Source organism: Oryzias latipes, chromosome 12, assembly GCF_002234675.1.
Source record: "Oryzias latipes chromosome 12, ASM223467v1".
NCBI lineage: Eukaryota > Metazoa > Chordata > Actinopteri > Beloniformes > Adrianichthyidae > Oryzias > Oryzias latipes.
This window is the reverse complement of record NC_019870.2, coordinates 25,635,133-25,706,399: the sequence shown is the minus strand read 5'-3', so window position 1 is coordinate 25,706,399 and position 71,267 is coordinate 25,635,133. Positions and strand designations below refer to the sequence as shown.

General features: G+C 42.9%; 3 protein-coding genes across 5 annotated transcripts; 2 read left to right on the top strand and 1 right to left on the bottom strand.

The window, feature by feature from the left end:
- Positions 1-21,991: 21,991 nt before the first annotated feature.
- ccnb1 (cyclin B1) lies at positions 21,992-25,668 on the bottom strand. 2 transcript variants are annotated; one of them, NM_001104667.1, is given in 9 exon segments: positions 21,992-22,470; positions 22,559-22,816; positions 22,888-22,998; positions 23,077-23,538; positions 23,676-23,834; positions 23,908-24,102; positions 24,584-24,700; positions 25,189-25,320; positions 25,560-25,585. In NM_001104667.1, coding segments are annotated over 6 exon segments (921 nt in total). In that variant the 5' UTR covers positions 25,581-25,585; the 3' UTR covers positions 21,992-22,470; positions 22,559-22,816; positions 22,888-22,998; positions 23,077-23,241.
- Positions 25,669-29,769: 4,101 nt separating this feature from the next.
- On the top strand, positions 29,770-37,659 carry LOC101161739 (AN1-type zinc finger protein 5). 2 transcript variants are annotated; one of them, XM_023960843.1, is made up of 7 exons: positions 29,770-30,053; positions 34,572-34,735; positions 34,837-34,987; positions 35,110-35,213; positions 35,870-35,998; positions 36,748-36,923; positions 37,195-37,659. In XM_023960843.1, the coding sequence occupies exons 2-6, from the start codon at positions 34,579-34,581 to the stop codon at positions 36,894-36,896; spliced, it is 690 nt and encodes a 229-aa protein (XP_023816611.1). In that variant the 5' UTR covers positions 29,770-30,053; positions 34,572-34,578; the 3' UTR covers positions 36,897-36,923; positions 37,195-37,659. The 2 variants fall into 2 exon arrangements, with proteins under 2 accessions (XP_023816611.1, XP_004075130.1); XM_004075082.4 differs by having other exon boundaries at positions 29,772-30,053; positions 36,748-37,659.
- A 4,228-nt stretch (positions 37,660-41,887) lies between these two features.
- On the top strand, positions 41,888-62,940 carry LOC101167136 (transmembrane channel-like protein 2-A). Its single transcript, XM_020707858.2, has 20 exons — positions 41,888-42,644; positions 47,036-47,074; positions 47,156-47,567; positions 48,465-48,620; positions 48,705-48,795; positions 48,894-48,975; positions 49,051-49,157; positions 49,246-49,344; positions 51,741-51,883; positions 52,241-52,388; positions 52,471-52,659; positions 52,743-52,922; positions 56,702-56,860; positions 57,027-57,155; positions 59,306-59,373; positions 59,765-60,004; positions 60,310-60,435; positions 60,517-60,595; positions 60,834-60,951; positions 61,040-62,940. The coding sequence occupies exons 1-20, from the start codon at positions 42,611-42,613 to the stop codon at positions 61,234-61,236; spliced, it is 2,796 nt and encodes a 931-aa protein (XP_020563517.1). The 5' UTR covers positions 41,888-42,610; the 3' UTR covers positions 61,237-62,940.
- The last annotated feature ends 8,327 nt before the right edge of the window (positions 62,941-71,267 follow it).

Genomic DNA, 71,267 nt, shown 5'->3' with positions numbered 1-71,267 from the left:
GGCATTTGGACCCAGACGATGTCAGTAAGCAGTGATTAGATAGTAACTACTGTTGCCAATCAGGAGTGAGCATGTTGTAAGGCCACACCCCTAACTGAAAGCGGGTTTCACAAAATCAGTCAATCAACAATCAGACTTTCAAGGTTGGGGCCAGAGGGCACCACATGCTTTTATTGAGGCATCTGATTGGTCAGTTTATAACTTGAATAACTTGCAATAAAGAAATATTATTATGAAAAAAAGAATTAGGATTATCATAAGACGTGGAAAAAAAGTTAGCATAGCAAGAATGGTTATTCTTACAAATAAAATAACTGAGTAGCAGCTATCTGTGCACACTGGCTACACTGTGACATAAGACTGAAGGAATTCAAAATTACAGGGGCAATGTTGGCATCTTCATAGCTCATAACACCATTCAGTTTTATGGGTCTGTTTTATAAATAACAGTGGGGAGCAACATCTGGAAACTGTTGAACAAATGTCTGTGAAACTTGTTCAAGCAGCGGTGCCTACGTGTAATTATCACATATGTGGTTAGTTTGGCAAAAGGGATCATTCATAAATTCTCAGAGTAAGTCAAAGTTTTATACTGAAGAACTAAAAAGTACATCACAGATGTTCTGAAATATCCAAGAGTAAATAAATGTGTTGTGTGGAAAAAGCTGACCATCATTCTCAGGTTTAGTCTGACTAGGATTCTTGTTGCTTGCTTTCTTGCTTGTTTTTCTTTGTGGAAACATGTAGAAGTAACTGTATTATGAATTTAGAGCAGCGGTCCCCAACTTTTATTGCGCCACGGACCGGTTTGATGTCTGGCAAAATTCTCACGGACCGGTATGTTATATGTGGCGGACACAGGCTGCAGCAACGCTGCAATAAAGGCAGAGACACGTGATAAGACGTCTTCTGCACTTTTATTTTGACACGCTAAACATTGTACATCGCACAGATGTCATCATCCTCTCCCCTTCCCACACTCATGGTGCTAAAAAGAAGTAAACACAACAGGAAGAAATAACTAAGGGTGAAACATAACTGCTAGATGAAAGGACCTATAGGCAAAAAGAAACACCCGTGTTCAACCCTATTTTGACCAAACCAGGCAAAGGGGATTGATTTAATTCCATGTGATGCCAGCTCCGACAGTAACCCCTGCAGCCTGCAGAACTCCGACAGCAGACCAAACGTGCACGTGACCGACACTACAGTACTACAAAATAATATGACCTGCATGAAAACTGTGGGATTTTCTAAATATAACAATAATCACGAATTATGACATGAACAACGTCGTTTCTGCCCGCAGCACTCCCTGGTCGCTATTATTATAACATTGTCATTGATTTTTATACTTTTATGACATTGGTTTTTTTTATATACTTTTTATGTCATTGTTTTTATACTTGTTTGAGTGTTCTATTTTATCCTTAAGTCTTTTATATGTTTTGTGTATTTGGTGGCAAATGGACCTTGAGTCTGTAATAAAGTTTATTATTATGCCTTCAAAATAAGTGCATGGAAAATCCAACTCACCACAATGCTGAATGGTTCTTGGGAATCTCCCGCTGGGATAAATCCGTATTTTAAGTAGCGCTGCTGATATTGTCTATTAAATGTAGCTTTCTTTTTTTGGAAGTTGAAGGCTCCTCTTCTGTCTCCTGGATTGGCCTTTTCCACTTGGCAAAGAAACTTTCCAAAGACGTTTGTTTTTTACTCATTTTGCTAGTTCCTGGCCTGGGTTTTATTTTAGCGGTATCCTATCACGTGACAGAGACAAGCGAATTGGCCTGCGTCAAGAGTAACATAGACAGATGGAACAGAGAATCTGGCAATTTTTCAAAATAAAACATATTTCAGATTCCGAAATAACTAAAACGGAAGTAATGTAGGTTATTTTATTTTTTCTGTGCGGCCCGGTATCTAATGACCCACGGACCGGTACCGGTCCACGGCCCGGGGGTTGGGGTCCACTGATTTAGAGGATTCTAATGGCTGACACAGTGTTGGGTTTTGTTTGTCTGCCTTTAGCAGGATCTTGCACAGCTGAAACAACAAGCTCAAGCTTGTGTTTTGTCTTTCAAAGTTGTCTCCGGCCGTAGACTCCACAGAGGTGAGGCGCTTCTGGAAGGAGGTAACTGTGCTCTGTAAAGTATCCAGAGAAGTTTGGAGCGGCTTAATAGACTCCTGTATTAGCGAGGATACGTCCTCCCTCAGCGAGGCCCTCTGTTTGGCAAACTCGGCGGTGAGATGTTCCAGCGTGAAGGCCGCGGCTTCGGGTCTGTGTTCAGGAGGTGAATCCGGAGGATGGCTGCCGACGGCGAAAGATGCTAGCTTACCAGCAGCAGATGTGGCTGCACGAGTAGCTGGAGTTTGCTTTGGATTTTTGTTCATGTTCTCCCTTATCTTTTTCCAAGCAAAAGGGAAAGTTGGTATTGCTTATATTTAGCAAGACACTCCAGGCGTTCTTGCTAGCAAAAAATGGGTAAACCAAAGAATAAATGTAAAAAGTGAGTGATGAGGATACAGGTAGCAGAAATGGCGAAGGTAGAAACCTGGGAAATGCAGCTCTGTGAGGATTATGGTCATTGATGTCACAGCACTACTCCAACACAAGAGAGTCAAACGGCTGATCCAATATGAGGGTGCTGTTGACATCAGTACCTATACCTATCAGTACAAATACCTAATCTTAAATAAGAAGCAGGACAGTGAAATACTTGTGCAAGTTGGAAAATTTAATAGTAGGTTTTGAAGTACACAGTAGACAGGGGGGTCGGGGGGGGGGGGGGGGGAGCAGTATTCACACATTAATTTCACACCAACCAAACATTTACTGCTAAATTAATATTTATCTGTGCTGAGTGTGTGCAAGAATGTATTCATATGAAAAAATGTTAGGTTTGTGAATCATTATCTGATTCCAAATATCAGAAAATGAAATGTTCCACCAAATTCATCTAAATCGTTCTCCCTGTTTATAAAGCAATGAAACCAGCAACAACGCAGGAAAAGTTTCCTCCGCTCTTCTGGTGATGGGAATTCTGGCTCTTCTGGCTCCAACTCTTTCTGCTCCCAAGCAGTTCTTCAGTTTGTTAAGTATAAACAATACATAAAGTGATGCAAAAAATGAATTGTTAGTGTACAGTAAAGAAAAGTGTTTTATTTATTATTATTTAAATGAACATGCTTTCATTTATTCACTGAAGGTAAGTTTGAAATATATTTATACAAAATACAAAAAACAATTTACAATTCAACTTTTAACTATTTACATTTTTTTCCTTTTTTAGACACATATAAAGGGAAACAACACAAAACACTGCAACGACAACACAAATACACGTTAAAATGTGCAAAAAAAAAGATTTTAATTACTCATCAAGGTAAAGGTTGGTATTTCAAATAACCAAATGCCTCAGCTCTCCCTATTCAGACGCAGCTTCTGCAGTAGATGGTGAAGCTCAGCGCACTGGGACAGTCTCTGAATGATCTCATGAACCCAGACATGGAGACATGTTACTGATGTTTCTGTACAGCTCTTCACAATAAATGATAAATGGTTCACTTTTGTCTTCCACGATGCAGGGATGAAGCTAAAAACATTTGGCGGCAGGAGCAGCAGGTTAGTGAACAGACTTTTGGACAAGCATCCAGAAGCGCATTTGCTAAACGAAAAAAAAACAAGCGGTGGATGCGGATTTGCCATGTAAATCGTGTCTGGTGTGAACGCTGCTTTAGGGTTTACTGGTACAGAGTATCAAACAAAGCTACTAAAAGGAAAAAGGTTTTGTACTTTAAAAAAGTAAGCAATCACAATTGTTTAAATAATTTTATTGTGTTGTGCTTATTGGTTAAGAAGTGAAAGGTAAAATAAAGCCGTGTGTTCTTGCTGCTCAGTTCTGTTATTTTTTAGGTGTAAAGAGGCTTTGATTCAAAATATTTCTACCCAAGAGAAAATAAAAACTGTAAATTGCACAAAAGCACAAAAGTGTGCAGAAAACATCTTGGTTTGCCCTGTCATTGAGTTAATTCGTGCAAGATTGTGAACTCACTTTGACTGTCGAGTTCACTCTTTAATCACTTTTCCCTGTAGGTTTAGTAGAAGGAAGACTTCATGGCTCCTCATTAAAATGTCAAAGTTTTTGGGTTAAATAAACAGCTCAATCTTTGTATTTTTATTAAAAGTGATCAGACATGATTTGAACATAGTGGGGGCAGTTAAATTTCTGTTTGCAAATTGTTCATCTCTGGAGGGAAATGAAACTGTTGAATCACCAGAAGCACCCGTCGAGTTCTTTAAGAGACCCTAGAGAGCTCGGCGGTAAACGCAGACTCCCGTGTGATGTGGAGGTCGGTGTAGTTTGACTCGACAATGTGATAAACTGATAGAGTTGATGCAGGCACAGTCACGGCTGACTGCAGATTCAAAATAATGAAGGAACAACAGGGAGTGTTGATGTAACCCAGAACATTTTCCAGAGTTTAGAAAAACAAGACTAAAGGAGAACGCTTTGTCTCCCGGGTTGTTTACGATGAACGTTCTCACAAATTTTAGTCCTGACCTTTAAATAGAAGCTGCTGCTTCTTATAAACTCTGTCAGAATGCAGATATCTGTACCAATCAGCTAATATGTGAATTACTTTAAGACCCACTCCGATAGAAATTGTGTTTTTGGTGTGTTTATTCTGTCCTTGTGGCATTTTTCTGATGATGGAGGACACATATGAAGAAAAGGAAGTTTAAAGTGGCTGTTCTGAGAGGAGCTGAATTATGTTGTGAGTCAGTAGCAGACAAGACAACAAAAGGCTGTATGAAAGATGCATCCACCTTTAGATGGATGGAGTATGAAATAGGTCCAGTACTCAACATTTTTGTTGCACCAGTAATGTTAGGTTGGGGTTGTGAGGGACTGTCGGCTAGCAGGACAGAGTGTAAACAGATGGGTGACGAGAAGTCACCCATCAACTCAGAGGTAAGATAAGATCTCAGAGGTAAAGGAGGTAAAGGTAAGATCTCAAGCCAGAGCCCGAGAATCATTACGTCCGGGTCGGTTCGGGCTGGGCTTCTCTCTCGCTCACTTTTTAATAACTATATTGCAAAGAAGCTCCTTAGGCGGGCGGTTGTCAAACAGCTCTTTATTAATGCTGTACGTCAGAACGGTTACCGCACGAACCGAAAGGCACAGCCAGCTTCTTCTTGCTCTTCTAATTACCGGTAACTCCTGCTGCTCTGCAGAAACTATGTCCTAAAATATGCCACAGTTTTTTTTTTAATTTTGGCTAAAAATGGCACAATCATAATTAAAATAACACTGTGTAGATCAAAAGATGATCGGAGTGAGACGTTAAGTCTACTCTCAGTTATGTCGCTTTAGATTTTTTATTTTGTTTGATGTACTTGATTATTTTTAACCCTTGTGCCATCTTAGATGACCCCACCCTTACATTGACGTGTTCTCCCTACCATGACAAAGGTGGATAAAGGTGGAAAGATTTCATGTGGACACCAGTGAAGATCACAAATCATTGAAGAAAAAAGGTTCAGAGCACTGTCTAGTGGGTCAAGATGACCCAACTCCCAATGTTAAAGTGCCTAGGATAGCACAATTAATACAGCAGGTTGAGAAAATGGTTTCATGTTTGGAATGTGGTTGTGGAGGACTTCGACACAGCAGAGGAGATGTGGATTTGACCAAAAACTAAATGAATTAACATGAATAGGAAGCAGAGAACTGTACTTCATTAAGACCAGATCACAGAAAGAAAAAGCACTAACATTTCCTTTTCTCTACACCTGATTCTGCGTTCACCGGCATCGGCAACACATGTTCAAACCACCGCTTTCAATGAAAAGCAAATGTAAATGCGCATAAATGTGCATTTTGGGATTCCGGATTCAAAACTTCTGTATTCCTGCATTGATGCGTACATTCTTAAGACCAGGGGCCTCATTTATAAACGTTGCGTACGCACAAAAGAAGGCGTACGCCACTCTCTACGCAATAGTTGAGATTTATAAAAAGCAAACTTGACGGGAAAATGTGCGGTCCTCCACGCAAGCTCTGACCCAGGCGTACGCACAAAAACGGGTGAAATGAGAAACGGCGACACCGTCGGCAGATGGAAGAAACACGTGAAACTGACAGTGTGTGCCAAATCGTGCTGGCATGTGCTGTGCTACACAATGTGGCACAGCTTAAAAACGTGCCTCTACCCCCTGGCGCTGATTGCTGTGTTGGCCCCGACCCTGAACCCCATCCCCACGCATTTGAGCCATTTGCTGCTGCTGTGCGCCAGCGTTTGGAAGTGATGCGTCGCTTGTAAAGAAAAAGAGGTGTGGAAAATATTATTTATTTAAGAATTCCCTCATCGTGCAGTTTATTTCAGTCAGGGCGATCTTGATTTCGCCCAACTCCTTGGCCACCTCTCTGATTGAACTACTGACTTCCCTCTGCATTTCAAGGACTGCATCGGTGAGGACACGTCCACTGCTGGAGGGTTGAGAGCCGCGTGCCGTGGAGACGCTGGGTCCAGACGGCTGCTCAGCTGCAGCATCGTAACCACTGGCCCCGCTGGAACACCCAGCAACTAAAATAAAATTGTTCTATATTAATAATCTGTAATTGTGTAGCCTGCATACATGTGACTCGACTGCATTCATTTGAATTATTTCTCTTACCTGTGTCAGCCTGACCCTGGCGCGTCGGCGTCCCCTCCGTCTCAGTCAGGTGACTGAGGCGGAGGAGGACGCCGATAAGGGGGACTTAATAGGGATTCCCCAATAATAGCGGTCAGTTTCTCATCAAGAGGGGTCAGCTCCGGTCCCCCCCCCCCCCCCCCCCCACGTGGCGGACACACTCTGCCGATGCAGCGCTAGACGTTTTTTTGCCTCGACTTTGATGTCGGATCATTTCTTTCATTTCTTTTTTATTTCGGCCACGGTCCGAGGTTGTGAGGCTCCAGCATTTACGGCGTCTGCCACCGTTTGCCGCTCACGTGCCTTTTCGGCATTAGTAATGCCCACACTGTGCCCTCCAAACAACATTTTCCTCCTCTTTTCCACCTCGCCAACGATAAATTCTACTTCACATTGAGTGAAGTTACGTTTTTTTGATTTCCTCTCTGTGTTTGCCATGATCTCGCAATCAATGAATATTCATTTGTGGGCGTTTCACAGACTATTTATGGGCAACTATGGGCGTGTCATGTAGCCGCAAAAGCTGCGCTGCATTTAGAATCGGTTGTGATTTATTAAGGGAAAGATGCGTAGGATGTGCGTGCGCACGGTTTTATAAATCCGAATATTTCTGTGCGTACGCACGTCCTATGTTTCATCCGTACGCCACTTCTGACGCAAATCCTACGCAAAGTTTTATAAATGAGGCCCCAAGGGCCTCATTTATAAACGTTGCGTACGCACAAAAGAAGGCGTACGCCACTCTCTACGCAATAGTTGAGATTTATAAAAAGCAAACTTGACGGGAAAATGTGCGGTCCTCCACGCAAGCTCTGACCCAGGCGTACGCACAAAAACGGGTGAAATGAGAAATGGCGACACCGTCGGCAGATGGAAGAAACACGTGAAAGTGACAGTGTGTGCCAAATCGTGCTGGCATGTGCTGTGCTACACAATGTGGCATAGCTTAAAAACGTGCCTCTACCCCCTGGCGCTGATTGCTGTGTTGGCCCCGACCCTGAACCCCATCCCCACGCATTTGAGCCATTTGCTGCTGCTGTGCGCCAGCGTTTGGAAGTGATGCGTCGCTTGTAAAGAAAAAGAGGTGTGGAAAATATTATTTATTTAAGAATTCCCTCATCGTGCAGTTTATTTCAGTCAGGGCGATCTTGATTTCGCCCAACTCCTTGGCCACCTCTCTGATTGAACTACTGACTTCCCTCTGCATTTCAAGGACTGCATCGGTGAGGACACGTCCACTGCTGGAGGGTTGAGAGCCGCGTGCCGTGGAGACGCTGGGTCCAGACGGCTGCTCAGCTGCAGCATCGTAACCACTGGCCCCGCTGGAACACCCAGCAACTAAAATAAAATTGTTCTATATTAATAATCTGTAATTGTGTAGCCTGCATACATGTGACTCGACTGCATTCATTTGAATTATTTCTCTTACCTGTGTCAGCCTGACCCTGGCGCGTCGGCGTCCCCTCCGTCTCAGTCAGGTGACTGAGGCGGAGGAGGACGCCGATAAGGGGGACTTAATAGGGATTCCCCAATAATAGCGGCCAGTTTCTCATCAAGAGGGGTCAGCTCCGGTCCCCCCCCCCACACACGTGGCGGACACACTCTGCCGATGCAGCGCTAGACGTTTTTTTGCCTCGACTTTGATGTCCGATCATTTCTTTCATTTCTTTTTTATTTCGGCCACGGTCCGAGGTTGTGAGGCTGCAGCATTTACGGCGTCTGCCACCGTTTGCCGCTCACGTGCCTTTTTTGGCATTAGTAATGCCCACACTGTGCCCCAAACAACACTTTTCTCCTCTTTTCCACCTCGCCAACGATAAATTCTACTTCACATTGAGTGAAGTTACGTTTTTTTGATTTCCTCTCTGTGTTTGCCATGATCTCGCAATCAATGAATATTCATTTGTGGGCGTTTCACGGACTATTTATGGGCAACTATGGGCGTGTCATGTAGCCGCAAAAGCTGCGCTGCATTTAGAATCGGTTGTGATTTATAAAGGGAAAGATGCGTAGGATGTGCGTGCGCACGGTTTTATAAATCCGAATATTTCTGTGCGTACGCACGTCCTATGTTTCATCCGTACGCCACTTCTGACGCAAATCCTACGCAAAGTTTTATAAATGAGGCCCCTGGGCTCTATGTTGAAAGTTAAACCAGGTTTAACTTTGACAATGAGGGACTGCTTGGTATCCTATTACATATAGAGAAATATAACACTATACGTCTCATTATAAATATGTAAAAGCTATATTTTATAAATGAATGGATTAATGACCACAGAAACATAAATGAATAAAATGAAATGGTGAAGTGGCTCTCACTGGGTTTGTGTTTTCAAGAAACTGTACCAAATGTCTCTTTCAGTGTTAAAGGCTGCAGGCCCTTGGATGGATGGATGTTGGATGTTTAGTCACAATTTCTGCAATCGTTGTGATCTTTATTTCTTTGTCTTAGATTTTCTTAGATATTCCTGTTGGACTGTGTTCCTCCTGTAACAATTCACTGTTGGATGAAACAGACCTTTGGTGATCAAGCGGTAATCAAACTTTGCCATCACTAGGTCACACTGATTTTCTTTCACTTCTTCTACAGGAAACTGTGTAAAATAGTCTCTGCTTCTTTGCTGAGCATGTGCACCTGCATGCTCACATGAATGGGGTCATTCTCTTCTAGCAGTAATCCAGTCAAGTAATACTTAAACTCTTTGGCAACCCAATCTTTCAATAAATGCTTCTGAAAATTGAAGGTAATTGATGGAAAACAGATTTTGGGTCATATTTTAGTTATAATTTATCAGTTCTGCTGTTCCTGAATCCTCTCCTGACGTCCAAAACATTGTTTTGCACCACAGTGAAAAGACTTTGTCAGGACAGGTTTCAAAGATTTCAGATGATCTGGTGTGTTTCCTAACTGGTAGCATATATGAGTGCAGCCAAACCACAGTTTGACTGAAGCATGCAGGCCGAAGGAGGGTGTGGACAAAGCAAAGTGGACCAGAAACAGGCACGGTCTCTGCTTTGACATGTCTCTTTAAAAATGCAGAAAATGACAAATCTGTAATAATGTTTGAGTTTGATGATCATCCGACAGATATTTTCTGAAACGGAGTTGCTCACATCCAAGTGAGCCGACTTTCTCCTTGTACTTGGTTTGTCCTTAGCTGTCACTGGTGTTTTTTTTTCTGTCAGTTCTTCATTTTTGCAGCCTTCTATATTTGCATTGATTATTAGTGTTTTTGCCCCCCAGAGGAAAAGGTTGTGTTTGTTTTCAAGGGTTGGATCAACAGGCTTGTCCTCTGCAGTGATGGTCTCCGCTGAATCGCTGTCATAGTTAGAAAAGGGGGGTGGTTCTCCCTGGACATGCACAATCAACTGCAAAGATTTTTGTTTTGTTTTTAATTTAAAGAACATTTTTTAGGTTAGAACACTAATCCCAGTTGTACTAATAATCCCATATTCTTGTATATTTGTCCACACTTGTGCAGGCAGATCTCTTTAGCCCATAGAGTTACTAATGGAGCAGGTGAGCATGCTCACATGTAGACGGACCACTGCTGATGTCTGCAGCCACTGACACAGCTGGTGTTTGTGTGTGTGTGTGTGTGTGTGTGTGTCGATGGCTTATTTTAGCAGGAAAAGACCCCTTTGTGTACTTTCTGCATATTTTTGCTTGCACATGCTCACACTTTATAACAACAGCGCCGGACCTCTGTGGGGTACCTATGGAGGAAAAGTCAGCATCTGGAAGCCGTTGACCGAGTGATTATCCTGTCTGGGCTGTCAAGATAACAATCTGTACAGCCAGTTACCAAATTACATTTACAGTTTTTTAATGTCCTTGAAATACGTATCCCTGCACATTTGTGGTGAAAGTAGGTGCCTCAAGTTTAAATAATTACGTTTATACAACCAAAAAAAAAAGGGATTTAGTTAAGACACGGGTGTCGTGACTTTTGGCTTTTATTGCGTTTAAACTTACAGTTAGAGCTTGAAAAGTTTGTCTTTATTAGTCCCACTGAAACTGGCAGGGACGGTGTAAAATTCTACAAAATGTTCTCTTCACAAAACTTGTTAAACAAAATCAGCATTTTCAAATAAAGAAAAATCTAAATTTAACTGAAAAATATTCCCAGTGCTTCCAAAAATAGGAGGTTTCAATTCAAATTTTCTAACTAAAATTTTCAGTGTCACCAGTAACTTTTGGACTCATCGGTATTTAGCTTTTTTTTCTAAAAAGTCTTGCTCCATTTTTTTGTAGTAAAATGTTTATAGTTATTTTGGCAGTTCCGTTGAAAGTACAATGCTGATACAGAAACCAGGGACCATCAAATCCCAATTAAGGTCAAAGTCAAAGCAATTCCTTTTCTGAAGCGTGAATCATTTAGAGTTGATGATATCACTTCAACCTTCAGTGAAGAACTTTGTCCTTTTAGTGAAAGTGCTTTCATTCAGTCATTACACTGGCACCAGGCTTTTTAAGTAGGTCAGAGTTGCTTTCAATTAACAAATTTTATTCAACTGAACCGCCTTTAGAAGACAAGAGAACTGAACTCACTAAAAGAAAGTATCACAAGTCAGAGTTATAGTCACACTTTAACTGAGTGTCATACAGGACAAGTTTAAACCACAGTATGATTGTTAAAGCACATCTTCCATGTTCTACTGCCAACAAAAGAGGTTTGCAGCTGCTGGACGAGACAAGTTCAGACAAAACAGGTCATAGTCACATGCAGGGGTTTGACCCGTATAGGTGCTGCAGGTTTTTGGGTTGTAGACAGATGCGGTCGGATTTTAAAGGGAGACCAGGTGTGTCTTGCAGTTCTCTCTAGGTTCGTACGGTCACCTTAAGAGACGACATAAAAATGGCGGGTACAATTGTTGCGTTTGTGGTAAATGTATCGTCAAGTGTATGTAAGGATAATAGAAATTGCAAGCGCTTATGATGTAGGGGTGATGCTGTCGTATGTAGTCTTTACACTGCCCTCTACGCTGCTGAAGGTGTTAGTACTGGTCCCTTACTGACCACATGTGAATGCCACAAGTACGGAGTCTGCACTTGACATGTAAGTGCCTATAAGATGTCCCAACAAACTATACTTTGTCTTATTTCCCAAATCCTAACAGTCAGGCTGCATGTAAGGAGTGTGCACCTTTCACCTGAACAACACTGAGGGCATTATTGAGCATCGTACAGGATTTGGGGGGATAAGGACAACTCTATGTAACATGCCTGCCTCTCCCTACTTCACTCTTACTTACTGTACCATTGTGTCCAATTAACTCTTGTGCTATCTTAGATGACCCCACCCTTACATTGACGTGTTCTCCCTACCATGACAAAGGTGGATAAAGGTGGAAAGATTTCATGTAATCCATGGACACCAGTGAAGATCACAAATCATTGAAGAAAAAAGGTTCAGTGCACTGTCTAGTGGGTCTAGATGACCCAACTCCCAATGTTAAAGTGCCTAGGATAGCACAAGGGTTTAAGTGTTCGCTATAACCCGTTGCCCGCAGCGTGGCCATGGAAAAATGTGACTGTACATTTTCTCTCTCACCAAATGGTCCATGACTTTGCTATGTTGTGCCTCCTATACAGACTCCTCCAACATTTTGGCATTGTTAGGCATTTCTGGTGAACTTGTGGACCTTTGAAAATACAGACGGAGCCCCATGATGCATCAGTGCTGGTCTGAAGATGTAAAGTCTTCTGTCCAGATGGTGAAAGACAAACACGAACAGTGAGGCAGAGAGGGGGAAGAAAGATGACTTCTGGCATCTGAACTGTTCTGGTTTCTCGTAACTTTCTTGGTGTCTCTGGTGACTTTCCAATGTTTTAACATTTTTGTTCAGTAAATTGCAAACTGGGTTTCCCAGAAATCAGGGGGGAGGGGAGATCAGCGGTGAGGGGGGATGTTGTAAAGCACAGTGAATCACAATTTTTTCGAATTTCAAACTTTTGATTGGCAGCAGACTATTGCTTATATTTTGATAGTATTGTTAAAGTCACCCATCCGATTTTCACAGCCTCTATCAAGAATTACTCACAAGTCAGAAGAGCTTTAAAGTTAGATGTGATAGAAATACCCTAAAAGTCTGATGCATTTGTCAAGATTGTGTTTTCTTTACAGCCCAAAACCCTTGGTGGCTAACCAAATAAGGACAGAGGCCACATGACAGCTAACCTTTCTTACGACGCAGGGTCAAGCACAAACACTTTAACCCTTGTGCTATCTTAGATGACCCCCCCTTACATTGACGTGTTCTCCCTACCATGACAAAGGTGGATAAAGGTGGAAAGATTTCATGTAATCCATGGACACCAGTGAAAATCACAAATCATTGAAGAAAAAAGGTTCAGAGCACTGTATAGTGGGTCTAGATGACCCAACTCCCAATGTTAAAGCGCCTAGGATAGCACAAGGGTTACAAGTAGATAATGACAGCTTCCAGTTCAAAGGATCTTTACTATTCTCCAACAATGCAAGGTCATCAAGGTCTGAACTTGTTGCTGACAGACTGACCAATAAACAGAATTTAGTAGTAAAAAGCATAGTTGATGTATATGAGGGGCTGTACATGACACATTTAATTCTGAACCACTCACAGACCTATTTTCTCACTCACACATACATACTTACTTACTTTCACGCTCACGTACATACATTCTAATAACATGTGTCTAATAACAAACTCACTTCAACTCCAATTTCAGTTCAACATTTTACGTCAGATTGACATTTTTATTAGACGTCACACAGACAAAAACCTGTTCTTGATGTCTATGGGTTTACTATGTACATATTTTGTCCACTGTTTTATGTCCAATAATAATAACCTCATTTGATGTCCATTTTAGTTTAACATAAAACGTCAGATTGACATTTTAATTACACAGAACATGAACGTGTGGGACCAGTGCAGTATTTTGAATTTTTGTTTTCATTTGATATTTTCTTGTACTGTTTATTTTATCTTCTTATAATGAACCGATGAACTGATTGCACTTTGTCGAAACAGTTAAAAAAATTATTTTCTTTTTGTTTATTTATTTAGGCTCAAATTATTTTTTTTTTCCATTTTCACTTTCATCCATCAGTCAATCATTCTTCTCTAACTAGTCAACTCCACTCTCACTAAAACAGCACGTCTAAACCGACCGTATGGTCCGACTCTGAACCGGTCTCAACCTAATCCATAGACATATACATTAATGGACAGAGCATCTCTGACGTCACCCATTCACTTATACAGTTCCCTACTTGAAGCCTAATTGTCAGCTCACGGGCGCAGCCATATTGGCAGGAGTTAATTCCGCCTAACTCGGACGTTCCAAATGTGGTGAAAAGAGGCAGAACCAAACAAAGTTGTTTTTCTCCCCTAATGTTTTTTTCAACGCCCATGGATAATGCCGATCCGTGGTACATCCATGCTACTGCGGCTAACCACTTTAGCTAAAGTCTCCAGCTCGGCAACGCTGAAGTGGACTAATATTTGGTGTTTTACACAGAATATGTAAAAGCTCTCACGTACAGCGGTGCAATTGACATTTATTACACACATAAACACATTTTTCTGTATTTTAGTACAAACAGTCCCTTCTAACACATACTAAATATAAATAACAGCTTGTTTTCACTCTGCATCCATCTGTGCTTTCAGAGCTTCTGTGTGTTCTTGTTGTTGTTTTGTGTGTTTTTGGTCAAACTGTCAGTCAGGAGTCATTGAGTTCTATGATTATATAAGCCTGTGTCCAAGGATTTGCAGAGCTTTCCTACCCCTCCTGGTGGAGTGATTTGTGAAAGCAGAGTTCCTCCTGCAGACCTTTGGTCCTGCTCTGACTCCACTATTCACTTCCAGTTGCCCGTGCCTGGCTCCATCCTCATCTCCTACCCGCCCCTCCTCCTCCTCCTCCTCTGACATGTCTAATGGAGGTCTGGGGCTAGTGCGGGTCCTAGTGAATAATTTAGGAGCTCTGGTGCACTTTACAACCTGCCCTGCAAGTCTACCCCGGACATTTGCCCTAAGTGCATTACTATAATATACAAGGAGAAAACCATCCTTTATTGAATAAAATGATCAATAAATGAGCCTCTGTGCTGTGGAGTCTCCTACTTCTGTAGAAAATTGTCCCAAACAAGGAAAAACCTCAAAAGCAGCCATGCTTCATGGATTTTTGCAAAACAGGATTGTTTAAATTTTAGGTCTAGAATTGTGAGAAATCATTTTTTCTTCATTACTTTAGTGAATCAAACTTTAAGAAAGTTGATGCCAGACTTTCCTTTCAAGAAAAGAATGGCAGAAAAAGAACGAATAAAAAAGCCAGACTAAGGGGTACATTTAACACAATATTGATTACATTTGTATGCACCCCGCGTTCCCAAATTAACCTAATATTCATAATAATGGTATTTGTGAATGACATATTTTCTGTGTACCAGTTTCTAATTAAACAGTTAATATACTTGTGTGTAATGGAACTATATAAAACAAGTGTATAACTGTTTTCCTAAAACAAACTATTATGACGCTAATGACGTGATGACCAAAATGCGCCACAACACCTGAAATGTGCTGCTGCCAGACCCCCATGGTGCGTCTGCACATCGACTTAACATTAAATGTGGACACCCCTGACCTGTAAATTGTGTTCGGTGTGAACACAGCTTTGCGTAGCTGAGATCAGCTCCATACGGTGGTTCTGGGATGCTGGAATACACTGTTCAGTCTTCCCTTAGCAAAGAGCCGAACCTGGAGACCCCAGTGACTTGCTTGAACCCTTACACCCACAACAGTTGAATGTTATTTCAGACTGTGCTGCACAAACGTTGGTTGGAATGTAGAATGATGCTGTTCACTACAAAGCCTTACCGATGTTTGACAGCACAGCCTGATGTTGTGTTTGATATTAAGCAATGGGTTAGAACGCCATTTCATTCTTCATTCTTTAAATTTTTTAGATCTGTTTTTTACTCACTCTCCCTCATTTACTTGTTTATTTTGCAATGGAATGGAAATGTTGAGAATGGGAAAGCTAACAATGAGGGACAGACCAAGTGACAGCTTGGATCGACAGCTGGCAGGAGGGAACAAAGCCCAGCTGGGGCCATCATGGCTTAGCGTGAAGGCAGTGTCAGGTAACACTATTAAAACTACAGTTGAACTCAGATCAATATCCCTAAAACCAGAGAGTGCTGACTCACAGATGGGGCCGGATGTGACAAGAAGTTGGACGATAATGGTGCTGCCTCAAAGGCACAACTAGCATCAAATGTATATGATCGCTGAATCAACGATCTTAAATATGGTTAATATTTCAGTAAGACGCTCTAATAATAATAATAATGAATTGGATTTATCTGCACTTTTCCAGATGCTCAAAGTGCTTATTGAGCCCATTATTCATTCACTCCTCATTCATGCTTGGTGATGGTTAGCTACTGATGGAGCCATAGCTGCCTTGGGGCAGACTGACAGAGGCACGCCTACGGCCCTCTTTTATTCAAAACAAAACACACTAAATTAATGTGTTTAACATATTATTTTCTGACTAGAAATACCTTCTTTAACCCTTGTGCTATCTTAGATGACCTCACCCATGACTACCATGACCACTACCATGACAAAGGTGGATAAAGGTGGAAAGATTTCATGTAATCCATGGACACCAGTGAAGATCACAAATCATTGAAGAAAAAAGGTTCAGCGCACTGTCTAGTGGGTCTAGATGACCCAACTCCCATGTTAAAGTGCCTAGGATAGCACAAAGGTTAAAGTCTGTATCATTCAGTTTCACAATCTTTGGTATTAGAATCTTTCCAATCACTGTGTTTAGAGGACAAAAATGCAAAAGAGAATTTAGCTGTGAATCCCAACATTGAACAAAAGTCACATTGGATACAGCTGTCAGGAACTGGAGGTGTTAGAGCAAACAAGCAGGAAACTGGGCTTGGTGGCAGAAACGTAAAGATTTAATAAATAAACTCAGACTCAAGGGTGTTAAACAAATACCTCCACTCATTGAAGTTGGGAATGCATTCAGTCTTTGGGATTTTCTGTGAATATCTGAAAGTGTTTCAAACCCCAGCCAGCCTATTTCTGTCCTTGGGCTGAAAATTTGCTCTGTGTTGGGGTAGGTGCACCCGTTGGAGCAGAGAGTGGCCGCATTTCTCCATTGCCTCTCCTGGTTTCAGTTGGGACGTCAACTGCGCTCCCGGTGGGTTCTACAGCTGATGTAGATGTTCTTCTATAAGTGGTGTCAACAGATTCTTCCTTGAGGGAAAAGGGGGGCTCTGTGTGATCACATATATCCATCCATCCAACCATCTTCCTCCGCTTATACGGGACCGGGTCGCGGGGGCAGCAGTCTAAGCAGAGAGGCCCAGACTTCCCTCGCCCTGGCCACTTCCTCCAGCTCCTCTGAGGGGACCCCAAGGTGTTCCATGCTGCCAGTACTCTGACAGGCTCCACGCCAAGCTTTGGAATCTTTTTTGGACCTCATTGCTGACAAGTTATTTCATCAAATGAAGAAAACTTGAACACAAAAAAAGGAAAGAAACAAACGAAATGAGTATTGAACCACAAACCACATTACAAAGATGAATTAGTGTGTCAGGATGCAAACACAATTCAGTTTCAATTCGGTTTATTTATATAGTATCAGTTCACAATTGAGGTTGTCTCAAAGCACTTCACAAAAAATCCTATCAAAAAAAGCTTCAATAAATATAATAATCTAATGCAATCCAGATCATTCTTATACAGGCACAGTGTCATGTTAATCAAGAACAGCAAAAATAGATATAAAAAATTGATTACATGGAAGGGTTCCCCCTTATAACAAAATTAAAACAAGGTCCACTGCGTTACCTGGATTGACCTCACCTGTACTACACCCTAGGGCAGGGTCCAGGGTCAGCATTTAGCAGGGATCTTCCCACATGACGCTGCAGGGCTTCATGGGTGGTATTGGTATTGCACACAGGTCCAAAGGACCATATGATTTGGCCCAATCCACAAAAACAAAGGTATTCATCAGAGCACGTTGCACCAAGACACAAGAGGCAGGAGGTCACATAACTACTGATGGAGGGTTTTCCTTGATACTTGAGAACCCCCCATCCTGAGCAACATTGACTGTATATGAGAACTGGACTCAGTGACCCCTACCCCCATGTGTTCCAAACAAGAAGTACCTGCTGATTCCAAGAACCCAAAATCCCATTGACTTCTATAGAGAAATGAACAGCTATTACTTAGGCGTTCTATTTGTCAGACCAACAACTCTTGCTCTGATACTATTTAACATGTTTTTAATAATCCTACTTTTATTAACCATTTTCTATGGATGACATTACATTTAGCCAGTCTAGCTCTCATATACCAATCCATCTATCGTCTTCCACTTGTCCAGTACAGGGTCGCGGGGGCAGCAGTCTAGGCAAACATACCTTGACTTCCCCTGCAACGGCCACTTCCTCCAGCTCCTCTAGGGGGACCCTGAGGCGTTACCAGGCCAACCGAGAGACGTAGTCCCTCCAACGTGTCCTGGGTCTTCCCTGGGGCCTCCGCCCAACGGGACATGCCCGGAACACCTCCCCAGGGGGGCGTCCAGGAGGCCTCCTTACTAGATGCCAGAGTCACCTCAACCTCTCGATGTGGAGGAGTGGCGGTTCTACTCCGAGCTCTCCGCAAGTGACCGAGCTTCTCACCCTGTCACTTAGGGAGCGCCGAGCCACCCTATGGAGAAAGCTCATTTTACTCCACCCACCGAGAGATGGCAAACTACCTTTCTCCGGTCAAGAACCATGGACTCCTATTTAGCTGTGCTGACCCTCATCCAAGTCGTTTCACACTCAGCCGCAAGCCACCCCAATGCACGCTGGAGTTCCTGGCTCAATGAAGCCAACAGGACAACATCATCTGCAAAGAGCAGGGAGGAAATCCTGTGGTCTCCAAACCAAACCCCCTTCGGTTCTTGGCTGTGCCTAAAATTCTATCCATAACTACTATGAACAGAACTGGTGATAAAGGGCAGCCCTGCCGGAGTCCAACATGCACTGGGAACAGGTCTGACTTACTACCAGTTATGCCAATCAAGCTCTTGCTCCGGTCAAACAGAGGCCGGACAACCCTCAGTAAGGCTCCCCGGTCTTCATACTTCCAGAGCACCCTCCACAGGATATCACAGGGGATGCGTTTGAAAGCCTCTTCCAAATCCACAAAACACACATGGACTGGATGAGCAAACTCCCACAAACCTTCCAGTACCCTAAAGAGGTGTAGAGCTGGTCCACTATTCCACAACCAGGACGGAAACCGCACTGTTGTTTCTGGATCTATGGTTCGACTATCGGACGGACTCTCCTCTCCAGTACCCTAGCATAGACTTTCCCAGGGAGGCTGTGAGTGTGATACCCCAGTAGCTGGAACACACCCTCCAGCCCCTCTTCTTGAAAAGGGGAACCACCACCCATGTCTGCCAGTCCAGTGGTACAGTTCCCGACTGCCACGCGATGCTGCAGAGACGTGTCAGCCAAGACGCTCCCAAAGCATCTAGAGACTTGAGGTACTCAGAGGTACACTCAACAATGTCCCCAATCGTAGTCAACAGCTCCCCACCTGCACTGAAACAGTGCCTGAGAACTGATTTCCCTATGAGGTGCCATATGGTCAATATATGAAGAGCTAAATGGTATATGAAGAAGAAACCTCCAGCAGAATCAAACTCATTGAGGGGGTGTCCATCTGCTGTGACCAGTTAGAGATTAAGAACACAGGAAAAAGACAAACATAAAAACACTGGAACATTTTTTTAAGACAAAAGTAGTAAAGTAGTAATGAAGACAGAGAAATACAAAAATAGTTGAACGTCTGGTGAAACCCAAAAGAAACTTTGACTCAAAAGATTTTTTAATGATGTACACATTGATGGATAGAAACAAATGAAAGGTGTAGCATGAATAACTTAAGGAAACAGTCTTTAACAACATTCACAGCAGCCAAGACACAACAGTCATTCTGCTTCTCTAGCTTTGAGAGAGATCAAGTTAGACTTTCAGTTAACATGGAGTAGAATGAAAGTAACAGAGCTGGAGTATAGCCATGTGAATGCTAAAAAACCTGCCTCATCGTGAGCAGTCTGTGCTGTTGACGCCATCGTTTTCATGACAACTACATGGACCAAAATCAAACTGAGCTGTGAAGCAAAGGCTGCATGTTAGCGTGCTTTTGAAACACTTTTCTCAGTTGTATTGGGCTCATTTATTATGACAAGAAACCATGGCAACAGGAAGCCTGTTTACAGGATGTGTTATGAAGATGACTGAGATTTACACAGTTATGTCTGCAAAAAGCTCTAAAATCCTTACAAGGACACAACATAGAAAATGGACAGCAGACAGATCAAAAGGGATGCATTTGAGCAGTTTTGTACAAAACTGTAGGACCAAATTTATCCTTTTACGGGGGGAAAGTTATGACTTTCCAATAAACATCCACAAATCTCTACAGTTTTAAATCTGATAAAACCCACAATCCAAGAAAAACTTTATATTAAAGAAATAAAAATAATACAAACTCACCTGCTCCCGCTTTATGGATTTTGACCTTTGTAGGATGTTTTTCACCCCCCCCCAAAAAAAGGCAGAATGATCCCAGACATTTACAACATGTCAACAAGAACAGCAGTATCCTCCTAGAAACTCCACAGGGAATTATCTCAGATCAGAGCTGATGTTTTCCTGGCAGGCTGACTCAAAAAGTGGGTCGAATTACACAACGCCATAGATATCTCTATGTACATAGATAAGCCAAAATGAGCCCCCACAAGTCTCTAAGCACATGTGTCAAAGTCAAGGCCAAGATGAAGACAGAAAGATGAAGAAACCTCCAGCAGATAATACAAACCCACCAGCTCCCGTTTCTTATAACTGCTATATGTTCTTATAACTTCCTACATTTTCAAAACAAACTTTTTCCTGTAACGGGAATCTATACTGTTTAAATTTTGCCCGCAGGGTTTTTTTTATGTTAAAAAGGTTTCCTTAAAAACCAAGGCTGTTTTTTTCTTAGCAACGCACACCACTGTCAAAAAAGAAAAAAAAACAGTCCAATATTTCTTTCTAGAGAACTGAACGATGCCAAGCACAGAACGCTAAAAACGTATTCAAGATGATTTTTGTTTTCATTTTGTCTGCAACTGTCTCTGTTTATAGCTTTCAGCTGCTTAAGTGAGCAGCATTCACACTTGATTTGTTAAAGAAAATGCTTCTTTCAACTTCACACTTATATTCAAAACATTAAAATTACCTTAGATGTATCTATTTTCCAAACATGCTTTATCCTTTTTTGGGTTGTGGGGTTGCTGGAGCCTATCCCAGCTAGCAAAAGAAATGGTTATAAATACATTTATGAATTGTGTGTGTGTTTTGAGGGGGGTATTTAAAAGCTGAATAAAAGTAATTATTTTAAGTTTTATTTCCTTAGATCTGGTTGGTTTTGATTTAGATATCTGCTTTGACAATAAAACGGTTGCCTGTAAAATGCTTAAATAAAATCTAAATTGTTTTAAATCTTTGGAGCAGTGTTGGTCATCTTCATTGCGTTTGAGAAAATGTCAGTGTTATGTTCTCCTTAGGCATCACAGATGAATGAAGGTCATCTGCTCCGTCTGCTGCAAACGCTTGAAGCTCAGCGAGGAGGAGCCTGCCTGTAAACCGACACGCTGCCCAGTCATGACCTCATCCGGCGAGTACGAGTTCTGGGTTTGAGCCAGGGATTTAGGAGCTGAGGTTCACAGTATAGCTGAGACTACTTACCATTTGTCCCCATGGGAAAACACGAGTGGAAGAGACAAGCTCAGCACATGGTCACCCAAAGGGCATCAGTGGACTTCAAGTCTTCAGCAGGAATCTCCGATCCTGTTGCTGCATGAACTACGTCCAGGTTTTAGCTGCAGCTTTTTCTCCCCGAAGCAGTTGCCCTGCAGGCATCCAGGATGATCCTGACCATTACCCAGTCTCCCCCAGGAGAAGGGGGGGCACACACACACACACACACACTCCTTTTGGCCTCAGCTGTGAGGAGTCAATGATGCTCCATTAGCTTTTACTGATGTCTTTGGTGTGTGTGTGAGGTGCCATGCATCATGTACACACATGCATGTAATTGGCAAGATTGAATTATGACATTGTCTGCCTTTTAAATGCTGGGGGCAAACTTCTCCAGTAAATTTTTGCTAAAGTTTATCCCCTTGGTACACAAGTTTAAATAAGTCAGAAATGGGCGTCCTCAATTTTACAGTAGTCATCTTTAATACTGCAACACTGAGTAAATTTACAAAAACATTTCAGAAAATAGTATTTGAAATAGAGTAAAGAATTTAAAATTTAGTTCTTTAGACAGCGTTTTACACAACATCCACTTTTGGACTAATCTTGGTGAAGAAATTGATTTTAACCCAACAGGATATAGCTAAAACATTAAACTGTATCTTTTTAAACTTATGGTCTAAATACCAACATTTAAATCCTCAAACATCTGCAGACTGTTCTTAGAGCACCCCCTAGTGGAGAAATAAAATCACAACAGGAACTAATCTTAGAATAAGGCCATTTAATATACATTTAAAAAAAAATAAAAATCAGAAACATCCCATACAACAAAAATTTAAAAGAATAACTGTACATATTACATAGTCACCTCAACACAGGTAGCATATTGTTGTAAATCCACATGTTTAGAAACATTTGCCTGCTGGGTCAGGAGTTCAGCCGGCTAGCTAACAAGTGATATAGAGATAAAAACAAGTTTGTGCATTTCTGTGGTCAGATGTAGCCGACTGAGCTCCAAGGAGTTGGATGCTTTTGGTGAAACTACTGTGATTGAGGGCTGTCTGTCACAACTTCAGGCACACTTTTAAAATAAAAACAAAACTGTAGTCGGTAAAAAGCCCAATCCCAAGAATCCCAGCAACAGTCCATCTGTACACGGCAGCACACTGTGCTGTCCTCACTAAGAAATCTGCGTTGCCAGATCTTTCACCACAGAGGATTTGAGCTGAGAGATGGTGGCGATCCTCATCTGCTTTGATGTAGAGTATTTTCCTTTGATGGCCTGTAGGGGGCATAACTGTTAGAGTTTGTGCAAGTTATGGCTTACAATAGGATTAAAAAATAAAAGATTACCATGTGTTTAGTTTGCCCATTGTTGACTTTCACGACATTCTTAGCGATGTGCGCCATAACAGGTGTCAGGGTCTCTGCTGTGTACTCCATGTAATGCTGCAGTGTCACATCCTGGGAAGGAAGACATTCATATCCAATGCTGTCCCAGGCAAGTCAGCGATGAGAGCAAACCCTTCAAGTGTCACTCACCCATTCCCCTGCATCCAGGACCTTGAGAGTCAGCGCCAGAGCTGCACTCGCCACCAATGAGGGCGGGAAATGAGCCATGTCGTAGTCAACCATGGAGAGCTCCAGCAGGTATTTGGCCAGGGTGTGTTGTTCAGCAGTTACCTGAAGAAAAATAAAATCCCACCTTCACCTCAGCACATGCAGTGGTGGAAGAGAACAGTTTGCCGCACCGACACCGCGCCACACCTCATAGATCTTGGAGGCCCTTCTGAGGAACTGCAGCGGGAGGGGGCGGCCCAGCTGAAACTTCAGCACTCGCAGAATAGTCATTTCCATGTCTCTGATCTGAGCAGTGGTGTAAGCCCTGTCCGTCACGTAGGCAAAGTCTGAGATCTCCGGAGGGTACATCTCCTCGTATTTGGAGGCCAGGAACATGGCGGTCACGCCAACCAGCTGCAGCTGCTTCTTGGGGACTGGATGGTCCTGTTGAAAGGACCGCAGACAAAATAAAAGAAAAATCTCAGCACACAAGTCAGTTAGAGGACATCTGTTATGAAATTATTTTTTTTTATTGAATTATGGAGCACATCTAGTCTGTAGAGGAACACTGACAGACTCACCTGAAGAAAGCGGTCGATTATTCCCACAGTCATGTACATGGTCTCCTGCAGCAGACGGAACTTGAGGCCCACTTGTACCAGCCAGTCAATGAGGATGGCTCGCATGTTTCCGGTGATCTCCTGACCCTCAAGGTAGTTTGGCTTTACGCTCTGCTCCATCTACAGGAGAACAAACGTCTCTTTAGGGAAACGGCACACATCAGGAATGCAGCTTTCCGGGTTTTAGTCCGACCTCAAGCTGACGGAGGTACTTGTAGATGTCCTTAACATATTCACTGCAGAGCATGGGGTTGTCGTAGTCATCTGCATCCACGTCCCTGATGGCCGTGTTGAGGATGACATCTGAAAATGCTTGACAGAGGTCAGCAGACTCACATCCAGAGGTCTCCATGGGGGTGGGGGATGCACGTTCAGCCTGGGCTGGCACCTGTGAGAAGGTCATGTCAAATCATTACACGTCACCCTAGTGGTAGAGCGTCTGCCCCAAGACTGGTAGGCAGAGGGTTCAAAACCAGTGGAGTCACAGCAAAGACTTCGGATGGAACCAAAGCCTCCCTGCTTGATTCAAGTGGACACATCAGAAGGGAGCTGGTGACCTGCCGGTGGGATTTTCTACCTCACAAATAAGCCCTTATCCAAACAAACAGCATTTTTTTTCTCAATTCACAACATTTGAATAAAGTAATCAGAAATGAAATTTCAATCTCATTTTCTTTAGATGAATCTTTTATAAGAAAGAGGCCACAATCAGAGTGGGTCTGTAAGGGGTTGGATTGGGAGTGGTTAACCCACCATATGGCTCCGAAGCACAACCATGCCTGGAGCTCACTGCTGCCCCCAGAGGATGGGTCAACCACGCAGGACAAATGTCCCAACCAGGTGTGTGACAACCAATGACACCAACTCACCTCAGTCACCTGCACTTCAGGTGCTGGTTTAACAGGGACCACAGCAGCTTTTGGTAGCTCGATCTTCTCAGCTTTAGCTGGGATCTTTGTCTTCTTAGCAACCTCCGTCTTGATAGTCTGAAGAAAGAAAGGTCAAACCCAAATACTGCTATGCATTTTACAGAGCTGGGATCTTTTCATTTGAGTTCTTTGCTTCTTGCACAGTTTGGGAAATCTCTACAGCTGCAGGCCAAAGCCACAAGTCCTAGCTGTACAGGTTTTGAAGCTCTGCGCATTGAGCTGATAGTACAGCAGTAACAAGAGTTTCTCTTAACAAATGTGCATTCAAACTCAAGTTGTTGTTTTTTTAGCAAAGATTTAAATTTACAATTGATGGTGTACATTCTTAGACATAGTTCCAGGTTAACTGTGCTCCTCCAACCTGGGATGCATTTTATACTTGACTAAGGGCCCCAGTTCAGCACAGTAGACATTTTCTCATCAGAACAGGCCCAACCCCTCACTTCTACACCAAACTTGCCCCAAAAAAAGGTTAATCACTTTACTTCGATAAGTGGAAAATACATTTATATAGGATTTTTAAAAAAAAAAAAAAAAGATTTTACCTTTTTCGTGACATCTTTGTTAATAACTGCGACGTTTCCGATTTCTCCGAGGGCCGCGCGGGGCTTCTGTGTAGGCCCGGCCACCGAGCACGTCTTTCCGCCCAGTTCGGCCCGGGTGGAGGCCAGTCGGTTCTGCAGCGAGAAAACGGACAAAACAAGGCGCGCTCGAGATAAACCTGCAGTGGTGAAGCAGCACGTTCAATAAATTCAAGCCAACAATATTTGACCTCTAGCTTCCGCTCACATACAGCCACATGACAGTCCAGTCAGAAAACACGTCAAAACATTTAAAACCAGAGAAAGACGCGCTTCCTGAAATCGTTCTTTTCCGGTAAAAACAGAGAGGAACGTGTAACGTGGTTCAGACTTACCCTGGTAACTCTCAGAGCCATGCCTTTGCCTGCTTCTCTTCCACAAACAACCACGAAATTGAAGCGGAGAAGGTGAAGATTCCAACGCACGAGTCGTGGTTTAAATCCTCGCTCGCTGCAAACCGATTGGCTGCGCTGGGCGGCTGCGGCGATTCTGATTGGATAAACGAGTACGTGTCAGATGCGCTCCCAAGACAACTTTGGGTCACGTGATCACGCTCTTCTTAGGTCACTTCCCTTACCCGGATATCTAACTCCGTTCTTCTAGAGCTATTAAAATAAAAACATTTGTAGATAAAAACATACACTACTTTATTGTTTGCATCTAAACAAGGAAAACACTTTTTTAACGCAAAACAAAAAGAAGAAGAATCAAGAGGATCTCAAAAACAATCCTTTACAAAAACAAACAGTACACTGAAGCTTATTTTTTAAGTATACTTGAGCATCATTTTACCAAGCATGCTGCTATAGGTTGGATGTATGTATAGTAGAAAGTACAAAATCTGTTAAGGGTTAACAAAATTTAGTATCCTTAAATGCACTTCAAGTAGGCTAAAAGTGAGGCAGTGGACTTGAAGTTTACTTTTTATATCTATATATTTTAAACTTAGACAGACTGGGCTGGCGACCTGTCCAGGGTGTCCCCTGCCTTTGCCCGTAACATGTGGAAAGGCTTCGGCAGCCCTGTGACCCCAAAAGGTACAAAACGGAAGAAGATAAATGTATATATAGTAAACTTAAAATGTTCCAATTTAGTCTATAGATGTATTCAGTTAGTATATTCCCTACACTACATGTGTATACCGGCTATACTTGTTATGCTCAGTTATACTTAATCAAATAAACTCAAAGTCTACCACTTATTGCTAATAGAATTGAATGTTGCCCTAAAAATGATTTTATTCTGACACTTAATGATTTTCTCAGTTTATTGTCATTTTTTATGTTAAAACATGTTTGAATCCCTCCGTGCAAAAGAATGCATATATATATATCTTTTTCTTTTTACAAAAAAGCTCATTAGTCCTGTATTCGCTACTAAAGTAGAACAGTGGTGTAGTGATTTGTTCTTTTGCCTCAGTAGGGCCTGGCTCACATCCCAGCCGGGTCTTTTCTGAGTCAAGTTTACAAGTTTACCCCAAGCATGTGTGGGTTTTATCCTGGCACTCAGGCATGTGCAAACATATTTAGGTTAATTGATGATTCACAATGTCTGTGACTGTGTGGCCCTGCAATGGACTGGTAACCCATCTGGAGTGTGTACAGCCTTCACCAAAGGATCCAGTGACCTCAAAGAGGATCAGCAGGTTTGAAATTGATTTTCTTTTTCTCCTTTTAATTTGAAAACACCTTCTAGTGCTGAAGCCTTTCACACAAAATGCATGCTGTCAACACATTTTTAAATGTTTTCATGCAGCTCAATCATTTTCTGCTGCAACGAAAAACTAATACAGCTCTGATCATTTTTAAGTTATCACCTCTGAACATGACCAAAAACAACACAGCGAACAGTCATGTGTTCTTAACTCCAAGCAGAGGAAAAGCGGGAACTCTGGCTGCATGTCTTTCTGTAAACCGTCAACAGAGATGTCAGTGCCTAAAAAACAATTCTATTATAAACAGAATTTTCCTGCCATAGTTTGAACTATGATGGTGGATTAAAAAAAAGTATACTTTTACTGAAACATGATTCAAAGTATTCTGGAAAATGGTGCAAAACTATGAATCTTCTTCTCTCCATCTCTGTGAGCTCTTCAAACCGTTCCTTCTGCTCCTCTCCAGGATCCTGAATGATCTTCTGCTAATCCAGTCTCATTTGGTGAGAATGCGTTTACAAAGATGAGGAGCCTGAGCGTTTTCTTTTTCCGCACACCCCATGGCGCTGGAGTTTCTACCCGTGTGTCCTGCTGTCAGCACCTGGACATGTTGACACCTGTGTCCCCCCTCCCAGAGCGTTGAGGGAGCCGCTCAGCCCACTCAATCCCAGGTAGACATGTTGGGATGTTGGCGGAACTGCAACGTAAGCTGGATACATTTAGGAAAATATCATGCCTTGATTAGAAACTTGAGTAAGAACCTTTCTATTCACCATTTTGCCGATCAAAAAAAAAGAAGAAGTTCAATGTCCGTATAAAATTGGGAGTCATGTGTAGCCCAAAACTTCATTAAATTCTTTTTGACAGCTTGATTTCTCCCTGTTTGTCTTATTGTAATGTAGTTTTGGTGAATACTTTTCCAACTTCTCTTCATAAAATGTTTGTTTTGCATACTTCCTATACCACATTACTTCAGAGACATCAAATTTTCCCTATTTATGACATTAATGTTTCTCAAATATATTTTTCTACTTTTAAAATATTTTAGTGAAGGGAAAGTTCCTGAGCAGTTCTCAGTGTATTTCACAGTTATTTGACAGTTTCTCACTTTACTCGTAACTCTTCAGCTTTTCCTAAAGTGGAATACAGTCCTTCCTAAAGTTTTTTCCTGTCAACGTCAGTTTCAAGGCAGCGAAAATGACTTTCAATGCAGGCAAAAGCTGCCTCTCTTAAGTGGTGCAAAAATGGCTAAAAAACATACAACATCTACCTTTAGTCTAATCCACATGCATTTTGTTCATTAAAAATCTTTTATTTATTCTGATGAACTCTGTGATGAACTTTTGATTTATCCTCACTGTCATATTTTTTGTATTTTTATTTGTCTTTTTATTTCTGCGTTCTTTATAAAATAAAATGTGCAACTGTATTACGTGGAGGCTTTAAATTAGCCCTACAAGCTTTTTGTCCCCTCTGCAGTGTTTTTAATTTTTCTAATTTTCTTTTCTTTTATTTGTGCAAAATAATCAAATCAAATTAAATTGAATCTTTTATATGGATTAACCCAATAAAATAATATAAAAAATAATACAACACAATTAAGTGGGCTCACATTGCCTCCATTTAGTCATTTACTCTAAACTATTTTTATTTTTTAGCAATTTTTTTGTGTGTTTTTCTTTTAATCAGTCTGCTGTTTTTAATAGAGCCATGGTAACAATTTCACTTTGTGGGATCAATAAAATTTTATTCTAATTCATTCTATTAAAAAAAAAAGACACTTGTTTTTCAACTGTTTCTTTAAAAGGATTTTTATTTTTTTTGCACTTCTAGAAATGTTTTCTTTTCTCAAGTACGGGCAAATATTTTACATAGAAATATACTGTAAATATTGTGCAGTGGTTTAAATCCCAACTTGGTCTTTTTTGAGTGGAGTTTGAATGTTCTCCTCATGCATGTGTGGGTTTTCTCCAGGCACTCGGGCTTCCTCCCTCAGTCCAAAAACAGGCTTTATGTTAATTGGTTATTCCGTCCTTAGGTGTGCATGTGTGTGTGTGGCGACATGTTCATGATCTCCCTACCCTGCCCTCACCCAACTGTAGCTGCAATAGGCTTCTGCAGCCAATTCTGAAGATGGATGGATGGATGGATGGAAAATTTAAATAAATAGAGGAACCATAGGCTTTTTTTTTACTACATTAACCATTGGCAGAGTGGTGGAGAAGAAGCTTCTCAAAGATCTATCAATAGTAAAATTGAACAAATAAAAACAAATAGGAGGTGTTATAGAGCTTCATTTAGATGCATTCACATATAGATAAAACTTGCATGATTTGTTTGTAGATTTATTTCAATTTTAGAGGTGTTCAAAAAGATTGGTTTGTTTATTAATCTCCAAAAACAAGGGGAACAATGCCAGTTACGTACCTTGACGTGAGCGTGATTTATTTCTACACTTCATGACACACCAGGGGCAGGTGTATTATTTGGATGTAGGTGGTAGTTCTGTGAGTATTTTACACTTATGCAATAATATCCACTAATTAAAAAGCTGTATCAAATCAGTTAGGTTTAGGAAAGGTACCCAATTAAAAAGCAAGAAGAAGATAAGCAAATTTTTCACAAGGTTCCTTTGGTGAAGTTATAATTTTCTTTTTGATTCAATGAAAAACGAGAAGTTTTGTGTGGAACTGGGGGTTACGAGTCACACTAAGGCGGCATGTCATAGAAGTGCGGTTCCAAAGGCAGGGAACGTAAAGTACTGGAGAGCGATTAATGATCTACCATCAGGTTTCAGCGCAACATAATTCAGGACTCGTGTCTCACAAAGCTGGAGAATCTGTCGTGAGCGTACTCCAGTCTCCCAAACCACAAGGGAGCAGTTTCCGTGACGTCCACCGGAAGCGGAGCAGACGCAAACGCAGCACGTAAAACCAAACAGATGCCAGAACACAGGAGGGCCACAGAGGACATCTACAACCAGACCCGAAACCACTTCTCAGAGCCCGAAAGCCGTCTCTGCAGCTTCGTGGGGGGTCACCCTGATAGGCCGAAAAGAAACACACAAGTAACGACCTACCTAGACGACCCTAGTTAGTCCACTTAAGATTAATCCAGTCATTTCACCGTCAGTCGGAAAACTTGCCTTAAAAAGCAGCGTCTGCCTCACACAAAGGTAAGTAAACGCCACGCACTTAACCCGCCATAAAGCTGTACTTCGAGGTACCTTAAATGTTATTATGACAGATAAGAGAAAATAAAAGTTTAAAGTTCGGTTTCAACGTTAAGCGAACATGTTTTTCTGCTAAATCTGAACACGTGTGCTGAATATTTAAGCTCCGACTAAAGCTTTTCAAGCGTAACATTAACAGAAACTACATCATAACAAGAACCAAAATTTAAAAACGTTATCGTTGGTTTAACACTGATTCATTTTGAACAACAAAAAGGTGTTTGTTAATGAGGAACTGCTACCGGTTTCGACTACACAAGTTTACCGTCAGTTTTTAGCTAACTTTATATTTCGTTTTTATTTGGTCTATTCTATATAATTATTCTCCTCTGTTCACATCCTGACGTCGTTTAGTAAATTTCATGTCTTTGTTTTTAATAAGCACGTTTTTCCCTGCTCCTTACCGGAGAAAAGGTCAAACAAAGCAGCATCTGAAGTTGTTGTTTTAACTTAGCTTTAGCGTGCTAACAGCTAAGCAGAGCTCCTACTGGGTGTTGCTAGTCCTCGACTGTTGGCTCAGTTTGTTGAAACCTTTGTTTAACTAACATATATGTACTTTAGTGAACTTGGACCTTTTTGACATATTTGTGTATCAAACTATTTTTTAAACTTACTGACCCCATGTGATCTAGCTCTTTTTCAGACAACATTAGCATTAGCCTGTTAGCATGACTCAGTGGATTTGTAGAATTAGCAGCGCCTAAGGCCGGTGGCGGCGTGGGGGCGAATCATAATCGCAGATAATGTTTTTGGTGACAAAAACTGCCTTTTGTTAAAATATCGAGAAAGGTCGGATTGTGTTTTGTTGAAAAGAAAAACATTTGAGCAGGTCGGGGGGTACCGGGGTCACGCATCCGGACTGGACTCTGATCCACAGGTGCTGGTTTAAGACGGGCCGGTTAGACAGAACGAGTCTATTAATTACAAATTATAACTAAAACTGGTCCGCATCTATTCAAACTCCGAAAATATTATCAACCAGACGTTAAAAATCACAAACTAAAGTTGTTTTCACATGTTAATTCTGCCGGTTAACGCTAAAATATGAGACTGTTCTTAACTCCTTTTTCCTCCACTTGTGTCAGTGTGCGAGTTAAAACATCAAATGTTTTTGCTTTATTTTATAAGCAATAACCTTAAACATACTTCAAATGGTGTAGTTTTCCTTGTAATCTCAAGTGTGGAGCCAACAAAAATTGATTAACCAATCAATAAACACAGGGTTCCACATTCTAGTCCCAGATTGTTACAAAGTCTGCAGTAGATAGTGTCTTTAACTGATCATCTTCATGAATGCTATCTTTGCTTAAAATCACAGCTGCTTGCTCAGACTGGTCAGTAGAGATGAGATTAATTAAATTTACATGATTGTGGTATTTTACTTGGAGTCCCTGCATCTTTAAACCCGTCTTTTTTTTTTTTTTAGCTCACAGATAACATTTCGTTCTCTGTGGTAGCTGAAATTCACATTTGCATATCCATAATCAATGGTCACAGGCTCAACATTCATGTGGTGCTGTTTTTGATGACGTGGCTAAGATTTAAATAGGGACCTGGTCTGTTTTTAGATGCGTCCTCCCAATCCAGGAAGGGGACTTCCTACTATTTAAAAGCACCCAACAGGTCATGCAGTTTTATGTGAGGGTGATTAGTCTGATTAGTCCTACAACAGACCCAATTAGTTGGTTATGTTTGAATGGTTGTGAGTAAAGTGCAGTTAAGAACATCGAGACAGTAGAATCGACCCTAATCATCAGCTGAGACCCGGGGTTTGTAAGCAGCACGGCTGAGAATCACGTGTGACGTGAGCAGTTTAAACAGGCTCGATTTTGTTGTTGCTGATCAGGTTTGCCTAACTGGTTGGGAAATAAATCCTGGCAACAAACTAGAGCTCCTCTATAAATACGTGTGTTGGGAGCTTTGCTCCATTGTGGTAATGTGTCTGTGAGAGAGATGAGTGTCACATTGCACTGCGGTAACAGTGGAAAGCTGTCATACTGCCATCCATGTGATCTCAGGCGGCATGAACTATGACAGGAATCTACTCTGACTACAAACATTCCATCATCACAGACCAACGTTGGGGGGGGGGGGGGGGGGGGGGGGGGATGAAGGAAAAGATGTCTACTTGAGTCCTGCTGATTTCATCATCCACCAACTAACATGTTGTTTGTGTTTGATTTGAAATATTCGTCATTAAGTGCCTGAATGAACTTAAAGAAAAAAAGACATTGAAAATCTCCCTTAGCCTTGTAAGTTGAATTTATTTGTTGAATAGGGACAGATTTAAAAACATCGACATGCTACAAAAAGAGCAGTCACACCATAATACTTTCAGCAAAATCTCTTTGCAGCACTTTTCCAGAGGTGGGCTTCTTGACAAGAATGAGAATTGCAAAAATGAGAATAAAATACCAGAAATAAAAAGTTAATGCCAAATAATTACATGAAACAATATGAACAACACTGAGAGACATCAGACGAATAAAAAACACACACCAGATCAACCTGTTAAGGACCCACTGCAATGAAAATTGGGTTTTTGACATGTATGGAGAAATTTACAATTTTACTTCAGAGTATTTCTTTATTTAAGCTATTGTGAATCAGGAGCAGATGAAAAAATGCAGTGTAACCCTTGTGCTATCCTAGGCACTTTAACATTGGGAGTTGGGTCATCTAGACCCACAAGAAAGTGCGCTGAACCTTTTTTCTTCAATGATTTATGATCTTCACTGGTGTCCATGGATTACATGAAATCTTTCCACCTTTATCCACCTTTGTTATGGTAGGGAGAACACGTAAATGCATGGGTGGGGTCATCTAAGATAGCGCAAGTGTTAAGAAAACCCCATGTTATGTAGAGGCTACAATCGGCAGGCTTCAAGCTCTGCTCCATTCTGATGCATCCTTTTGCAGACAAATAGATCCATGTATGTTTTTTTTGTTGTCTGCATCTGGGTAACAGCTCCACCCATATTGCTCGCCATTTTTTTTGCACCACTAGTGCTAGGTCGGGGGTGTGAGGGACTGTAAGCTAGTGGGAGTGTGTGTAAACAGATGCATGATGGTATGGTAAAATCTCAGATTTTATTTTTTCAATTCGATTTCCAATTATTATTATTTTTTTTACCTACCCCCCCCCCCCCACACACACACACACACATAAGAAAAGCTATAAGTACAAATGGCAGACAACTTAAAGCAATTTTTGCTTTTATTTAATCAAACGCAAGACAAATGTAACCCCCATTTCTGGGATGAGTAATAAATAAATGAACACACTCTTGGAATCAGTGTGTTCAAGTTAAGTATAAGATTTTTCTTCTTCTCCCTTCCTTTTGGACTTGTTGTTTATATAATTTTGTTTTATGTAATTTTTGTCGTATTTTTGTCTTATTTTGTTATTGTACACTTGTTTTCACTTGTCCATAAATAAAAGGTTACTTACTTAAAGTCCCAGCTGTGTTTTAAGTCACACTTTGTAGTCCAGACTAAAAGGAGACAAACATTCACTGTGAGAGTAGCACCATTTTCTAAAGGATTAACAAAACCGCTCATATCTGGGGTCTAAGGTTTTAATTAAATTAATAAACCACGGAGAAGATGGTGAAGCGGCAGGAGTCGCAGTCAACCCCCCCGCCTCCGATCAAAAAAATTTTCTGGCGGCCGCAAATGAATACCGGTACAAGTAATAATTACAACGCAGTATTCTTTATTAACAAATAACAGTAATAACTAATGAACTAACTATATAGGCGTTGTAGAATGTGTGTGTGTCGGGGCGCTGCGTGTGTAAAGAGGACTGAGTGCGTGCCATGCTAGAGCGAGTGAGTCTTTGACTGCGATGGGCTTTAGGCAAATGTTGCAGCGTGGGGGGGGGGGGGTCTCTTCCTCTTCCCCTCTCACCGGTAGCCATGTTGTCGCTTGCTGTTTTGTGTGTGCTATGATGTCGTTTGGCGCTTGCCATACCGCCGTGTGATACTAACGCTACGGAAGCTCTGGGGAGCCAAAAATGCACCATTACACAAAAACTCGATTTAGTTATTTTAGAAATCGCCCGTAACAAAAAATTCGAATTAATTAATTCAATTGATTTTTCGCCCAGCCCTACGGTCACAGTCCCACTGAAAACTCAGAGATTAATTTCTGTTGAACTCCTGCCGCTCTGCAAAAAAAAACGATCTCCCTGAAAGAGAAGCAGTTTTTTTTTTGGCTAGAAACTTCATAATCATAATGAAAAGACGACTGGGAACAGAAGATCAAAATCTGATTTGGAGTGGGACTTTAACAGATTACGTCCAACTGTAATCATAGAAATTAGTTCCAAGTAACATTTTAATGCACCTTTGAAAAATACACTGTTCTACACTGTAATGCAGCCTCATTACAATACATGAACCCAAAGACACTTAAAGTGATAGAAACTCTCATTGGTTTATGTTTTTGTTTAATCTTCAGGTCCACTATGGCCCAAGAGACCAATCAGAGCCCAGTCCCAATGCTCTGTGCCACTGGCTGTGGTTTCTATGGCAACCCTAGGACAAACGGCATGTGCTCTGTGTGCCACAAGGAGCACCTGTCGAGGCAGAACAACGGAGGGGTTGGTTCCCTGACTGCTGTGGGTAAGATCTGCTGTGTTTTTGTTCCTCCCTTTGAGCACAGTGGATCCTTTAACCCCACCCTCACCCCCCATGTATGGCTGCTCTGAAAATGTCTCCCTCAGGATCCAACAGTAGCTCCTCTGCTGAGGTCTCAGCCATTCAGAGGTTAGAGGCCACCCTGAACAATGCTGCAGCTGCTGCAGTTGCTGCTGCAGAGGAGGCAGCCGAGGCCGCCGCCGCCGCCTCTGATGCTGCGGGCGCCTACGCTCTCAGGTGAGCCAGACGGCTGGGTTCTTCAAGCTTCATGTGCCAGAACAGTCTGGTCAGGGCAGGCTTGGAAGTGAGACCTCGTGTTTCAGAGGGTTGTTCTCTGAATTTCATCTCTACCTTCTCAGCGGAAGCTCACCTGCTGTCGCTGTAACGCAACAAATGACTGAAATGAGCCTCTCGTCTGAGGAGAAAGCAGCATCAAGAAGCAAAGCACAAGATTTGGAACCAAGTAAGCCCCCCAACCCCACGCTCACACTCAATAACCTGTATACAGGGGCCTGTTTTGTGAGCAGACATGCTGTGTAGGAAATTTATTCAAAGATGCTCACTGAGCGCTTTTGTGAACAGCTTGAGTCAGTTTCAGTACCGACTGTAGTTGATGAACCCTGTTTGGGGAAACGCCGCCATCCAAAGCATTGCAGGGTGGAGCTGACGGCATGAACGGTTGTTATACAGCTACGCTCATCTCACATTCAGAGAACATGAATCTGTCATCTGCTGCGGTGGAAGGAGAACTTGTTTTCTTTAGGAGTGAACAGAAAGCAGGCTTGTGGCACTCCAAACATTAAGGCCACCTATGAAGCCTCAAACACAATGAGATCAACAGAAAGAGATGCATCAGCAAGATGAGATCTAAACCAAACCCCCAAAGCACACGCACTCCTTCACAAACAGCACGTTGTTGTCTCTGTCACATGCACCAACTTGTTTGTTGTGAGCCTGCTGTTGTATCCTTATTTAGACAGAGCAGAACTGTAATGTGAGACTCACCCGCGCTCATTCTCATATTGGCTCCAGATAGGTTTATGCAGTTATCTGGTTGTATTGATTTGTCTGAGTGGTCGTTTCCTGCTGTAACCACGGCACTGCTTTTTCTTTCTCCAGTAGTGAGCCAGCCATCCGTCTCCGTCTGCAGTCCCTCCACTGCTGGCAGTGAAGAAGACAAAACCCCCGAGTCGCAAAAACCCAGGAAGAACCGCTGCTTTATGTGCCGCAAAAAGGTCGGCCTTACAGGTGAGCAGACAAACTTACAGAACTCCATCTGAGCATGAAGCCAGGAATGAGACCCTCACCAACATGTCTTAAGACCCACTCCAATGAAAATGGGGTTTTCAACTTGTTCTTGTAGCATTTTATTCAGGACAGAGGACATCTATAAAGAAAATTAAGCTTAAAACTGCTTTCTGAGTGTTTTTTTTAATTCAGATCGTTGTGAATCAGGAGCAGATGTAGAAAAGCTGTTTAAAAAAAGCTCGTAGTTGTGCAAAAACTGCAGTCGTCAGGCTACAACCTCCACTCTGTTCTGATGCTTGTAGACAAATGATCCATGTACGTCTTTGGTTTCCTCGTCTGAGTTGGAATCTGGATCAGAACTGTGCAGCTCCAATATTACTCATCATTTTTTACTACAGCGTTAATGTTAGGGTTGTGAGGGGCTGTAGGCTAGAGGTAGAGAGTGTAAACCGAGAGCTTTCAGTAATGGGGAGAGGTTTTAACGGGGTGGTCCTGTCTACAACTCAGAGGTGAATTTCTAACAAACCCCAGAGCTCTGCAGAAACTATGTCCTAGAAAACAACACAGGTTTTTGGCTAAAAACGACAGACTTAATGAAAAGACTCCCAGGAACGCTTAGAAATTAGAGGTAAAGATGATCAGGGTGGGACTTTAAGAAAGCAACCAGCTAAGTTTATTTCTGTGAAGGTGCGAGTCTGAACAAACATGCTGAGTCGGCATCACTGACCTTTTCCTGCCCGGCGTTCCAGGTTTTGACTGCCGCTGTGGGAACGTTTTCTGTGGGATTCACCGTTACTCTGACAAGCACAGCTGCCCGTACGACTACAGAGCCGAGGCCGCCGCCAAGATCCGGAAGGAGAACCCCATGGTGGTCGCCGACAAGATCCAGAGAATATGAGCGGGCTCTGCTGGACTTTGAATACCGGTCAGCGTTGGAAAGAATGGACCTGAGACACACACACACACACACACACACTCACCCCCCCCCCCGTAGTTTCCCGCTCTGCCCACCCCTTGTCGCACGTCCAGGACTTGAGTGTTGGGGTTCCTGCGTCTGCTGTGTTTGTGTGAGTTTGACCAGGTGTGGAGCCCCCCCACACCTAGGGGCACCTCCTGCTGCTGGTGCCCCCTCCCTCTCAGCTCTGCTTGCTCTCTGCTGGCTTGAGTAGCAAAATGGATCTTTTTTTGTTTTTCAGCCTTCGGTCGTCCGAGTCTGGAGTGCCCCCCCCCCCCAGTTCATACTTGCGGCATATGAGAGGTCGTTGCCGTGGTTTTCTCTGCCATTGAAGCTGTGACCAGCAGCCTGTGAACTTGGATTTTCCTGATCCGTCCACTGATCACAGCCAGACCCCCCCCTTTTATTTGAGTTGGTTTCTTCTGTTTCACGTGTGACATGCGGCTTGTCTTTATTAAAATTTTCATTTTCATGATTGAATTGTTTTGGGATGCAGGCGTGTTTGTTTGTGGGCGCAGAAGTGAGGGTGGGAGGGGGGTCACTGTGCTGCAGCGTGGTATGTAGGTTTTAAAATACACCTTTCAGGTTTTCTTGTTTTTGATCTGCCTGCTTTGATTTTTTTTTTAACCCTTTTAGTTTGTACAAATCTTTGTATTTATATTCTGCAGTGTGTAATCTGACAACAATAAAGTATGGTGTAAATGAGCGTGTGCGCCTTCAGTCAGGGTTGGAGCTGCACATTCTGAGCAGAGGAAAGGGCAGCCGTTTGGAATGAGGGGTGTGTGTGTCGGTGTTAGGAGCTGCGACCCCCCCCCCCCCCCCCCTGCAGAGCGAAATGCATCTGCTGCAGCTACGGTGGCTTCTTCTCAGATGGTTTGGTGTGAAGGCTCTCAGCCAGGACCGGACTCAGCAGCACAACCAAGATCCAACGTGGAGGAACATGAGACCAAAAACGGACCACTGAAGCAGCTCAGACTGAGAATTCTGACACACACTGTTACCTAAAATAAATAAAATAACGCCGTGAGCAGCGTTGTGTGGCCTGCAGGTAGTCTGCGCCCCTATGGCCCCCTCCTGACATGCCCTCACTGGATGTGCAAGTGCTGCATACTTCTCACTCTCCCCCTACCACTGGTCATAGCTGTGATAAATTTATGAAAAAAACACTTCTTTTCTCAATGGTGTTTTTTGTTTCATCACCATAGAAACAATTTTGTTTTTTAATCAGCTGGGGGTGAAGACCAGTTCTATACAATTTTTAGAAGAATCTGCAAAAGTGAATTTTTGGATTTTCTTGGCATTTTTGTTAGCCACGCCCACATTCCTTATATGTTCATGTCATTTGGTTCAGCTTGAGCCAGGGATTTATGCATTACATTTTCACAATATTCCAGTTCAAAATGCCACTTCTGCTGGCTAGCCGAGCCAACGTCATTCAAAGTCCACAAACTTTTTTTCAACATGTAGTTTCTTCACGATGCTCAAGGAGTAACTTTTTTTGGATTCGCTTTTAAATGAGTAAAATGACCTCTTACTAAAAATTCAGTTTTACTTCTTGTCGATTGAGGTTGATTGTAATTGTTGACTTAATCTGGTGGGATTTGAGAAATTTGGTGACGATTGCTCAAAAAGTTTTTTTTTCTCCTCACTGCATGAAAATATGGAAATCACCTAAATAAACACTTAGGTTGTGTGGCCATCCCATAATAATTTCGAAACTCCCTTTGGATATTCCTGACACGTGTGTTTTGGTTTCAGTAGAGGACTTAGAAATGTTTTTAGTTTTAAGCCCCATGATTTGAAGCCGTATTCATTTTTTATGGTTTCTCCCACTGGTATGTCATCCTTTTCTGGGAGGGGTCTTTCACCATGTTAAAAATGTTTTGGTGGGTGTGTTTGTGACATTTTCACTCCAAGGCGCAGTTAGAAAAAAGAAAACAGCCTGATCCTGCCAGTCCAGTACAGAGCCGCTGCATGACACGTTTGTTTGTGGGTTTAGGTTCACACATCAAATAATTCCTTCTAAAACATATAAAAATATAGCGTTTTATTAAACACACAAACATTAACATTCAAATTTTGGTTTTCGTTTTGTTTTTGAAGTTGGGTTTATCACGTTTATTAGTACGATTGACCACTAGATGGCAGAACTGGCAAAAGATATCCTTTGATTGTGGTGAAGAAAAAAAGTCACTTCTGCTTTTCAACATATAGATCTTTTTTTGTTTATAAATTCTTTAAAATTTGTTGTTGAGCAGTGTAAATCCTGCAATGATTCAACCCCAAACCAGAATTTGAATTTAATTGATGGCCTTTTCAAATACTTTATCAAACAAATCTCCGTTTTACCAGCCGTGGTGAATGAGGTCAATCTTCGTCTTCAGGTGACAAATAAAATTGAATTGAAATATGAAACTGTTCTGCTTTGAGAAAATGCTGTTATGAGCAAAAAGTCTCTTTTAGGAGGAAAAGAAGTCGTGTATTTGACCTTTTTCCATAATGCCACCTTAAAATTCTTAAAGAGAAAATAGAAGAACACCCCATAGACCTGTGAACACCATGGTTGATATATTTAAATACATTTTTGGGGAAAAAAATGTTCCGACGCAATGCATTGTGGTATGAAACTGTGGTATGGCCCATGTATGACAGAGTGCAATATAGCACCACCCCTAATCTGTCACTATGTGCAAACTGCAGAGGATCTTGGTCATGCTGTTCCTGTGGTTTCAGCTGCTGCAGCTCCAACCACTCAAAGGTCTTCATTACTGGTGAGGTCAGTGAACAGGCCGGTAGTCATTATTGTCCTTGGGTTTCCTGACCTTGGGGAGAGGAATAATGCATGAGGGCTTCAAAAGTGATGAAACATGTTCCAAGAGTAAACTCAGATTGAGGACATGGGACCTCTGCCTCATTTGCACACATTCTAATTAGTCGTGGGTACACTTTATCTGGACCTGCTGCTTTTCTAAAGCACAGTCTGCTGTTCCCCTCTCACCCGATGTTCTGGGATATAATCTGGAGCTGAAGGGGATAATGAATGTTTTTTTTCTTAAGGGAAAAGAGAAGGAGCAGCCAGGATATCAGCTCTCTGGTCATCCAAACAAGCCCAGGTTTCACACTGAGAAGTGAGAAAAATTAGATTGTAAATGATGTTTATTTATGTAGCACTTTACCCTCCTTGAAAGTCCAAAGTGCTTTACAGTCACAATCCCATTCACACACTAGTGCCAACCTATAACCACCAGGAGCAATGTGGGCTTCAGTGCCTTGCTTAAGGACACTTTGACACATGGGCGGGCAAGGCGGGAACCGAACCTGCGATATTCCGATCAGAGGTCGACCGCTCCACCTCGTCATTCAATTCGTAATTCAATTCAGATTGTAATTCAAGATACTTTAACGAGACCAACACACACCAAAAAGGTTTTTCCATAAACACACTATGTAATCAATGCATGTCCAAAGTCCGGCCCTCAGGAAATTAATAAAATGCCTGTGTGTTTGCATGAATGGGACTGAGACTGTGACACGCTTTGGGCCATGGGAGAAGGTAGAAGAGCGTATGACCTGCAGATCTTTCTAAGAAGTGTGTGTACGATTTCTTGATTGTGATTGGCTAAACAACGCTACAAGCCGTTGTAAACTGTGACAACAACCTGTGGCCCCTTGACCTTCAGAGCCTTAAGAGCCAAATGAGATAAACAGATGTACTTGTTTTTTAGTGATCATATGTACTTCTGAATGAGATACTGTTTGGGTTATTTTCCTGCTCATGTGATGTAAATGTATAAGTTAACAGTAATTGTAAATACGGTAATATAGAAGATTTTTTTATGAACCTAGATCTTAAGTTGATGAAATTCTTTTTCAGACTTAATTATTTTATTTCTGGTCTTTAAATATGAAATTCACAGTGATTTGGGTAAAAATATACTTGTATAAAAATGTATTTTTATGTATTTTCATAAACTAGTTGTTTTGCTTTTGCTGTTATGTGATTGGTTGGCCCTCACACGGTCTCACCTCACTAAATCGGGCCCTCCTTGCAAAACGTTTAATGTAATCTGAAATGGAATCTGTCATGGGTTTCAAATCAAGCAACGATGAGACCCACTAGAGGAGGTCCAGCACCTAACAGGATGGTGTGCCGACAAAAACCTCGTCCTGAACACCTCCGAGACCAAGGAGGTCATTGTGGGCTTCAGAAGGTCTAGAAAGGTGGTACACCCCCCCCCTCCCCTCGTCAATCATAGGGAGGAGGTGGAGCGGGTGGAACATATCAAATTCCTGAGGATCCGCATCACATCTGACCTCACCTGGTTGCTGCACACATCCCACCTGGCGAAGAAGGCTCAACAGAGACTCCTCTTCCTTAGGTAGCTAAAAAGGACTGGACTCTCAAAACAACTTCTGGGAAACAGAGCAGCCATTGAGAACATCCTCTGTCTGAGTGCTTACTGTGGGTTACGGGAGCTGCACCGCTCAAGACAGGAAGGACTTGGCCCGGGGGTGGTGAAAACCGCACAGGAGATTGTGGGAGGACCTCTCCCACAACAGCCGGGTCCGACGGGAGGCTGGTGGTATAGCTGCAGACCCCGCCCACCCGGGACACCAACTTCCCTCTGGAAAGAGAAACGGGAGCATCAGAACCCACACGAGCAGACTGAGAAACAGCTTCTTCCCCAGAGCTGTGAGGTCCATCCACCCCCTCCATCCCCCCAATCACACAATTGTGCCCCCCCCTCCACACACACAGACTAAATATAACCCACTAATCCCCCATCACTACTCTGTCACTTTAGATTTGTGCAATTATTTAATTATTTATTGAGAAAGAGCTTCTGAAACCAATTTTGTTGTGCGCTGCATAATGATAACAAAATACTCTGATTCTGATTCTAATAGGCTTTGGGATGGTGGGGGTTTGCTGGCGTTTTTAAGGGACTGGTTTTTCTTTCACACTGATCACATGTTCAGCTTCTCGTGTCTCCCTGTCATCCGTCAGTTCACCTGTGTGGCTCTAAAGAGGCTCTCACCTGAGGGAGTACACGAGCGTGTAATGGGATCATTATGGACGGAAAAACGAGCTCCACTGTATTATTCAATGAGGTGGAGACGTTAGGCTGCGGGCTGAGCCGATCCGCACCTTCTGCTGTCAGAGTTCCCCTCACCCCCCACAACCCCCCCAGCCGTGTTTCCAGGAAACTCCGATTAGAAAGAAGGAAAACGTTGCACCTGTGCACGTGGAGCTTGAATGGGCTTGGCCCGAGGAAACCCAAACCTTCATTAAATGTTCAGCACGTCTGGAGTTCTCAAGTGTTTGGTCTCCAATAACCACATGAGTGAGAGTGTTTAATGGCACATTTAGAATAGCACCACTCCTGGAAAAGCATCCCGTAGGATCCAGAGCCTGGAAATCCATCACAATCCCACAGACTGTCTGCTCACCTCCAAAGATTTGGGTTGAAATTAAAGTCGGAGCTTTCATCTCTCAGGTGTGGAAGCTCCTGATTATCCATCAAGTGAGGAGCTGCAGCCGCCGTCTCCATGGAGACAGACCAGTCAGATACTTGAGTTGGGTGTTGGTGGGGAGCCAGAGCAGAACAGACAGCACACAAACGGACCCGGAGGGAAGCTGCTTTTGACGTTCCACCATGCCGAGGAAGGGAGCTGTGCGGTCTGATGATGGTGAGCTTCCTGTTTGTGTCAAAACTGGACTTTTCATCCACTTGAACAGAGTTGAGTTGGAACGGGGGTTTGGTTGTGTCAGACCCATTTGAAATGGGCAGCAGAACCTCCAGAACTTTACTGTATTCATTTTTTATCCAACTTTGATGTATACATTAGTGAACGTCAGGGCTGAAGAAATACATGTCTCAATCTGGTAACAAAAAATTAGGTTTTGCATCTAATCCTCTAACCAGCATGGAGACGGCTGGACAGCACAGGTTTCCACGTCTTCCTACTTCTAACACTTGAGGAGAAGCTAAAAAAATAAATAAAAAGATCTCATTCGGTCACAGAGAATTCCTGTGGGGAAAGGGGCAAATCCTTCCTGTAGCAGGAGAGCAGCTGCAAGAAAAGCAACTGTTTGTAGGAAAGTCAGTCCAGTCTGACAGGATATTAATTCATCTGGAAGGTTTGTAGTTTAAACTGAAAAAAGATTAAAAACTGGTGACTGCATCACAAAGGCACAGCAAGGAGGAAGAAAACATTTGGCAGAAAGCTCATCACCGGGAATAAAACACCACGCAGCTGGGACCTCAGGGGACCCTTAAAAGTTTTGATTTTCAGAATGTATTTTTACTTTAAAAAGTCAGAAAAATAGTTTTTATGCAAACTCTTTGGTTTCCTTTGATATTTATTTTCTGTACACAGGAACATCTTGTCGGTTTAGAACAGGGGTGTCAAACACACGGCATGGGGGCCGGATCCGGCCCGTCAGATGGCTTCATCCGGCCCAGTCGTGAAGAGAAAAAAATCACAACGATGTTTAAAAAAAAAGCATATTTCTATTCCGTTCCTGGGGCGAATTATTTGTTGCTGTTTTTGTTTGTTTGAGAAATATCCAAAATGCGCAATTTCGCCACTAGGGGGAGCAAAGAACGGCCTGACAACCAAGATAATACAACGTCTTTGCAAGCGCGTGCCACGTCTAAACTTCAAACTTTATTGATTTGTATAGCGCCTTTCATTTTAGTTAAAACACAAAGCGCTTAACATAAAAGCAGATAAAATAGTCATAAAGTATGAAAATTATTTAAAACAGAAAACACAGGACAATCACACACAGATGGGACCCCTCCCTCACCAGATTCCTACTTCCACCCACCCAGTTCCCCCAGTAGAACGAAAAACGAAGAACCGCAGCATAAAGAAAAGGTCTGGCTCGGTTCTGCTGTGAGGAAACGGTATCATGGGGATCCATTCATTCCACGGGGGTCATTACCACAGCGCCCGCCCAACACAGAGCAGCCTAGGGCCCACTCCACGGCTATTAGACCACAGAGCGGGACCCCAGGCGGCCCAATGAGAACGGGCACTGCAGCAACAGCACCCCCTACAGGCGGAGGCGGTAGTGCCCCAAAACAATTGATCCACAAGAGGAAACACTGGATTATGAAACATCAAAATAAGTATTTGTATTATATTCATAAATAATATTAATTATTAATTATTTATATTTATTAATATATTATAATAAAATAACAATAACAACAATAATATAAGACATATCAATATTAGTAAATGTGAAGAAACTGATTTTGCTAGATTGGACTGTAAATGATAAAAAGGTTAGGTTCGTACCCTGTTCAGTTTCTTGCACACAGAAATGAATGAATAATGACTCAGTGACAGTTACTTATCTTTTGTGGACGTTTTACTTCGTACAAACACGAAGGGGACAGACAGATGAACATGGTGCATTCAAAGTCTGAACCACGGGGCTCAGAGATGGGCTTGGTATATAAACCCTGTATTTGCATTTTCAGAAGATCATACACTGGACAATGGTGTGAAAATCACACCCACAGGTTGTTGCTGGAGAGAAGCTCCAAGGTTGCAATGGAGTTATCTCTGAGGCATCACACACACACAGAAAAAGGGAGTATGAGAAGAAACTGTGAGAAAAATAGCTTGGCTGTGCTGTCTTCAAATGTAATATAATTTTGAGATGATAATACACGATGAATCAAGTTTAAACCATTAGTGTAATAAAAGTAAGAGTTAGTGTTAAAAGTAAAAAGTAAACGGGAGTTTCTAACTATTCTGTTTCTAATTATTCTTAACAGTAATTTAAAAAATACAATAAAAAATATGTAAAATGATTAAAATGTAACCTTAAATATCATAAATATAATAGTAAAAAGGGTAGTATATTCATTCATTCATTCATTCATCATTCATTCAAATTCAAATTCAAATTCATTCAAAAAAATCATTATAATAGTCCTTACACAATTAAAAAAAAAATAAATAAAGTAAAAACAAATGTATTAAGTAGAGACAATAGATAAATCAATCAATAAATAATGAGTAAAAGAATTAAGCATTTACCAAAGTCCTGTAAAAGCCAGATTGAAAAGCTGGGTCTTGAGCCTCTTCTTAGAAACCTCTGTAGACTCTGCAGCCCTGAGGTTCTCCGGCAGATTGTTCCAGAGACGAGGACCCTAATGGTGGAACAAGACCTCACCCTGTGTTTTGGTCCTCACTTTAGGAACAATAAGAGGCCAGTGCCAGAGGACTTCAGGGTCTGCTAGGGCTCATAGTTTGATTTGAAATTTTTGATTTGTTTTGAAATGGTTTATTTCAAGCAATCAAATAAGAATAGTACACAAAAAACATTACAATCATCAGTTATACATTCATACAATGACGTATCAAACTTAGGATAATTAGACATATTAATAAATATTGCTGAAAAGGGAGTGGAAGGAAGTGAATTTATATAATCCCAGCCCTGTTCTACTGTAACCATTTTATTACATGATTGATCATTATCCGATCATTATCATAACTTTATCAGACAGAATTAAGAATCCTTAGGTATCAATAAAGCTTTAAAATAACATCATTGAAATAAGAATTCCCAAGACCATTAAAACATTTATAAACCATTAAAATAAATTTAAAATCAATCCTGAAACGCACAGGGAGCCAATGGAGCGATTTTAAAATGGGTGTGTTTTGGTCCTTGCCAAAAGTAGTGCCGCTGAGTTCTGTAGAAGTTGTAAGTTTGAAAGTGACTTTTTTGGTAAGCCAGAGAGCAGGGCATTACAATAATCTAAATGACTAAAACTAAAAGCATGCAGTAGCACCTCTGTGCTGGCAGGAGAGAGTCTAGGCAAAGCGCAGTTTGGTTCCTTGGCAAGCCTCACTGCTGTTAAGTTGCCTTAAAAACTAATCAGATGTGACACCCTAATGACCAAGATGTCGTTGTCAAAAAGAAGAAAGGTGGACGTGGTGTCCAGAGCTTTACAGCAAAAAAATGGAAAGAGTATGATTTATTTATTTAACCCTTGTGCTATCCTAGGCACTTTAACGTTGGGAGTTGGGTCATCTAGACCCACTAGACAGTGCTCTGAACCTTTTTTCTTCAATGATTTGTGATCTTCACTGGTGTCCATGGATTAAATGAAATCTTTCCACCTTTATCCACCTTTGTCATGGTAGGGAGAACACGTCAATGTAAGGGTGGGGTCATAGGATAGCACAAGGGCTAAGGACCTGGATGCCAAACCCGCTTGTTTGGTATGTCATCTACAGGTCACAGTGCTCAAAGAATATAACATTCAGCACCACTATGAGACTCACCAAAAAGAAAAGTTTCACCATTTGCATGGGCAGTTAAGAAAAGAGAAGATAAACCAACTGGAACATCAGCTGGACTGAAAAATAAACAACCGTCTGCATTACTGCAGCTGTGACATCAGTGATGGAGCAGTGAAAGCTACCTTATTGCAAACAAGTTGGTGCAAATATCCAAACCATTTTTGGTTGGTAAACTTGTGAAAGAAAAAAAAAAAAGCAAAACCCGACGTTTTTGAAGCTGTTCTTCCATCTCATTCCATTCTTTCTGGATGTCTGCAGGTTCTTGAATCTTGTCCTTTTGGTAATCTGCTAAAGTCCACAGTCGTCTCTTTTCCTGCCACGTTTGGTCCTTCCACTAGACTTCCTGTTGATCTCTGTGGACACAGCGCTCCGGGAACAGCCAGCCTTTTTATTGGAACTTTTGCCTTCCCCACATTGAACCAAACTAAACCAATTTAATGCCATCTGGAGGACCTGTGCAGGTGCTTTGAGTTTAGTAGATGATAGGCTGATGAATCTCGGTTTAAAACATTCATGTCCTGAAAATTGTGGGCATCTTCTCCAGTTTTCTAATTTTTTTGAAATCTTTTTTTTTTTTTAGCATGAGCTCCAATTTATATATAAAAAAAGATCAAATACATAATTGAAATCAATTAAACAGTGTACCCTGAATCTATAGTACAAAGGGAACACTAAGGTCTGAGCGTTCAGGAAAAAGCTGATGAACGCTATTTGAGCTCCTGACTGTTCTCTGTGCTCTTCCTCAGTGAGTGTGGATGTAGAAGATGAGCAGAGCGACAGCGACGGTGAGGGAATCCAGCAGCTTTCATCAAGATTCATGAAAGAATGAGATGATAAATAAACTGATCTGCATGTTTGTGATGCAGACGGGGACACCAAGAGGAGAGGAAACAGGAGACAGGCAGGGGGGGGAGGAAGAGGAGGAGCCAGAGGGCGAGGTCGAGGCAAGAAAGCAGACAGTGATGAGGAGGACGAGGAGGATGAAGCTCCCAAAGGACGCAGAGGGGCACAGAACAAGAGACCAGCGAAGAAACGAGGTGGCAAAAATGAGGATGATGAGAGTGAGGAAGAGGCTCCCAAAAACAAGAGAGGAGGCGCAGCCAACAAGAGGAAAGGAGGCAAGGGCCGAGGAGGAGATGATGAAGACAGCCCGGCTGAGAAAGGAAATAAAGGGAAGAAAGGAGGAAAGAAAGGAGGAAAAGAGGAAGAAGACAACAAGGGCAAGAAAGGAGACAAGGGAAAAGATGAGAAGAACAAGAAAAAGAAGAAGGATGACAGGTATGATGATCACACAACCAGAATCTGTGAGAGAAAAAAACTTTCTTGTCACTCAGAAAATGCAAAGGTTGAAAAAGTTTGGAAATTAGAAAATTGGGCTTAAAATCGCATTTCTGAGTGTTTCTTGACTTGATCATTGTGAATCAGTTACAGACAAAAAAGGGTTGTTTGAAAAAGCTTCAGTTGGGACGCAGAAGCTACAATCTGCAGATAAGAGGCTCCCTGCTCTGCTCCATTCTGATGCATCCACTGTCAGACAAATAGATCCATGTACGTCTCTGTTTTCCTCATCTGAGCTGGAATCTGGATCTAGACTGTACGGCTGGATAGCTCTGATATTGCTTGACATTTTTCGTTGCACTGCTAATGTTAGGTTGATGTTGTGAGGGGCTGCAAGCTAGTGGGAGATACAGACAGGTAGTTCACGGAAAGTGGGCTTACTCTGCAGCAACAGTCTCTCAGAGGTGAATTTCCTATGAACTCCCGCCGCTCTGCAGAAACTACATCCAAGAAAGCAACACAGGTTTTTGGCTAAAAACGACATAATTGTACTCAAAAGACCACTGGGTACGCTTTTACAATAGATCAAACGAATGTCGGAGAGTCTCTTTAACCTTTGTGCCATCTTGTGGGGTCCAGATGACCCCACTCCCAACGTTAACGTGCCTCTGGCTGCACCAGACAACACTTCTGCCCCTGTCCAGAAGGTGGCAGCAAACCCTCCAAAAGACTGTTCCTAGAAGGTGTTTTCCTTTGGCTCACCCCTCATTGTCATGGTGCACTTAAGAAGGGTCCTTGGGCCCTGTCTGTGAACCCCTCCTTATTTTCTGAGTCGGTCTGCACATCCTAGTCCAGAACCTTGGGTCCATCTCACTCAGTGTGTCCTCTCTGCTCCAGCTCCTCTGATTCCAACTCAGACTCAGATGAGGAGGAGGACTCCATGTCGGAGGGAGAGATGGCCCGGTTGATGGAGGAGGTAGAGGAGAAGAAGAAGCTGATCGCCACCATCAGAAACAAGCCATGGAGGATGAAACGAAGGCTCGTCCTACTGAGGTAACCCCGTTCTCGAGGGTCCACACTGTAACTATTAGACATTTGTTGTGTTGGTCCAGTAAATATCTGACTGTGTGCTGACAGGGAGGCCCAGCAGTTTGTGGATAAATTTGAAGGAGCTTTGGGGAAAGGCAAAGGCAGGAAGTGGTACGCTTACAAAGTGATGATGACAAAGGTTTGCAGCAGGAGTTCAGCCATCTCTGGTTTTTCTCAATGTTCTCAGCTTTCTTAATTCCTTAATAATTGTGATTCTGTTTCGTTTTATTATCTTAGAAATGGATCAAGTTCCAGAGAGATTTTGAGAACTTCAGGACGGCGTGTATCCCTTGGGAGAGGAAGATCAAAGAAGTGGAGAGTAAGTTTAGTCAGAGCTCATCACAGCAGCAGAAAGAGATTCCGGGGAGATCTGAAATATTCCTGTTCCCTTCAGGCCACTTTGGCTCGTCCGTGGCGTCGTACTTCATCTTCCTGCGCTGGATGTACGGCATGAACCTGGTGCTCTTTGGTCTGACCTTTGGACTAGTTGTCATGCCTGAGGTGAAGTGATGCACATCATAGATGAACCACAAAGAGTCAGACCGTCCCGAAACAATTGATTTGATGACCACAGCGCTTCGTTTTCCAGGTCTTGATGGGTCTTCCGTATGGGTCAATTCCCAGGAAGACTGTGCCCAGAGCCGAGCAAGACACCGCTCAAGACTACTCCGTCCTCATGGATTTCAACGTGAGTCTGACTCTTGGAATTATTGTATTTTTATGCAGACCTTTACTTAACGCTGGGATTTGAAGACGGAAAACCCCAAAACAGCAATAGATTGTGACATTTTGAGAGGTAAAAAAAAGTGAATATTTGTTTAATTGGAACACCATTAGCTTCCACAGAGTGGTCGCTAGTCTTCCTGGGGTTTATAACCATAAATTGCATAGATTTGACCAATTTCACAAAAAACGAAAATGATTTAACAAAATTCACAAACCAATTCATCATATTTACCTTAAAAGCTTTGCATGTTAAAATAAGTTAAAAAAAAATTCATTTTAGTACTCAAAAAACACATACCAGCATATCAACACCACATACATTTCATAGCAGCAAATCATATAAATCTTTAGTTATTGTCAGCAGTCCATGTATTTAGTTTTATAAATCTTTTTCAAATGATATTTGTTACTAATAAGCCTTGTCCTCCCAGAAAGTTGATTCCATGCAACAGAAGATTGAAATAGCAATTGGATGTTGGAAAAGGAACCATCAAATCACCAGAGCTGACCTGACGAGTTTGATATTGATGACAATACCCACTGTATAATACTTTATTTAGCAAAAATTGTGGACATTTTTTAAAAATGGCGTTATGCATTAAGCATAGAAGACTTAGTTGTCATTTGTCTTTTACCCTCAACCAACCTAATGACTCCGATCCAACCTAGTGGTGTGAATCTCATTCACATTGGTCCAATGAGTGACACCAATATGACTTTCAAATTTAATGAGGCAAGATTTCATTTAATTGTTTCTCTCATCCATTAAATGAACTCATTTCTAACCTGAAACCACATCTCTGATGACAAAAGCCAAAGACCCTGAAAGGTCTCCTCTTCGTCAGCTTGGAGGACACAGTGTCTGTGGTTACCACCAAGACTCATCTGACCTAGAACCCCGTCTCCCTTTGACACAGTCCATTTGTAGGGAATCTGGGTCCACAGGACACCACGGTTCTTCTGGATTAAGTTCAAAGATGGCTTCCATTCTGAAGACAAAACCTCAGTTTCAACTGCAGACAAGGAGGATGGAGTTAACCAAAGGAAATTTCAGGAAGTTTGCTGGATTATTCTGAAATGCCCCCGACACCATCATATCCATGAGTGATGCAGAGCCCTCTGAGGGTCCAAAAACCACTGACATGTCCCTGACACAGAGATTTCTCCATTTTCCCACAAACTTCTGCCCTGTAGAGGATGAGATTTGAAAAGCCTTTGCAGTTTGATGTTGAAGAACTTTGTTTTCTATATACAGTGATCTCTCGCTATTACGCGGTTTACTTTTCACGGTTTCGCTACTTCACGGATTTGCATCGTGCATTGTGTTCTGCATTCTGATTGGCTAAAAAGTCACTCCGCTTCTTTTCTACCTGTGCGTCAATAACGTTGCAGTTTAATATGTACACGTATGTAAAACAGCTTGCCAAATTTACATTATGTACGTGCAAATCATCTTGCAATTTCGAGTTTCTCTAAAACCCATAGAAAAAGAGCGACAACAACTGCCTATCACTATGTTCTTCTCCCAAACAAACACAGCTGCACCGCGGGCTTCAAAAGAAGAAAACACTGCAGAGCGGAGTCAGGATGCAGCGGCTCAGTCTGTAGAGCAGTGAAATACACCTGAGTCACTATTTGTCTGACTGTACTTTGTATTTTTTTCATAATCATTTTAAATTTTCTCCTGTTTAATCCAATTACTTGTGTCGCGGTGGGCGGGGCTAATCTCCACCATTTGAAGCCTTCTGTTCACATTGAGGATTAAAATTATTATTTGACAGTACAGTACAGAAGTTATTTGTTGAAAAAAACGTTTCTAAAGTAATTTTATTTGTGAAAGAAATGCTTGAGCCTGTAAAATGGTTTGTTCTTTCTTTTCAATGTATAATAGAGTATTTAATTGAATAATTGTAAAAAAAAATAGAGGTTTCTACTTCACGGATTTTGCCTATCACGGATTCTTTTTAGAACGTAAGCCCCGCAAAAAACAAGGGTTTACGGTATTCAGAATCTTTTCACTTGATGGGTGGAATTTGAACACAAATTGAAGATCATCTGTTGTTCTTTACTATTTGGAGAATCCGTCTCTCTCGGACATTCTTGTATTGATAATCATGTTACAGACCTGATAACTGCATTATTTTAGATATTTGAGCTAAATCTTTGAAACGTTTTTGGCTTTTTGTCCATTTGTCTCATTTGTATTCTGAGACCTGCGTTTTAAAATAGTTCATTTGGTGGATAAAAACGTTCACATTTTTAATATTTGGGAGGTCGTCTATGTGTTGGATAAAATGTTTTCAAAGTGTGACTTGCACATGGACATGACCAGAAGAATAACTGTTCTTTCCTTCACAGGGCTACTGCAAATATTCAGTGCTGTTCTATGGTTATTACAACAACCAGAGGACCATCGGTCTGTTGAAGTTCAGGCTGCCTCTGGCCTACCTCATGGTGGGGCTCGGCACATTTGGCTACAGCCTGATGCTCGTCATCCGCACGTACGTTTGCAGCTCAGGATGACTCATTTTAAACATTTAAAAGATGTTTGAGCAAAATCCGTTGACTGTGTAAGAGACCTGGACTGAGTGAGTGTCACGTCAGCGTAGAAAATGACTTATTTACGGCTCCAATTTAGTCGCCGTTTTTTCACAACTCGGATGCCGCCATGTTGGAACCAGTAATGATGAGTAGGCCGTGATTGATCAGAGTCAGTTTTAGTCATCGTTTTTATGGCAACCACTCTCACCAATCAGGAGTGGGCTTGTTGGAAAGCCACACCCTTTCCATTGACAGGGAGAAGTCAGTCCTGACAGAAACTTCCCTGTTGGTTTGAATTTTCTTTGGGATTTTTCCAGAATGGCAAAAAATGCGGATGTTGGTGGTGGAGATGGAGATGAAGGAGAGTTCACGTTTGCCTGGAAGATGTTCACCAGCTGGGATTATCTGATCGGCAACGCAGAGACCGCTGACAACAAGTATGCCTCCATCACCACCAGCTTCAAGGTAACCACGCCCAAATTTCGTCTCCTTTCTTCTCCTCCCCTCTCAACGACGCTTCATCAACTCTCCTTTGCGATGACAACAGGAGTCCATCGTGGACGAGCAGGAGAACCAGAAGGATGAGAACATTCACCTGCGCAGGTTCCTCAGAGTCCTGGCCAACTTCCTGATCACCTGCAGCCTCGGTGGAAGCGGCTACCTCATTTACTTCGTGGTCAAACGGTCTCAGGAGTTCGCCAACAGGGATGACCTCAGCTGGTATGAGAAGAACGAGGTACCAGGGTCCACACGCCAAAGTCTGGAGCTTCAGTCAAAGCTGCAGCGGTCCATCATGTTGATCTCCGCCTGTCTTTGCAGCTGGAGCTCATCATGTCTCTGCTGGGCCTCGTTTGTCCTCCTCTCTTTGAGACCATCGCCGAGCTGGAGGACTACCATCCTCGAATCGCCCTCAAGTGGCAGCTGGGACGCATCTTTGCTCTTTTCCTAGGGAACCTCTACACCTTCCTGTTCGCGCTGTTCGACGAGGTCAACACAAAGGTACTGAACATTTGCACATTTGCATTTGCAAACATTGGCAGAATGTTTGTACAGGAGAAGCAGCTATAAAGTCTGTAAAGATGAGGTGATAGAACTGCAACAGAAGAATTTCAAAGGTTTAGTCATCCCATCACAAACTTCTAGCTGTTTCGGTGTCCCGCCCCCATCCCCCTGTTCCTGTGCCCCGCCAACCGCTCATTGGTGTTAGTGCCCTTTTCCCAGGGCAAAACGCCACAGCTGTTTCCAGCTTTTCCCCTGAACTCTCCCCAAACTAGCTTTAGTGCTATCCTGTTATTCTAAATGGGCGAACACAGTATGATGCTTCCGCCACCGTGCCCCACAGTAGAGATGTCCAAAAGTTCCTCTTTTGTGTTGAAATTCCAAAACTATTTCCTGTGAACTACTAACTAACTTTTTGCATTTCTTTTGGAGGGAATCACCCCTTTCCCCCCAAAATCACTGTTACCGAGAGAGAGCAGTTATGTGCACAAGAAAAGTCTGTTTTGGACATGTTGTAACTTTAAAGACAACAAGAAAATGCCACAGTACATTCAGTGATGTCCGTCTAATCTAGCCACAGGGGTTGCAAGCCAGTTGCCTCTGTGCCGGTCCCAAGCCCGGATAAATAGAGAGGGTTGCGTCAGGAAGGGCATCCGGCGTAAAAATTGCCAAAATAACCATGCGAATCATCCACACCACTTTAGACATACCGGATCGGTCGAGGCCCGGGTTAACAACGACCGCCACCGATGCTGTTAACCTACAGGGTGTCGGTGGAAATTTGACTACTGTTGGTCGAAGAAAGAGAGGAGGCAGAAGGGTCCGTGGCCAGAGAGAGAAGGGAAAAGGCAGGAACATAGGTTTGAGAATAGGGACTCTTAACGTTGGCACAATGACAGGGAAAGGCAGAGAGCTGGCAGACATGATGGAGAGAAGGAAGGTAGATGTACTGTGTGTGCAGGAGACAAGGTGGAAGGGCAGCAAGGCACGTAGTATTGGAGGAGGATACAAACTTTTCTATCATGGTGTTGATAGGAAGAGAAACGGGGTAGGAGTGATTCTGAAGGGGGAGTTTGTTAACAGGGTTCTAGAGGTGAAAAGAGTCTCAGACAGGATGATGAGCCTAAAGTTAGAAATCGAAGGGGTGATGGTGAATGTAGTCAGTGGGTATGCGCCACAGGTTGGCTGTGACTTAGAAGTGAAGGAGAGATTCTGGAGTGAGTTGGATGAGGTCATAGAGAGTATCCCCAGAGGAGAGAGAGTTGTTATTGGAGCAGACTTTAATGGGCATGTTGGTGAGGGCAATAGAGGTGATGAGGAGGTGATGGGCAGGTTTGGTGTTAAGGAAAGGAATCTGGAGGGACAGATGGTGGTGGACTTTGCGAAGAGGATGGAAATGGCTGTAGTCAACACTTACTTCCAGAAGAGAGAGGAACATAGAGTGACATACAGAAGTGGAGGTAGGAGTACTCAGGTGGACTACATCCTATGTAGACGAGGTCATTTGAGAGAGGTTTTTGACTGCAAAGTGGTGGTAGGAGAGAGTGTAGCCAAACAGCACCGCATGGTGGTGTGTAAGATGACCCTGGAGGTCAGGAAGAAGAAGAGAGGGAAAACAGAAAAGAAGACCAAGTGGTGGAAGCTACAGAATGAAGAAACTTGTGAGGAATTTAGGCAGAAGTTGAGACAGGTCCTGGGTGGTCAGGATGAGCTTCCAGATGACTGGGAAACTACAGCAGAGATTATCAGGGAAACAGGTAGGAAGGTGCTAGGTGTGTCATCTGGAAAGAGGAAAGACGGTAAACAGACTTGGTGGTGGAATGAGGAAGTACAGGAATGCGTCCAGAGGAAGAGGTTGGCTAAAAGGAAGTGGGATGTAGAAAGGACTGAGGAAGGTAGACAGGAGTACAAGGAAGCGCAGCGTAGAGTGAAGAGAGAGGTGGCAAAGGCCAAACAGAAAGCTTACGATGAGCTATATGACAGGTTAGACACAAAGGAAGGAGAGAAGGACTTGTACAGGCTAGCCAGACAGAGAGACAGAGATGGGAAGGACGTGCAACAGATAAGGGTGATTAAGGACAGAGATGGAAAGGTGCTAACAACCCAGGAGAGTGTACAGAAAAGATGGAAGGAGTATTTTGAGGAGCTGATGAACGAGGAAAATGACAGGGAAAGAAGGGAGGAAGATGTGGTTGTTGTGGAGCAGGAAGTAGCAGAGATTGGAAAGGATGAGGTTAGGAAGGCTCTGAAAAGGATGAAGAGCGGAAAGGCCGTTGGTCCTGATGACGTACCTGTGGAGGTATGGAAGTGCTTAGGAGAGACAGCAGTTGAATTTCTAACGAGGTTGTTCAATAGGATTCTAGAGAGTGAGAAGATGCCCGAGGAATGGAGGAGAAGCGTTCTGGTTCCGATCTTTAAGAACAAGGGTGACACGCAGAACTGCAGCAACTATAGAGGAATAAAGTTGATGAGCCACACAATGAAGCTGTGGGAAAGAATAGTGGAAGCCAGGCTTAGGAAGAAGGTGGAGATCTGTGAGCAGCAGTATGGTTTCATGCCCCGTAAGAGCACCACTGATGCCATTTTTGCTTTGAGAATGTTGATGGAAAAGTACAGAGATGGTCAGAAGGAGCTGCATTGTGTGTTCGTAGATTTAGAGAAGGCGTATGACAGGGTGCCGAGGGAGGAGCTGTGGTACTGTATGAGGTCGTCTGGAGTGGCAGAGAAGTATGTCAGAGTAGTTCAGGACATGTATGAGAGAAGTATGACGGTGGTGAGATGTGCTGTAGGTCAGACAGAGGAGTTCAAGGTGGAGGTGGGACTACACCAAGGATCAGCTTTGAGTCCTTTTTTGTTTGCTATGCTGATGGACAGGCTGACAGACGAGGTAAGACAGGAATCTCCCTGGACAATGATGTTTGCAGATGACATTGTAATTTGCAGTGAGAGTAGAGAGCAGGTGGAGGAACAGCTAGAGAGGTGGAGGTTTGCTCTGGAAAGAAGAGGCATGAAGGTCAGTCGTAGTAAGACAGAATACATGTGTCTGAACGAGAGGGATCAAGGTAGAAGCGTTAGGTTACAGGGGGCTGAGGTGAAGAAGGTGCAGGAGTTTAAGTACTTGGGGTCAACAGTTCAGTGTGATGGGGATTGTGGAAAAGAGGTGAAGAGGCGAGTGCAGGCAGGTTGGAGCGGGTGGAGGAAAGTGTCAGGAGTGTTGTGTGACAGAAGAGTGCCAGCAAGACTCAAAGGAAAGGTGTACAAGACAGTGGTGAGACCAGCTCTGCTCTATGGGTTAGAGACGGTAGCAGTGAGACAGAGACAAGAGGCTGAGATGGAGGTAGCGGAGATGAAGATGTTGAGGTTCTCCTTAGGAGTGACCAGGTTAGACAGGATAAGGAACGAGTACATCAGAGGGACGGCTCATGTTGCCTGTGTTAGGGACAAAGTCAGAGAAGCCAGACTGAGATGGTTTGGACATGTTCAGAGGAGGGATAGTGGATATATTGGTAGAAGGATGTTGGAGATGGAGCTGCCTGGCAGGAGGGCAAGAGGACGGCCAAAGAGGAGATATATGGATGTCTTAACAGAGGACATGAAGTTGGCTGGTGTTAGGGTAGAAGATGTCCATGATAGAGTGAGGTGGAAAAGGATGATTCGCTGTGGCGACCCCTGATGGGAAAAGCCGAAAGAGAAAGAAAGACATTCAGTGATGTCCGTCCCTGCTGCTTCTTCAGAAAAACAGAAACCTCCTGGCTGACTGTCTCATTTGGTCTCCTCAGCTGGAAGAGGAGGGATCCATTAAGAACGCCTCCATCTGGGCCATGAAGGAATACTATGCAAACTTTTCCCTGCCGGTGAATGACAGCGAGGCCACCCCACCCCCCATGGACCCAGGAGACGTGATCCGAGGGCCCTGCTGGGAGACTGCTGTCGGCATAGTAATGAATTTGAAGCTGATTTGAGCTTAAATACGTGTGGTTTTCTTGTTTCTAAGGCTAGAAGGAGTTTAAAGGTGAAAGGAACTCCTCTGATGCCGTTACACTCGGACGTACAGAGCTGGTTTCGGTGTAAAAAGAGAAGAAGCATGAGTCTGTTGTGCTGCAGGAGTTTGTGAAGCTGACCGTGTCGGACATTCAGGTGACTTACCTCACCATCCTGATTGGTGACTTTGCCAGAGCTGTCATTGTTCGTTTCCTCAACTACTGCTGGTGCTGGGACCTGGAAGCTGGATTTGTAAGTCTGAGCGCTGACACATAATTTTTACTGAAATAGATGATCTTTTCCTCATGTTACACTGTCATGTAACATGTAAACTTTTCTCTAAAACAAAGTGAAGTACATGAAACTTGTCCTCGTTTTTGTACAAGTGATTGTGTTTTTGCACTTAAATATTTTAGTTAAAGACCTACGACTAAGATCTAAACCAGGGGTCGGCAACCTTTTTTACTCAAAGAGCCATTTGGGACCGCCCCTAACGGAAAAAAAAGCACCCGGAGCCACAACCCGTTTTGACATCATTATATATATTATGCATGTATATATTATATCAAGGGTGCTCATTACGTCGATCGCCATCGATTTTCAAGGACATAAGTGTAGATTGCGGGCCAGAAAAGATAAAAAAAAGTACTTCTTTCTTTTCATCTTCATGTTTATTTGTTACATGTTTATTTCAACATTATTGTTTATGTACTGATGATTAAAAACTACACAGTGAGTTTACATAAAGATACTTTTGTATTAACAGATGAGGCGTTTTATTACAAAGACAGAAAGCAGCGACCATCGTGTTCATGCTCTGCTGTAAACGGTGCAATGCGGGGAGCGTGGCATATTGTGAGGCATTTGGCGCTGCTGGCTCCGTATTGATCAGTATTGATGGGGAACAACGACTACTAATTTAGTGCTCCGTCCTCCGAACACACAATATATTTCACGCACACACCTCCGCTCCGTGCTCACACCCCCATCTCCACCTGCACGCGCCCCTCCCTCGTGGCACGCGCGCCGCTCAGCACAAACACACACTCCGCAACAGTATAAAGCGCGTGCCTCACAGCTTCCTTGATGAGCTCGTATTAATCGGGCGAGGACTGCAAAGCTTACAGCAGGAGGAGAAACGCGGGGCGGCTTTAATAAACTCCGGTTGCTGGACTTCTACCGGAAGTGGAGAAAAAGACGTTCTGAAGGCAGAGTTTGCGCTGAGTGGATTTAAACTCGCGTCTGCAGTGACGTATGTGTCAGAGGATGTCCGATTGGCCATTCTGCATGTCAATCAAGTCCCGTACTTTTCGGTGAGGATTTTGATTGGCTGGTGGATTTTCAAGAAGCACTCTCTTCCCCTTCAATCTCCCCCACGTCCCCGAAGATGACCCGTCGATCGCGACCGACGCAACGAGCTCCCCTTCTCTGAAACACACATCACCGCACACGGGAGTCCAAAACACCGGCGCAAACTCTCCGTCACCAGAAAGCCGCTCCCCGTTCCGCGCCACGCCAAGCCCCCGGCAGAAAATCACTCCAGACCCGGAGTGTTTATTGAAGCCGGCCCGCATGTCTCCTCCTGCTATCAGCTCCGCAGCCCTCGCCCGACAAACACAAGCCCACCAAGGAAGCTGTTTTTTACGTGGCACGTGCCTCGCACGGAGCCAGCAGCGCCTTTGAAATGCCATGAAAAATGAACAAACTAAAATAAACTTGAATTTTTATAAAATACTCATTTTATAAATACTCATTATTTTCCAAAGTCATGGGAGCCACAACAGAAGGATGAAAGAGCCACATGTGGCTCTGAACCCATGGGTTGCCGACCCCTGATCTAAACTGAATAACTCCAATATTGTTGACCATTTTTGTTGTAATGCTAATGTTAGGTTGGGGTTGTGAGGGGCTGGAGGGAGAGCGTGTAAACAGAGAGCTCTCAGTAGAGGGGAAGGGAAGTGGGGTCAGGCGGCAACAGTCCCGCCCACAACTGGGGACGCTTTTACAATAGATCCAAAGATGATCAGAGTTGGACTTCAATGTTGCATTCTATTATTCATTTAAAAGTTTTAATAACTGTTGAAAAGTTGACAGTCAGCCATGACTTGTGGCAATTAAATTCTATCCTAAACTAGATATATTATTCTTAACGATTTCGGTCATTTACTTGTTTTAGTAAATTTACTAACAAAAATGAAACAATATAAAAATAAACAGAATTTACAGTCTATCAATTTCATAGTCAACAGTGTCTATTTGAGTATTTTGACACCTTTTTCATTAAAAGCTTTCAAAGTTGTATTTTGTTCAGCTCCAGGCTGGTTTGTGGTTTCCTCTGGGTTTTCTGAGGCTGTGCCTCCTAAAGCTCTTACGGTGTTCCTGTTGTTTGGTGTCATTTTCAGCCGTCTTACGGAGAGTTTGACATCAGTGGGAACGTCCTTGGTCTGGTCTTCAATCAGGGGATGATCTGGTAAACCTTCACTCTGCACATGCTCAGTCTCCTCCCTGCCTCCAGGTGCATGAGCTCAGGCTGCAGGTCCAGGATCTGTGGGGACAGGATGATGCAGCAGAACCATTCTGTGTTGGAACAGAGAAGAAGGCATTAGTTATGTATGAGGCATTGATATAACAGTAGCTGTAGATTTGACCACATTGCAGTGCAATGTAAGTTCAGTCATGTGATAATCGGTGTTTTTCTGCAGTGGTTTACCTTTCAGCTGTTTGCTTTGTCTTTGAGTTTGACTCCTCGTTGATTTCTGAACATGAATAGATAGTCATGAATATAAAAAAAAGGTTGTTTAAGGGATTTCTCAGAACCCTGAAGATGAAAGCGGGGTGACGTCATGATGGTTCTGTTTCAGGATGGGAGCGTTTTACGCCCCCGGCCTGGTGGGAATCAACGTGCTGCGCCTCCTCAGCTCCATGTATTACCAGTGCTGGGCAGTGATGGCCACCAATGTCCCCCACGAGAGAGTCTTCAAGGCCTCCAAGTCCAACAACTTCTATATGGGTCTCCTGCTCCTCGTGCTCTTCCTAAGTCTGCTGCCTGTGGTCTACACCATCATGTCCCTGCCCCCCTCCTTCGACTGTGGCCCCTTCAGGTTGTACCATCACGCCGTCTGTGGCAGGGCTGCTTCGTCCTGGTCTTCGAGATCTACCACCCTGCCTTTTTCCAGCTTTCCCTGCACTGCTTGCTGATGATTACCTGGACCAGGTGTGTTCATTGTATCAAAATGTGGAGGCATCTGATTAAGCAACTGCTAATCAGCAACTAGCAGGGCTTGGAGGCCTGGAAAACAGATCTCCAAGTGGTAGATCTCGAGAATCAGGAGAGCAGCCATGGTCTGTAGAATCCCATCTGTGCCAGCAAGCATGCTGATATGAGGCTGTGTGTGTGAACGAGCAGCGGGAAGGAGAAGATGTTTGACGTGATCATGGAGACCATTGACCTGGATCTGCCGGCCTTCATGGGAACGCTTTTTAGCTACGCAGCCAACCCCGGCCTGATCATCCCAGCCGTGCTGCTCATGGTGTGAGTGTGCACAGACATGTTTGCACATCCTCTCAGGGTTGCATATGTGCCAGACTCTAACTGCAGCAAATGATCTTCCAGACTGGCCATCTACTATCTGAACTCGACGTCAGAGGCTTACCAGAACGCCAACATGGAACTGAAGAAAAAGATGCAGATGGTGAGTAAAAGAATATGTGGAGTCCCTTCAGATGAGGACTTCAAGCAGCTCTGTCTTTGATAGAGAGGAACATCCAAACAGTCAGCAGCAGCTCTCAGAAAAGCTGTGGAATGCTCTTCTGTAATACCTGCAATGATTGGATTATTCTGGAAAGTTAGATTGATAAAACATTGACTTCACTTTGGGATATCAAAAAACCTTCAGCTCTTTAGGTTTTTTCGCTCTTTTCTGTGCTCAGGCTCGAGATGAAGAGAAGAACCGAAGAAACAACACAGACAGCACCAACCAGGTGATGAAGGACCTGGAGGACCTGCTGCCCAATCGCTCCCTGGCCCCGCCTGCCCCGCCGGAGCCTGGTTAGTATCCAGTCGAGCTTTGTGCCGCTGTGGGACTCCAGAAACAGGGACAGACCAACCTCCTGCCCTTTCTTTGTGGTCTGAGCAGAGAAACCCAAGGAGCCTGAAGGAAAACCGACCAAGACCAGAGGCGGAGCCGCCGGGAAGGGTGTTGACCTGCAGAAAGACGTGAGCCTGGCTTCATCCAACCCAAACGCTAGAGAGCCCGTGACCCGCGCTCCCGGGGCCAGAGGCCGCGGACAGCCTCCCGGGGGCCGGGGAAGAGGAGGACCCCCTCCAAGATGACATCCTTTTTCTTGTACTGGCAACAGTTACACCGTCAGATGAGGTCAATTTAGAATCTACAGTCTTAAAAAACAGAAAAAAAACTGTTATGTATATTTTAAGATCCACTCCAATGAAAATTGTGTTTTTAACATGTTTTTCTGGCATTTTTTTCTGACGATGGAGGTGATTTGTAAACAGTGGCGGACTTAGCAGTTTGGGGCCCTGGGTGAACAATAACATAGGGCCCTCTGTATTAATCTTTTTTTTTTTTTAATCCTTACCTAGGGTAAATGTCCATCCAATAACTTCACTGGTCTACTTTTAACCTATGTTCACACTTTCAAGAACGCCTGTTTAGCCCATGGTGTTCACACTGGTCAGGCAGGGAGGGACTTCATCATTCTTTCTTTTTGCTTCTGTTTACTAGCACATGACCACCACCTACATTTGGAAGTGGCTTGGTGCGACATGTTGATGTGGTGCAAATCTTGCAATTTGGGGACAAAACTGAAACGGTTTAGTTCAAATCAAATCCAACTTTATTTATTAAAACAAAACGCTTCTCGTGCATTGTAGAACTTGAAGCACTTTAACATTTAGAACAAAAAACACAATAATACGATAAAAACCCAACCCACCCTTCACCCTTCCCACTCCCCTCCATTAAAACATACGACCCATGACCCCACATACATTGAATACTGATAAAAGTAACTTCTAAAAGAAATGTAAGGCTTGGCTCTGCTGTGAGGAAACAGTATTTGGGAATCTCTTCATACCAGGAGTCAGCTCGGCCGTGGGAACATCGCCACAGTGCCCACCCAGACCGGGACAACAAGGGGTCCAATTCCCAGCCGTGAGGCTCCAATGTTAAACTCCAGCTGCCCCAGCAAGGGCGACAACCGCGGCAACAACCACCAACCCAGCTGGCAAGTCCTGGCAGAAAAGATCCCCACAAGAAACACTGGAGCTAAAATCATGACAAAATACTAAAATTAAAGACATACAATGAATATGAAGACATAAAATTTAGAAAAAAGCATTTATAAACCATTAAAAGAATGCTTGATGAATGAATGGACATCAAGAGGGTGGATGTGTACAGGTGTACAAACTGGACTGGTCAGACAACAAAAGGGTCCTGCACAAAAAGGGTCAGAGTCGCCTCCACCTCCTGAGGAGACTGAGGTCCTTTGGTGTGTGTAGGCCACTACTTAGGACTTTTTACGAAACTGTGGTTGCATCCATGACTTTCTATGCAGTGGTCTGCTGGAGAGGAGGAATTACAGACAGGGACGAGAAGAAACTGGACAAGCTGGCCAAGAGGACTGGCTTGGTCCTGGGCTGTCCCCTGGACTCAGTGGACTCTGCTGGTGAGAGGAGGATGCTGACCAAGCTATCCAGCATGCGGAACAACCCGTCTCACCTTCTGAATGAGGCGGTGAATACCATGAGCAGCTCGTTCAGCCGCAGACTGCTGCAACCTCAGTGCAAAAAAAAACGCTAAAGGAGGTCCTTTGTCCCAACAGCAAGACTGTACAATAACTACTGAAACCGCTGCTGTATTTACTTATTTATTTATGATGTGTACTTTTACCACCATTTTCACTATTACTTTGGTCTTTTTCTCTTGCTATTTGTTTTCCCAACTGTTATATTTCTTTTTTGGTGCTGTAACAACTGAAGTTCACACTGGGATCAATAAAGTCATATCTTATCTTATTTCTTCTGAAAAATGGTGGAAGTAATATCATGAAAAATGTGTTAAATCAAACCAGGAAGTAAGAAATAATGGATGATTATTTTCTGCTAATTAATCTCTGATTAATATTTTGGGTGGTTTTTGTTGGGTCTTATGGTCTTTAGAATTCTTTTAGGCTGGAATACCTTGACTCTATCTGGCAAAACTGGCAGAGATTAAATGATGATTTAAAGCAATTTCTAACAAGTTGTCAAATGAAGCAGAGTGATCCGAGGGGCTGTGAAAAGAGGAAAAGGCAAAGATGAAGCAAGACTTCTGCTGCGATACTTCCGAAAGTGCTGGAAGACATAATATAGGAAAAACAAGAGCAAAATAAAAAAACTCTGTTCTTTTGCTTATTTTGTAAAAACTGAAGAAAAGAAAGAAAACTGTTAGTTTTCCCTACTAAGAAGTGAGGGATTAACAAATTAGCACATTTAATAAATGTAATATTTTTCCAACTAAAATAAAGTATATAAAATACATTACTTTAACATTTAAATGTGATTTCAGAAACGTACAGTCATTGTATGTTTCTAAATAGGAGGTAGAGAAAATTGATGGCTTGTTGATTGACAACAGAAGACACATAATTTCCATAAACATTATTAATCAGCTACGGCTCCTTCCAGGTGCCAGTGGTTAAAAAAATAAAAGATCAGATAAACCAAGCGCACAGATTAATCAATTGTGCTCGTACTGTTGCGCAATCGTGCACGTGCACACGCTGCATGAGCATGTCTCTGAGCAGAGCAGCTGGACTAGTACCTCTTACCCACCAGCTGGACACCCCTCTTCACCTCCAGACCCTAAAGTCCTCCACCTTCTCCGCCTCTGCTCCCCAGAACCTCCACCTCTCCAGTGGAGCCTCCCAGGTGTTGTTTTGTTTCTCGTAGAGCTTTTGCCTGGCGATTCTCCAAATGTTCGCCGGTCAGGGTTGGGGGAGGGGGCTGCATCATGTGTTCCTGGTCTGTTGTGCCAGTCAAGGATAGAGATGTTTTCAGCATTCAGAGGTTCAGTGAAGGTCATTCAGCAGGAACTCAGCCTATGCAGACTATTCAGTCATGTTGGCTATGAAGAGGAGTTCATGTAATCCATGGACACCAGTGAAGATCGCAAATCATTGAAGAAAAAAGGTTCAGTGCACTGTCTAGTGGGTCTAGATGACCCAACTCCCAATGTTAAAGTGCCTAGGATAGCACAAGGGTTAAGGAGGACAGGTGTTTCAGTATTGTTCCTTCCAGCATTAACGGGTTCAGGTTTTTCTACTTTGGTTGTTGTCCATGGTGCTGAAACAAACCAATACTGACAGATAATAACTACATAGATAACCCATAGAACATTTGAATAAACAGATGTAGCCAATATATGCAGAAAGACGACTAAACCTGTTACTGAATATTTGTCTTTTCTTGAGTTAAATCCCTTCAGAAATCAAAAAAAACTTCTTCAGTCTTACTATAGTCTAGTAGACTATTAAAATTATGTCAAACTGGACTACATATGTACACAATACCTTCCCTGCATTTAATAAAAGTCAAACTGTTCAAAGAAAAGCTTGACATGAATTGAAAATTAAGCAAATCATGTTTGTTTAAAACGTCATTTGCTGTAAATTTTTAGTTTTGAACAGATGAGTTGGTAAGAAATTGCTCTCTTCTGCCACCAGTGGTCTTTTAAGGAAGTCCATCAGATCTTTCTGGGTTTGTGTTGAGTTCAGGCCATCAAGAAAAAACAAGAGTTGTCCAAGAATAGAGCACTGAAGAAGATCTGAAAAAATGCTACCACATGTTTGACAACAAAGTGACAGAGATCTTTGGCCATTTTCTAGGATCTGAATCAGGTTCTAGCATCTCTGCCTCTGTGCTGCAGCGTCTGAAGGCTCTGGGCCACATGGAGGTGGCGGCAGACAGCTACAGCAAGGTGGTGGAGATGGTGCCGCAGCATCTGGAGGCACAAGTGTCCCTCGCAACCCTACAGCAGCAGCTGGGCAACCTGGACTTAGCCCTGAAAGCCCTGGAGTCCATGTATGACAGCGACACCCCAGCACAGGACTCCAACGCTGCACAGAAAGTGGGCTGGACGCTCAGGAGACCTTCAAGCTGCAAGAAAACATCAGTCAGGATCAAATAAACACAGAGGGAACCGACTCACCAGCAGCAGAGTGCTTTCCCCAAGAGACTGTCACAGAATCTAGGGAAAATGTTGCTGAGGAGCTTTCTGAGGAAATGACAACACTGCAAGCATCTGTCCAACCTGAGGAGTGTGCTGGCCCAACCGAGGGTTTGCTTGAAGAGAGTGTCCCACAACCACAAAGATCTGAGAATGTGACAATAGATGCATCATTGGATGTTACAGTTTCAGATCCACAAGCAGTTCCAGAACCTTCCAAGAAGCGCAAGAAGCGTAAAAATAAGAAGGGAAAGAAAATTCCTGCCCTGGAGGAACTGGAAACTTGCGAACCAGTCAGCATTCCTCTGGCTGACCAAAAAACCCCACAAAACAGCAGTCTGGATCAAATAAACTCAGAGGAAACCGACCGAAACTTGGACCAGGCTCTAGTCCAAGTCCAAGTTTCAGACCAAGCGTTTGCTTCTGAACAACCAGTGACTGCAGAACCTTCCAGAAAGCGCAGGAGACCTATGGAGATGGACACAACAGAATGTCCTCCCATCAAAAAACAGAGGATCTGTAAACCAGTCCTTGTAAGGACTCGTCTGGCCAAACGAAGGAGTGCAGTCAAGGCCAAACTTGAGGAGACAACAGACAAAACTGCCTTAGGACTGCCATGGACCTTTATCAGTGAGAATGACCCTGAAACAGAGGAATCAGTTGTGTCTGAACTTCTCAGAGAAGAAGCAGACGCTTCCAGTCAACCAGAGCCACCCAAAAAAGAAAAAATCTCCCTGTGGAGGAGATTCAAGAAGGCTCTCACACCTGCAGGATGGCGCAAGTACAAGAGCAACACTCCTGTGGTCATCCCAGATGAAAGATTGACAGACACTGCAGAGGCAGTTGAACATCTGCCTGAAAGTCCATCTGTGGATGATCAAGACAGTGACTCGCTCACCTCTCTGTCTACTGATTCTGGACTGACTGAAGAGGAAACGTCAGATGAAGATGAAGCTTCAGCTGATGAGGACGAAACTTCATATGATGAGGACGAAACTTCAGATGATGAGGAAGAAACTTCAGATGACCAGAGAGTCATGCCAGATGAAGAGGAAGATGAGTCTTCTCATGGTCAGAGGATTTCTGTGTGGAGAAGATTTAAAAAGGCTCTCACACCAGCAAGCAAACGCCAGTATAAAAATAGACTGGAAATCTAAATTTTAGCCAAAACAAACTTGGGTTTTCTCCTGGTGCTCAGGTTCCCCCTTAAAAAAAAATCTTCATCATTTGTATTATTTTTATTGTTAAGAGATGAAGAGCAAAACCTTTTTTTTGTTATTTGTGTTTTATATGTTTGGGTTTTCTCCTGGTGCTCAGGTTCACCCTTAAAAAATGTATTATTTATTTCAATGTTATTCATAAATGTTGTTGTGTTTTGTTGAAAGATGAAAATGTAAAAAAAAAAAGTTTTATTTAATGTTTGTGGAGTTTCTAATGGTGCCTTTATTTCACCCAAAAAATGCATTATTCATACATCAATGTTGTTGTGTTTGGTTAAAAGATAAAAAAATTGAAAAAGAAATGTTGAAAAAAAAGTTTTTGTTTAATGTTTGTGGGGTTTTCTAAAAAACAAAAAAAAAACAGTGTGTGTGCGGTTGTTAGTCTTTGTGTGTCCCTGTGATTGGTTGGAAAAAACTACAGTGTCAATGAATGAATGAGTAAATAAAGAAATGAATGATGGAATGAAAGTGTTTTGTAAAAAAATAAAAAAGTGAAAAAAACATTTTTGTTTAATGTTAGTGGGGTATTATAAAAAAATAAATAAACAGGGTGTGTGTGGTTGTTAGTCTTTTTAAATAAAGGAATGAATTAATGAATGATTGAATGAATGTGTAATGCAACCACAAGGGGGAACAATCCAGTGCCCACTTGTGCCGGTCCCAAGTCCGGAAAAATGCAGAGGGTTGTGTGAGAAAAAAACTCAAACTGAACATGTGAACCACAGAAATGAGTTAATGTGTGTGTGTCGGTGTGTGTGTGTGTACATACATGTGTGTACGCATACATTAACTCATCGTGTGTGTACATATATGTATAGGTATGTACACAAGTACATATATGTGTGTACATACATATATACAATATGTACCGGCATATATACACACGGCAAGGCACAGGGAGTGGATGAAGTCCCCCTGGGGAACCCCCTGGTATTTCTCTAGTTTCTCATGTTCCTTCTTATGATTCCATCACTTGGTACGACCACATCCTCCACAACGGCTTTCCTCTGTTCATTATCCACTGCAATGTCAGTTTGGTTCACCATTACCATCCTGTCTGTTTGTATCTGGAAGTCCCACAGGATCTTTGCTCTCTCATTCTGTACCACTTTTGGAGCTGTTTGACACTCTGACTTGGGGTTTTCAGACCATATTAAAGTTTAAAGTTTAATATTCATTAAAGCTATAAATGACATATCCGAATCCCTTGATGACGAACACCACTGTGCCGCGCTCTTCATCGACCTCTTCCCCCCGCGGTGGAGGGGAAGCGGTGAGGAACCCGGGGCCGCAAGGTGCGTTTGAAGTGTTGTCGATGCATCTGGCGGGCACACAACGGACAGCCAGGGAAAGACAGCCTCCCCCACCGCAATCGGTCCTCCGCGTCCGGCCGTCACAGAGGCTCCTTGTCATCCCTCGGCGGAACAGCTGAAGCCGGTCGGGCGCCATGGCGGAGGAGAGGGGGAATTGCGCGGTCGTCCGGTGGTGGCGGCCAAGCCTGCAAAAGTAGCTGCCCGGGGGCAGCCCGCTGGTTTTCCCTGGGCCGTGTGTGAGCGCGCCGTCGAGTGCCGGGGCTCCGAGAGCTGAGGGCAGGCGAGGAAGAAGGATGAGAGTCTCACCGCATCTCCGTCTGTGCTACCGCTGGAACCCGGACGCCCTGGGCACGGGACCCGTGCGTTCAGCCAGCAGCGAGAGGGGAGCGGCGGCTACTGCTCCACGCCCCCTGCGGCAACCCGCGTGGGCTGCCTTGGCGGGCGGCGGAACCCCTGGGGGGCCCCACCTATGTAAAGACCTTGATAAAGGTATCATCGATAACCTGCACCTATGCTGATGATACCATCTTGTACACTTCAGCACTTTCAGTTGAGCTCGCCATATCAAAGCTCATATCAGCTTTTAATCCACTGCAGAACACTTTTTATTATTTAAAACTGGTTTAAAACTCTAACAAGACTAAATATCAGCTATTCTCTTAAAGCAAAGCCAAACTCCAAAAAATGCCCCCAATTACTACAAAAGAAGGACATTTCAGTCAGACAACTCTTGCAGAAGAACATTTATTTCACGACATCTTTAGGTTTTCACAACATCTTTAGGATGACATTCACAATTTGATTCACAACTTCGTTTTGGCATAAGGCTCCGTTCAATTCCTTGAGACAATTATTTTTCCATCCACTTTCGGGTAACAACCCCCGTAACGGAGCCCACAGGTGGAAGCCGGGGAGGAGGGAGGGGCAAAGAATGAGCGCTGAAGGTAAGAGAGAATGAACAATTGTACACCTGACTTAAATAGGACGCTAAGCAGGTGGGTTAATTAACAGACCCGCCCTAGGGGAGTAACCTGCAATTCTGCCGAGTGTCTGCCCGAAATGCGACGAGTCGCTTATTTAATTGAACTGGTAACAGAAAACAGCTACAGCCTGCGCTCTAAGGACATGCTCCTGCTCTCTGTGCCCAGAGTGCGCACAGAGATGGGAAAAAAGGCTTTTAGATTTGCTGCAGCACAGTTTTGGAATAAACTCCAGAAAGAGTTTGAATTGAAAGAATTGATCTCCTTGGGCTCTTTTAAAAAACTTTTAAATGAAAATGAGACAAAGCTTTCAAACTGTAAATGCTTTATTTAAGACTGTCTGTTATGATTGAGTGTGAGTGTAAATAAGAGTTGTGTGTTATTGTTTGCTGCCTCCTCTTGGCCAGGAAACTCTTGCAAAATAGATTTTTAATCTCAATGAGTTTTTTATCCTGGTTAAATAAAGGTGAAATAAAATAAATAAATAAAAATACTATATTCTGCACAAATGTTCCTTAAGGTATCCTCTGCTCTCCATTGCCTGAGACATTCACCGAGCGCACTGTCAGTTGGGGCATTGTCCTTGCTGTTTTCATGCATCTTGGATGTTTCATCCAAGATAGGGGCTTCCATGGTTGTTTTCAAAGTGGCAACAGCAGAAAATTTCACAAAGATAGGACGTATTATGGAAGCAGAATGCCCACAGCCTTCTTTCCTATGAAAGGATGCTCCCCCACCAGGCCCAGCCGAATTCAGGGAGTGTCTGTGCTGTAAACTTCATCCTCAGGGGGGAGTCTGACGTGATTTCAATGAACTGATCCTCCTCAGCAGAGCTGAAATCAGCAGCTGCTGTGTTAAATGGATCTCCAAATATTGAGCACTGTTGTCTGGGAAATACTTGAGAAAGAATTCTGGCAGGGAAGATAAATTAAATAAAGGATCATTAACTTTGCGTGCGAGATCAGACACCCTGGTTTCAGCTCACATACACACACAGTCATTTTACATCACATGCATGAGAAAGGCAGATAAAGGTATCCAATCCGTACCTGTCGCGTGTGCAGAATCCGGGCGGCATTACCGTCTAAAGACATAATTGAGGTGGCCAAAAGGTGCAAGACGCATTTACTTTTAAGATACGACCAAAAAATGACCAAATACCGAATCACAAAACCAATCTCGTTACAAGCACAACAATGAAAGTGGAGAAACAGCTTCTAACAGTAAAGGAACGTCCTGAATCCCGGAAGTAACGTAATAAAAAACTCATTATATATGATTTTTTTAAAGTATTTTATTGCTGTTTTTTATGTGGACATGTTAAATACATGAGACAGTACAAAAACATTACAACTAATTACAATAAAAATTGCAACAATGTTTAGCAAGGCAAAGTTTTTTCCGTCCAGCTTGCAAAACACCACAGCAGAAAGAGAAAATATGAACAAAAGCGAGCAGCTGCTAAAAGAAAGGGATTACCCTTACTAATGAATGTGATGCGAAAACACAAACAACATTTGATTTCTTGTTTCAGGGTTCTGTTAATTGTTTTATTGTTTGCTGTTGTGTTTCGGTATTTGTTCTGGAATTTTTTGTTGTTGTATCTTAAATGTAAGCGTGTCTTGCACCTCTCAGCCACCGTACCTAATTAATGTTGTTCAATCAATCAATCAATCAAACTTTATTCTCATGCATTGCACTCGAAGTGCTTTTACATTTCAAACAAAAAACAAAAACACAATATTACAATAAAAACCCAACCCACACTTCACCCTAAAATAAATTTAAGGCTTGGCTCTGCTGTGAGGACCATGGTTACAACCACCAACCAAGCTGGCAAGTCCTGGAAGAAAAGTTCCCCACAAGAAACACTGGAGCTAAAATCATGACAAGATACTCAAATTGAAGACATACGACCAGTGTGCCACGACAGATGGTCAGGTGTGCTGTGGAAATTACCCATTCACTGATCTGAAATCATTTACCTCCTCCAGGTTGTTCATCCAAACAGGCCCTGATAAAACACTGAGTAGTTGGGAATATGAAAGATCACAAAATACTTTTTTTCTTTGTGTTTATTTGATTCTATTAAAGACATTTTGATAAGAATGGTGGAACCGCGATTTAGCCGCAGCTTCAGCTCTGTTTTAGGAAAAGTCCCGCCCTTCCAACTGTCTCCACCAATCATTCTTGGAGGCTTAATCACATGTCATCAGTCTGACCAATCAGAAGTGGTTAAAGTTTTCACTTCCTTGTTTCGATTCTGCTCATAAAGTCTCTCATTTCCAACAAAAATACCAGCTAAAGCTCGTCTTTGGCGGTGTAGCTTTCCACAGAATCCGGTGTCAGACCGTGGAACAAGTGAACAAAACACAGAAGCTCAGAGAAGAGAGTCTGTCTGCCACTACATCTCCCATGATGCATTGTGTTAAAGTGAAAGCCACTCTGCGCTACAATGAGTCTTCCCTGTTAAACATCTTAAAAACCACAACAAACACACATCAAACAGTTTTTAAATCTTCTTGATGAAATCGGAGGTCAACTGTTTAGTTCTCCTTCAAGGTTTGTGTTTATTAACAGCCAAACATCCCAGAGTTTGGTCCAAGTCATCTTTCTAACTGAA

Bases quoted from the DNA above. Each gene is read 5' to 3' on its own strand.
- ccnb1 (XM_011482036.3), bottom strand. From the start codon at position 25,580: ATGGCTCTGAGAGTTACCAGG. The intron at 24,103-24,583 runs GTGAGTTGGTGT...ACCTTCTCACAG, and splicing joins CTGAAGTGCAGGTGACTGAG to GTGCCAGCCCAGGCTGAACG. The intron at 23,539-23,675 runs GTGAGTCTGTCA...TCCTTTCAACAG, and splicing joins TAATCGACCGCTTTCTTCAG to GACCATCCAGTCCCCAAGAA.
- LOC101161739 (XM_023960843.1), top strand. From the start codon at position 34,579: ATGGCCCAAGAGACCAATCAGAGCCCAGTCCCAATGCTCTGTGCCACT. The intron at 34,736-34,836 runs GTAAGATCTGCT...TGTCTCCCTCAG, and splicing joins TGGTTCCCTGACTGCTGTGG to GATCCAACAGTAGCTCCTCT. The intron at 35,214-35,869 runs GTAAGCCCCCCA...TTCTTTCTCCAG, and splicing joins AGCACAAGATTTGGAACCAA to TAGTGAGCCAGCCATCCGTC.
- LOC101167136 (XM_020707858.2), top strand. From the start codon at position 42,611: ATGCCGAGGAAGGGAGCTGTGCGGTCTGATGATG. The intron at 47,568-48,464 runs GTATGATGATCA...TCTCTGCTCCAG, and splicing joins AAAAAGAAGAAGGATGACAG to CTCCTCTGATTCCAACTCAG. The intron at 48,976-49,050 runs GTAAGTTTAGTC...TGTTCCCTTCAG, and splicing joins GAAGATCAAAGAAGTGGAGA to GCCACTTTGGCTCGTCCGTG.